Genomic DNA, 72,089 nt, shown 5'->3' on the forward strand with positions numbered 1-72,089 from the left:
AGAATGTGGTATGTCTGTCTACTACCATTACTATTAACAGAATACTAAAAATCCAGTAAGTCAAGAAAAATAAAGAGGCATGAAAATTGAAATTAATGACAAAATTATCATTATTTGCCAATGATATTATTATATACAAAGAAAACTAAAAAAACTATGAATCAAAAGAGAGTACAGCAACTTATCCAGATAGAAAATTAACCTATAAATAAGAAGTGTAAGGATTTCAAGGTAATAGTTTTTTTTCCCAGATGGTATGATTTTCTGCCTAGACAATGACTAGAATAAATCCCAAACTACGAGAAGTAACAAGAAAATTTAACAAGGCATTTAAACACAAAGCAGATATAAAAAATTAACAGCCCGTTTTATAGCAGAAACAGCCAAACAAAACATAATAAAATAAAATACTGTCTACAATAACAACAAAATCTATAAAATACCTAGAAATTAACTAAAGAAAGAATATACAAGAGTTCTACAGAGAAAGTCTAAATACTGTTAAACATCATAAAAGTATTTATGAAAATTACAGTTGTATAGAATGATATAATATTATAAAAAATTGTGTCTCTCTAAATTATTCCTTAACTCCAGTAAATTCCTAATTAAAATTCCAGCTGAATTTTTGGAGGTATTCAGTAAACTTATTTTTATATTATGTGGAAGAGTAAATGACTACAAATATCTAAACCATTTTTGAAAGGAAAGAGCAAAGACTGAACCAAATGGAATAAAGTCCTAGATACAAAAGGGATATTTCAAAGTTAATAGCATACAATTAACAGAACATCTTTTGTGACCTATCAATGAGTAATTACTTCTTAAACCAAACCCTCAAATCACAAATTCTAAGTTAAAACTTATTAATTTACACCTTATAAAATTAAACATTTCTCTTCAACAGAGTACACACGATGAACAAAACTGTGTTGTTAGGTGTTGTCTAGTCAGTTCTAACTCACAGGGGCTCTATGTACAACAGAAAAAAACACTGCCTGGTTCTGCACCATCATCATAATTGTTGTTATGCTGAGCCCATTGTTGCAGACATTGTGTCAATCCATGTCGTTGGGGCTCTTCCTTTTTCTTTGATGACGCTCTACCTTACCAACCAAGATGCTCTTCTCCAGGGATTCATCCCTCCTGATAACATGTACAAAGTATGTGAGACTATGTCTTGCCATTCTTGATTCTGAGAGCGTTCTGGCTGTATTTCTTCCAAAACATATTTGTTCATTCTTTTGGTAGTTCCTGGTATAGTCAACATTCTTCACCAACACCATAATTCAGAGGCATCAGTTTTTCTTCAGTCTTCCTTATTCATTCATTGTCCAGCTTTCACATACATATGAAGCAATTGAAAACACTACGGCTTGGGTCAGGTGCACCTTAGTCCTTAAAGTGACATCTTTGCTTTTTCACACTTTAAAGAGGACTTTTGCAGCAGATTTGCCACATGTAACGCATTTGTTTGATTTCTTTTTTTTATAATTATACTTTAGATGAAGGCTTACAGAACGAACTAGCTTCTCATTTAAAAATTAGTGCACATATTGTTTTGTGACATTGGTTACCAACCTCATGACATGTCAACATCCTCACTTCTAGACCTTGGGTTCCCTTTTACCAGCTTTCCTGTCCCCTCCTGTCTTCTAGTCCTTGGTCCTTGGCTGTTGTGCCCCTTTAGTCTTGTTTTGTTTTACTGGCCTGTCTAATCTTTGGCTGAAGAATAAGCCTTAGGAATGACTTCAGTACTGAGCTAAAAGGGTATCCAGGTTCATACTCTTGGGTTTTCCCAAGTCCCTGTCAGGCCAGTAAGCCTGGTCTTTTTTTGTGAGTTAGAATTGTTTTCTACATTTTTCTCCAGCTCTGTCTGTGATCCCTGTCAGAGCAGTCAGTGGTGGTAGCTGGGCATCATCTAGTTGTGCTGGACTCAGTCTGGTGGAGGCTGTGGTTGTTGTGGTCCTTTAGTACTTTGGACTAATCTTTCCCTTGTGTCTTTGGTTTTCTTCATTCTCCTTTGCTCCAGATGGGATGGGACCATCAGAGTATTTTAGATGGCTGCTCACAAGCTTTTAAGACTCCAGGCACTACCTACCAAAGTAGCATGTAGAACATTTTCTTTATAAACTATGTTATGCTAATTGAGCTAGATGTTCCCTGAGACCATGGTCCCCACAGCCCTCAGCCCAGTAATTCGGCCCTTTAGGGAGCTTGGATGTATCTATGGAGCTTCCATGACCTTGCCTTGGACAAGTGTTTCATTTGATTTCTTGACTTCTGCTTCCATGGACATTGACTGTGGATCCAAGTAAAATGAAATCCTTGACAACTTCAATCTTTTCTCCGTTTATCACGATGTTACTTATGGTCCAGTTGTGAGGATTTTTGTTTTCTTTAGGTTGAGGTGTAATGCATACTGAAGGCTGTGGTCTTTGATCTTCATCAATAAGTGCCTCAAGTCCTCTTCACTTTCAGCAAGCAAAGTTGTGTCATCTGCATAATGCAGGTTGTTAATGAGTCTTCCCCCAATCCTGATGTCCTGTTCTTCTTCATATAGTCCAGCTTCTCAGATTGAATAAGCATGGTGAAAGGATACAACCCTGACACACACCTTTTCTGACTTTAAACCATGCAGTATCCCCTTGTTCTGTCTGAACAACTACCTCTTGGTATAAGTGCAGGTTCCTCATAAGTGCAATTAAGAGTTCTGGAATTCCCATTCTTTGCAACGTTATCCATAACGTGTTATGATCCACACAGTCGAATGCCTTAGCATAGTCAATAAAACACTTTTTATTAAACATTTAATAAAGATTTTAAAAAACATTTTTCTGGTATTCTTTGCTTTCAGCCAGGATTCATCTGACATCAGGAATGATATCCCCGGTTCCACATCCTCTTCTGAATCCGGCTTGAATTTCTTGCGGTTCCCTATCGATGTGCTGCTGCAACCACTTTTGAATGATCTTCAGCAAAATTTTATTTGTGTGTAATATTAATGATATTGTTCGATAATTTCTGCGTTCTGTTGGCTCACCTTTCTTTGGAATAGGCACAAATATGGATCTCTTCCAGTCAGTTGGCCAGGTAGCTGTTTTCCAAATTTCTTGGCATAACAGAGTGAGCATTTTTAGCTCTACATCCATGTATTGAAATATCTCAGTTGATATTCCATCAATGCCTGGAGCCTTGTTTTTCACCAATGTCTTTAATGAAGCTTGGACTTCTTCCTTCAGCATTGTCTGTTCTTGATCATATACCACCTCCTGAAATGATTGAACATTTTTTTTTGGTATAGTGACTCTATGTATTCCTTCCAACTTCTCTTTTTTTTTTTGAGCAAAATTAATGGGTGGCAAATTGAGAAAAGTGTTTGAAATTCTAAAAATTAAAAAAGTATGTATATACACATAAAATCAGTGTTTCTAAATTTACAAGGAAAAGGGAAAAAAATCACAAAGTGGGCAAAGCATATGTCATGTGTTGAATTATGTCCCCTAAAAAATGTGTGTACCAACTTGGTTAGGCCATGCTTCCCAGTATTGTGTAGTTGTCCTCCATTTTGTGATTACAATCTTATGTTGAGAGGATTAGGGTGGGATTGCAACACCACCCTTACTCAGGTCACCTCCCTGATCCAACATAAAGGGCATTTCCCTGGGGTGTGCTCTTCACCACCTTTTATCTCTCAATAGATAAAAGGAAAGGGAAGCAAGCAGAGAGTTGGGGATCTCATACTACCAAGAAAGGAGCACCAAGAGCAGAGTGCATCCTTTGCACTTTGCAAGGGTCCCTGTGCCCGAGAAGCTCCTTGACCAGGGGAACATTGAGGACAAGAACCTGCCTCCAGGGCTGACAGAGAGAAATAAACTTCTCTTTGTTAAAGCCATCCACTTGTGGTATTTCTGTTGTAGCAGCACTAGATGACTAAGACAATATATGAAGAAGCTGTTTATAGAAGAAAATTTAAAAGGATAATAACTTTGTGAGGTGATAATCAAAGTCACTGAAATTAGAGAGGTGAAAATTAAAATATCATATTACGCCACCAGGTCAGCAAAATCAGAAAGCTGGTGAGGCCCTGTGTTTGCAGGCCTGTGGGTTCTGTGGGAAGACCCGTGACCTGTTGGAGGGTTGTAGCTTGGTGAAGGTATTCTGGAGAGGCTCCTGGCAGTATCTTGTCAAATTCCGTATATATTGACCTGGCAATCCCACTTCTGAACATACGTGATATAAAATGTTCACACAGTTCCATGAGGGAACATACATAAAGAAATTTATCACAGAATTTTTTTGTGGTAGGGAGGGGATGGGAGCATACTAGATGTTCACCCCATGGGAACACGTAAGTAAAACGTAGTAGATGCCCAGGGAGAAACAACAGACTAGATGTAAACAGAACAACAGAAAGTCTTTAAAAGAGTGCTGAATGAAATAGGGTACATTCATAAATTCAGCATATAGTATGCTACCTTTTGTTGAAATTAAAGTTGTACACATCAAACCACACTATGTTTTACAAGAACAAGAGAAATACACATGAACATACTTGAATGTGAGGAAGGGAAGGAAATGGGGAAAATAATGGATAAATAAATGCATCAAATAGTTAACAGAGGAAGCCTGCTCAGACCAAATGATAAACACAAGCCACAAACGGAGAACGATTAACTCAACAAGCTGCACCTAGGATTCCAAAGACAAAACGCAACAGAGCAAAACAAAACAGAATTGGAAAATATTTACTTATGCTCTGTAGAATAAAGAGACTGAATTGGAATAATGCATTGCACCATGGGTAGCACTTTTTCAGGGGAAAAAAAAATCATCCGCATACTGTAATTCTATATAAAATACTTATATTCCTAAGCACAGAATCAAAATATTTGTGACATTAAAACCTCCTGGTTAAAAATGTCAGGGTATTTATTATCATTATCGAAGCCTACAGTGGAGATCCACCACCTGTCTGTTTGTCATATTATGGTGGTTTGCATATTGTTACGATTCTGGAAGCTATGCCACTTGTACCAACAAGGTCATCCACTGTGGACAGGTCCCACTGAAGCTTCCAGACTAAAAAAGACTAGGAAGAAAGGCCTGGCAATATACTTCTGACAATCAGCCAATGAAAACCTTATGGATTGATCATAACAGAACATTTTCTGATAGAGTGCTAGAAGGTGGCAGAGGGGACCAGGCAATGTTTGGTTCTGTTATACATAAAAGTCGCTATGAGTCTCAGCCAACTCCAAAGCAAATAACGTAGATCCATTGCCGACGAGTCGAGTCCGACTCATAGCGACCCTATAGGACAGAGTAGAACTGCCCCCATAAAGTTTCCCAAATAACGTAGATGGGGACAAATTTCTTTATTTTACCACTGGGTGGCAGTAGAGATTAAAATGAAGTTGCAGTATCCTTTTTGCTACTCAAAAATTTGAGGTCTTAGGCCCCCGAAATCATCAAGCGGTTTGCAAATTTGTGCTTAAATTCACAATAACTTGTTAGTTAATTTAAGGAATAATTCAAAACTACTTACAAATCACACATGTAATATTAAAAATGTATTACCGTGAAACCTGTGAGAGCCGGAACTTGATGGGACTGCATTGTTTTTCAGGGTCTCACAAGCTATCCATCTCTGACAGGGTAGACAGTCTGACCACTTTTCTATCACTTGTTTTAGTGGAAAATACTTGAGTTTTCCTTCTCTGATAGGCTTCTGCTTTACACGGTTTCTGTCTTTCTCAGGTTTTTACTGTAAGTATAGGAAAAGAGTCTAAAGAAATGTATGGCTAGTGAAATGAGATGAATGAAATAAATTAAAAAAAGTGCCATGATACTCTATGTACTGACTTCACAGGGGACACAGAGTTTTAGAGGACTTATAACATGATAAAGACAGGATCAATTACATATTTGGTGTCCGAAAGATACAGACAATTAGTTGTTGAGATGTAGAGCTATTCCTAGTCCTAGGGCCAGAAACCCTGGCGGCGTAGTGGTTAAGTGCTACGGCTGCTAACCAAAGGGTCAGCAGTTCAAATCTGCCAGGTGCTCCTTGGAAACTCTATGGGGCAGTTCTTCTCTGGCCTATACGGTCACTATGACTTGAAATCTACTCGACGGCACTGGGGATGGGAGTCCTGGGGCCACAAGGAAAGCTCTCACAAGTCTGTCAACTGTTTGGTGCAGTGAACAATGTTCCCAGGAAAGCTCTTTTAGTAAATTTTACAAGTTCTTAGCCCTGTTTGTTAACAAGTCTCTTAAGGTAAGGTGATTATATCAGCCTAAAGTAAAAATGAAGAAAAGGGCCCTACAGAACACAACGGAACATGGTTCAGGTGGTATCTGATGTTCTGAAAAACTCAAGGATAGATTCTTATGGTCTCTATAGGAACAGAGAAACCTCAAGTTTTTCAGAAATATTGTTTATATCAAACTAATTTTAAGTTTGCTGCAAAAGACCTTTTAAAGTGCTGAAAAGCAAAGATGTCAATAAGAGGACTAAGGTGTGCCTGACCCAAGCCATGGTATTTTCAATCGCCTCATATGCATGCAAAAGCTGGTCAATGAATAAGGAAGACAGAAGAAGAACTGATGCCTTTGAATTATGGTGTTGGCAAAGAATATTGACTATACCATGGGCCATCAGAAGACTGAATAAATCTATCTTGGAAGCAGCGTAGCCAGAATGCTCCTTAGAAGCAAGGATGGCGAGACTTTGTCTCACATACTTTGGACATGCTATCAGGAGGGACCAGTTCCTGGAGAAGGACATCATGCTTGGTAAAGTGGAGGGTCAGTGAAGAAGAGGAAGACCCTTAATGAGATGGATTGACCCAGTGGCTGGATCAATGGGCTCAAGCACAGCAATGATTGTGAGGATGGCGCAGGGCTGGGCACTGTTTCGATCTGTTGTACATGGGGTCTAAATGAGTCAGAACAGAGTCGATGGCACCTAACAACAACAACAATTTTTATTATTATTGAGGAGCAGGGGCTTTTAGATTATATACTGTAAAATATGTCTTGTGTACAATGATGTGATATCATGTTAAGTGCAGAGCAATAACTTTAATAATCACTTGAGCTGTGGGTAAACCCAAAACCCAGTGCCGTCGAGTCGATTCCTACTCATAGCGACCCTATAGCTGTGGGTAGAGTTGGTAATTATAAATTTCTTGTGACTCTTGGGTATCTACCCAAGGACTGTTGCTTGAACCTCAAGTCTGCTTCCAGCAGCCTGATAGGTCCCATACGGAGCAACAAGATTCTTCTTGAGAAGTAGCTCTGGCTCTGTTTTAATACAGAGACGCTGGTTGACTTAACCACCATTCTCTCCATACCCAACGCACAACCAATTCTCTTTCAGAGATTCCCAGATATCCTTTTAGACAGGAAAACATTTAAAACAAGTATGAACCCAAATTTTGGTATAAAGGGTCCTGAGAAAAGCCCTTATGGATCTTTGAGTTTTGAATAAATTTATTTTCAAGTTACCCATCCCAGTGAAAATGGTTACAAACTAAAGCGATACCTTTGCTGTTTAACACTTTAAAGAGATCTGTTGCAGCAGTTTGCCCAATGCAAAGCTTAATACATAAATGGATAGATGACTTGGGGTTATATGACAGAGACTGTTGGTTGTCTCCCAGAATCTATTTTCCGCTTCCTCTAGAATAAGTCAACCTCCCTGTGATGGTTAAGGCTATGTGTCAACTTGGCTAGGCATGATTCTCCGTATTGTGTAATTATCCTTTTGTGATTGATATAAGAGGAGTTTCATTGGGGTTGTGGTCTGTATCCAATATATATGGATGTTTTAGCAAAGCTCTCCCCTACTTGATCCCGCATCTGACTTGTCATACTCTCACCTCAGGTTCTTCAGAGGTGAGCCAGCAGCCTGTCATCTGCTCTGCAGAACTTGGAATTAGCCAACTCCCACAACCCTGTGAGCCAGCAGCCTTCCATCTGACCTTCCGATTCTGTGTTCCTCAGCCCCTGCAACCATGTGAGTCAGGAGAAACCTGATGTCTGAATCATGGGTTTGAGACTTGCCAGCTTCTACCAGTGCTTGAGCCATTTCCTTGAAATAAATCTCTCTCTCTCTGCGCTTCACAAGTTTTGCTCATCTAGAGACCCCAGCCTAAAACATTTGGTACCAAGAGTGGTTCTAGAGGAACAAAATTTTATTTTTTTAGGATAATATTAGAAAGACATGTTTAATGAATGAAAGACTTAACAGGAAAAGTTAAACATGAATTTCAAGTTTGGTTATCGGAAATATTTTCAACAAGTCCACATCGATTGTTGTTGTCAGGTGGCACCGAGTTGGTTCCAACTTATAGTACTGTATGTACTACACAGTGAAATGCTGCCTGGTCTTGCACCACCCTCACAATCATTGCTATGGTCGAGCCCATTGCAGCCACCGTGTCACTCCATTTCGTTGAGGGTCTTCCCCTCTACTTTACCAAGCATGATGTCCTTCTCCAAGAATTGGTTCCTCCTGATAACATGTCCAAATATGTGAGATGAGCTATCCTCACTTCTAAGGAGCATTCTGGCTGTACTTCTTCCAAGACAGATTTGTTTGTTCTTCTGGCAGTCCATGGTGTATACAATATTCTCTGCCAACACTGTAATTCAAAGGCATCAATTTTTCTTTGGTCTTATTTTTCATTGTCCAGTTTTCACATGCGTATGAGGTGATTGAAAACACCATGGCCTCAGTCAGGCTCACCTTAGTCCTTAAAGTGACATCTTTGCTTTTTAGCACTTTAAAGAATTCTTTTGCAGCAGATATGCCCAATGCAATGCATCTTTTGATTTCTTGACTACTGCTTTCACTGACATTGATTGTGGATCCAAGTAAAACGAAACTCTTGACAACTTCAGTCTTTCCCTTTTTATCACGATGTTGCTCACTGGTACAGTTGTGAGGATTTTTATTTTACATTGAGGTGCAATCCATACTCAAGGCTGTGGTCTTGATCTTCATCAGTAAGTGCTTCAAGTCCTTTACTTTCAACATAGTTGTATCATCTGCATATCACAGGTTGTTTATGAGACTTCCTCCAATCCTGATGCTGCATTCTTCATATAATCCAGCTTCTCAGATTATTTGCTCAGCTTACAGATTGAATAAGTATGGTGAAAGAATACAACCCCGACGCACACCTTTCCTGACTTTAAACTGTGCAGTATCCCTTTGTTCTGTTCAAACAACTGCCTCTTAGTGTAAGTGCAGGTTCCTCATGAGCACAGTTAAGTGTCCTGTAATTCCCATTCTTGGTAATGATATCCATAATTTATTATGATCCACACAGTGGAATGCCTTTACATAGTAAATAAAACATAGGTAAACACCTTTCTGTTAGTTTCTGCTTTCAGGCATGATCCATCTGACATCAGCAAGGATACCTTTTGTTCCATGTCCTTTTCTGAATCCAGCTTGAATTTCTGGCACTTCCCTGTCGATGTTCTGCTGTAACTACTTTTGAATGATCTTCAGCAAAATTTTACATGTGTATGATATTAATGATTGATTCTTTTTTTATGATATTAACGATATTGTTGGATAAATTTGGCATTCTGTTGGATCACCTTCCTTTGGAATGGCTACAAATAAGGATTTCTTCCAGTCAGTTGGCCAGGTAGCTGTCTTCTAAATTTCTTGGCATAAACAAGTCAGTGCTTCCAGAGCTGCATCCTTTTGTTGAAACATCTCAATTTGTATTCCGTTAATTCCTGGAGTCTTGTTTTTTGCCAGTACCATCAGTTCTTGATCATATGCTGCCTCCTGAAATGATTGAATGTATCCCTTCCATCTTCTTTTGATGCTTACTGGGTCATTTAATATTTTTCCCATAGAGTCTTCTGATACTGCAACTTGAGGCTGGAATTTTTTCTTTGGTTCTTTCCACTTGAGAAATGCCGAGCGTGTTCTTCCCTTTTGGTTTTCTATCTCCAGGTCTTTGCACGTTTTGATTAGCGTAACTGAAAAATCAGTCTATACAAAAGCAGTTATTCTTTCATAGGCTTAAAAAGTCTATAAATAGGGAAATATAACATCTTTTTTTTTATTAACTTTTATTGAGCTTCAAGTGAATGTTTACAAATCAAGTCAAACTGTCACATATAAGTTTACATACACCTTACTCCGTACTCCCACTTGCTCTCACCCTAATGAGTCAGCCCTTCCAGTCTCTCCTTTCCTGACAATTTTGCCAGCTTCCAACTCTCTCTATCCTCCCATCCCCCCTCCAGACAGGAGATGCCAACACAGTCTCAAGTGTCCACCTGATACAAATAGCTCACTCTTCGTCAGCATCTCTCTCCTACCCACGGTCCAGTCCCTTCCATGTCTGATGAGTTGTCTTCGGATTTGGTTCCTGTCCTGGGCCAACAGAAGGTTTGGGGACCATGACCGCCGGGATTCCTCTAGTCTCAGTCAGACCATTAAGTATGGTCTTTTTGTGAGAATTTGGGGTCTGCATCCCACTGATCTTCTGCTCCCTCAGGGGTTCTTGTTGTGCTCCCTGTCAGGGCAGCCATCGGTTGTGGCTGGGCACCAACTAGTTCTTCTGGTCTCAGGATGATGTAGGTCTCTGGTTCTTGTGGCCCTTTCTGTCTCTTGGGCTCTTAGCTATCATGTGACCTTGGTGTTCTTCATTCTCCTTTGATCCAGGTGGATTGAGACCAATTGATGCATCCTAGATGGCCACTTGTTAGCATTTAAGACCCCAGACGCCACATTTCAAAGTGGGATGCAGAATGTTTTCATAATAGAATTATTTTGCCAATTGACTTAGAAGTCCCCTCAAACCATGGTCCCCAAATCCCCGCCCTTGCTCCGCTGACCTTTGAAGCATTCAGTTTATCCCGGAAACTTCTTTGCTTTCGGTCCAGTCCAGTTGAGCTGACCTTCCATGTATTGAGTATTGTCCTTCCCTTCACCTAAAGCAGTTCTTATCTACTAATTAATCAGTAAAAAACCCTCTCCCACCCTCCCTCCCTCCCCCGCTCGTAACCACAAAAGTATGTGTTCTTCTCCATTTATACTATTTCTCAAGATCTTATAATACTGGTCTTATACAATATTTGTCCTTTTGCCTCTGACTAATTTCCCTCAGCATAATGCCTTCCAGGTTCCTCCATGTTATGAAATGTTTCACAGATTCTTCACTGTTCTTTATCGATGCGTAATATCCCATTGTGTGAATATACCACAATTTATCCACTCATCCATTGATGGACACCTTGGTTCTTCCAGCTTTTTGCTATTGTAAAGAGTGCTGCAATAAACATGGGCGTGCATATATCTGTTCATGTAAAGGCTCTTATTTCTCTAGGGTATATTCCGAGGAGTGGGATTTCTGGGTTGTATGGTAGTTCTATTTCTAACTTTTTAAGATAACTCCAGATAGATTTCCAAAGTGGTTGTACCATTTTGCATTCCCACCAGCAGTGTATAAGAGTTCCAATCTCTCCGCAGCCTCCCCAGCATTTATTCTTTTGTGTTTTTTGGATTAATGCCAGCCTTGTTGGAGTGAGATGGAATCTCATCGTAGTTTTAATTTGCATTTCTCTAATGGCTAATGATCGAGAGCATTTTCTCATATATCTGTTAGCTGCCTGAATATCTTCTTTAGTGAAGTGCGTGTTCATATCCTTTGCCCACTTTTTCATTGGGTTGTTTGTCTTTTTGTGGTTGAGTTTTAACAGAATCATATAGATTTTAGACATCAGGCATTGGTCGGAGATGTCATAGCTGAAAATTCTTTCCCAGTCTGTAGGTGGTCTTTTTACTCTTTTGGTGAAGTCTTTGATGAGCATAGGTGTTTGATTTTTAGGAGCTCCCAGTTATCTGGTTTCTCTTCGGCATTTTTGGTAATGTTTTGTGTTCTGTTTATGCCTTGTATTAGGGCTCCTCATATTGTCCCTATTTTTTCTTCCATTATCTTTATCGTTTCAGTCTTTATGTTTAGGTCTTTGATCCACTTGGAGTTAGTTTTTGTGCATGGTGTGAGGTATGGGTCCTGTTTCGTTTGTTTGCAAATGGATATCCAGTTATGCCAGCACCATTTGATAAAAAGACTATCTTTTCCCCAATTAACTGACACTGGGCCTTTGTCAAATATCAGCTGCTCATATGTGGATGGATTTATATCTGGGTTCTCACTTCTGTTCCATTGGTCTATGTGCCTGTTGTACCAGTACCAGGCTGTTTTGACTACTGTGGCTGTATAATAGGTTCTGAAATCAGGTAGAGTGAGGCCTCCCACTTTCTTCTTCTTCTTCAGTAATGCTTTACTTATCTGAGGTTTCTTTCCCTTCCATATGAAGTTGGTGATTTGTTTCTCCAAGACATTAAAAAATGACATTGGAATTTGGATCGGAAGTGCATTGTATGTATAGATGGCTTTTGGTAGAATAGACATTTTTACTATGTTAAGTCTTCCTATCCATGAGCAAGGTATGTTTTTCCACTTAAGTAGGTCCTTTTTAGTTTCTTGTAGTAGTACTTTGTAGTTTTCTTTGTATAGGTCTTTTACATCTTTGGTAAGGTTTATTCCTAAGTATATTATCTTCTTGGGGGCTACTGTGAATGGTATTGATTTGGTGATTTCCTCTTCGATGTTCTTTTTGTTGATGTAGAGGAATCCAAGTGATTTTTGTATGTTTGTCTTATAACCTGAGACTCTGCCAAACTCTTCTATTAGTTTCAGTAGTTTTCTGGAGGATTCCTTAGGGTTTTCTGTGTATAAGATCATGTCATCTGCAAATAGAGATAATTTTACTTCCTCCTTGCCAATCCGGATGACCTTTATTTCTTTGTCTAGCCTAATTGCTCTGGCTAGGATCTCTAGCACAATGTTGAATAAGAGCTGTGACAAAGGGCATCCTTGTCTGGTTCCCATTTTCAAGGGAAATACTTTCAGGCTCTCTCCATTTAGAGTGATGTTGGCTGTTGGCTTTGTATAAAAATGCCCTTTATTATGTTGAGGTATTTTCCTTCAATTCCTATTTTGGTGAGAGTTTTTATCATAAATGGGTGTTGGACTTTGTCAAATGCCTTTTCTGCATCAATTGATAAGATCATGTGGTTTTTGTCTTTTGTTTTATTTATATGGTGGGTTACATTAATGGTTTTTCTAATATTAAACCAGCCTTGCTTGCATACCTGGTATAAATTCCACTTGGTCATGGTGGATTAATTTTTTGATATGTTGTTGAATTCTATTGGCTAGAATTTTGTTGAGGATTTTTGCATCTATGTTCATGAGGGATATAGGTCTGCAATTTTCTTTTTTTTGGTGTCTTTACCTGGTTTTGGTATCAGGGAAATGGTGGCTTCGTATAATGAGTTAGGTAGTACTCTGTCAATTTCTATGCTTTGAAATAGCTTTAGTAGTAGTGGTGTTAACTCTTCTCTGAAAGTTTGGTAGAACTCTGCAGTAAAGCCATCCGGGCCAGGGCTTTTTTTTGTTGGGAGTTTTTTGATTACCGTTTCAATCTCTTTTTTTGTTATGGGTCTATTTAGTTGTTCTACTTCTGATTGTGTTAGTTTAGGTAGGTAGTGTTTTTCTAGGAATTCATCCATTTCTTCTAGGTTTGCAAATTTGTTAGAGTATAATTTTTCGTAATAATCTGATATGATTCTTTTAATTTCAGTTGGGTCTGTTGTGATGTGGCCCATCTTGTCTCTTATTTGGGTTATTTGTTTCCTTTCCTGTATCTCTTTAGTCAGTCTGGCCAATGTTTTATCAATTTTGTTAATTTTTTCAAAGAACCAGCTTTTGGCTTTGTTAATTCTTTCAATTGTTTTTCTGTTCTCTAATTTTTTTTTTTTTTAATTCATTTAGTTCAGCTCTAATTTTTATTATTTGTTTTCTTCTGGAGCCTGATGGATTCTTTTGTTGCTCACTTTCTATTTGTTCAAGTTGTAGGGACAGTTCTCTGATTTTGGCCCTTTCTTCTTTTTGTATGTGTGCATTTATCGATATAAATTGGCCTCTGAGCACTGCTTTTGCTGTGTCCCAGAGGTTTTGATAGGAAGTATTTTCATTCTCGTTGCATTCTATGAATTTCCTTATTGCCTCCTTAATGTCTTCTATAACCCAGTCTTTTTTCAGGAGGGTATTGTTCATTTTCCAAGTATTTGATTTCTTTTCCTTAATTTTTCTGTTATTGATGGCCTTGTGGTCTGAGAAGATGCTTTGTAATATTTCAATGTTTTGGATTCTGCAAAGATTTGTTTTATGACCTAATATGTGGTCTATTCTAGAGAATGTTCCATGTGCGCTAGAAAAAAAAGTATACTTTGCAGCAGTTGGGTGGAGAGTTTTGTATAAGTCAATGAGGTCAAGTTGGTTGATTGTTGTGATTAGGCCTTCCGTGTCTCTATTGAGCTTCTTACTGGATGTCCTGTCCTTCTCCGAAAGTGGCGTGTTGAAGTCTCCTACTATAATTGTGGAGGTGTCTATCTCACTTTTCAGTTCTGTTAAAACTTGATTTGTATATCTTGCAGCCCTGTCATTGGGGCATAAATATTTAATATGGTTATATCTTCCTGGTCAATTGTCCCTTTTATCATTATGTAGTGTCTTTCTTTATCCTTTGTGGTGGATTTAACTTTGAAGTCTATTTTGTCAGAAATTAATATTGCTACTCCTCTTCTTTTTTGCTTATTGTTTGCTTGATATATTTTTTCCATCCTTTGAGTTTTAGTTTGTTTGTGTCTCTAAGTCTAAGGTGTGTCTCTTGTAGGCAGCATATAGACGGATCGTGTTTCTTTATCCAGTCTGAGACGCTCTGTTTCTTTATTGGTGCATTTAGTCCATTTACATTCAGCGTAATTATAGATAAGTACGTATGTGTTTAGTGTTGTCATTTTAATACCTTTTTATGTGTGTTGTTGACAATTTCATTTTTCCACTTACTTTTTCGTGCTGAGACGTTTTTCTTTGTAAATCGTGTGTTCCTCATTTTCGTAGTATTTGACTTTATGTTTGCCGAGTCGTTACATTTTTCTTGGTTTTTATTTTGAGTTATGGACTTTTTATACCTCTTTGTGGTCACCTTAATATTTTCCCAAGTAAAAACCTATCTTGTATTGTCCTATATCGTCTTGTATCCCTCTCCATATGGCACTTCTATGCCACCTGTATTTAGTCCCTCTTTTTGATTATTGTGATCTTTTACATATTGAATTCAATGATCCCTGTTTTGAGCATTTTTTTTTTAATTAATCTTAATTTGTTTTTGTGATTTCCCTATTTGAGTTGATATCAGGCTGCTTCCCCGTAGTTGTTCATTCACGGTCTCTGTCACTCAGGTCAAGTCTTTAAATCTGTGTTTGTTGGTCAGGGTTCATAGATTGTCATGTATGTGATCGATTCACTTGTTTTTCCGAGTCTTTGTTGCAAGAGGGATCTGAGGTAGCGGCTACCTAGTCAGCCATCTTGGCCCCCCATAACATCTTTTGAAAAATTCTATTTTATGTGGAGCTGAGTCCTACTTAGTGCTTTCTTTTCTTTTTTTAATATTTTGCTCTTTAGGTAAAAATTTACAGCACAAATTAGTTTCTAATTCAAAAATTTATCCACAAGTTTTTTCGTGACATTGGTTACAGTCCCCACATTGTGTCAATACTCTTTCTCTTTCCCTTTCTACCTAGGTTCCCCATGTCCAATTATCCAGTTTTCCTGTTCCTTTCTGCCCTCTCATCTTTGTTTTGGGGCAGATGTTGCCCATTTGGTCTTGTATTGAACACTCACTTGTGTTATTGTTTGCTTTATATGTCTGTTGAATTTTTTGCTGAAAGGTAGAATTTGGGAGAGCTTTTGTTCTGAGTTAGCAGGGTGTCCAGGGCCATAGTCTCAGGGGTCCCTCCACGCTCTGTTAGACCAGTAAGTCTGGTCTTTTTTTGTCAACTGGAATTTTCTTCTAACATTTTTCTGCCTTTCTGTCTGGGACCTTCTTTTTTGATCCCTGTTAAGTGATTCCTGTGAGAGCAATTGTGGTGGTAGTTGGACACCATCTAGTTCTTCTGGGATCAGGCTGATGGAGGCTGTGGTTCATGCGGTTCATTAGTCCTTTGGGCTAATATTTTCCTTGTGTCTTTTGTTTTCTTCATTCTCCTTTGCTTCCAATGGGATGGGACCAATAGATGTATCTTAAATGGTTGCTTGTCAGCTTTTAAGACCCCAGATGCTACTAACCAAAGTGTGATATAGAACATTTTCTATATGAATTATGTTATGTCGATTGACCTAGATATTCTCTGAGACCATGGTCCCCAGCCCTCAACTCCAGTAACTTGGTCCTTCAAGGTGTTTGGACGTGTCTGGGAAGTTTCTAAGACTTTGCCTTCGAAAAGTTGCACTGACTCCTCCTATATCGTGTGTTGTCTTTCCCTTTACCACGGTTAACACTCGTCTACTATCTAGTTAGTGATTCCTCTCTGTACCCCTCCCCTCCATTGTAACCACCAAAGATTGTTTTCTTGTGTGTGTAAACATTTTCTTAGGTTTTTATAATAGTAGTCTCATACAGTATTTGTTCTTATGTGATTGACTTATTTCACTCAGCATAATGCCCTCAAGATTCATCCATGTTGTGAGATATTTTGTGGTTTCATGTTGCTCTCTATTGTTGTATAGTATTTTGTTGTGTGTATGTGCCATAACTTATTTATCCATTCATTTGTTGATGGGCATTTAGGTCCTATCTTTTTGCTATTGTGAGTAATACTGCAATGAACATGGGTATGCACATGTCTATTCATGTGATGCCTCTTATTTCTCTAGGATATATTCCTAGGGGTGGGATTGCTGGATCATATGGTATTTCTATTTCTAGCTTTTTAAGGAGGCGCCACATCATTTTCCATAGTGGTTGTACCATTATACATTCCCACCAGCAGTGCGTAAGAATTTCAATCTCCTTGCAACCTCTCCAACATTTGTTATGTTGTGTTTAGTGCCGGTAATATCGGGGTGAGATGGTATCTCACTGTAGTTTTGATTTGCATTTTTCTAAGTGCTAGTGATCTCAAGCATTTCCTCCTGTGTCTATTAGCTGCCTAAATGTCTTCCTTGGTGAAGTGTTTATTCGTAGCCTTTGCCCATTTTTAATTGGATTATTTGTCTTTTTCTTGTTGAGATGTTGAAATATTCTATAGATATTAGATCCTTGTTGGATGTGTCATAGCCAAATTTTTTTTTTCCCCAGTCTGCAGATTCTCTTTTTACTCTTTTGGTGAAGTCTTTTGATGAGCATAATCAGTGTTTAATTTTTAGGAACTCCCAGTTACCTAGTTTATTATCTGGTGTGTGTGTGCATTGCTAGTTATGATTTATATACTATTTATGCCATGTATTAGGACCTCTAGCATTGTTCCTGTTTTTTCTTCCATGATCTTTATATTTTTAGCATTTATATTTAAGTCTTTGATCCATTTTGAGTTAGTATAGTGTGATATATTGATCTTGTTTCATTTTTTTTGTAATGGATGGAAATCCATTTTGCCAGCACCATTTGTTAAAAAGACTGTCTTTTCCCCATTTAATGAACTTTGGTCTTTTGTCAAAGACCAGCTGACCATAAGTGGATGGATTTATGTCTGAGTTTTTGATTCTGTTCCATTGTGCTATGTTTCTGTCATTATACCAGTACCAGGCTGTTTTGACTACCTCAGCTGTATAGTAGGTTCTGAGATCAGGTAGTGTGAGGTCTTTTACTTTGTTCTTTTTCTTCAGTAATACTTTGCTTATCTGGGTCTCTTTCCCTTACATATAAAGTTGGTGATTAATTTTTCCATCTTGTTAAAGAATGCTGTTGGTATTTGGATCTGAATTGCATTATACCTGTAGATTGCTTTGAGTAGAATTAACATTTTCACAATGCTGAGTCTTCCTATCCATGAGCATGGTATGTTTTTGCATTTATGTAGGTCTCTTTTGGTTTCTTGCAACAACGTTTTATAGTTTTCCTTGTATAGGCCTATTTCGTCCCTGGTTAGGTACTTTATTCCTAAGTATTTTATCTTTTTTAGGGCTATCTTTATGCTGAGCAAATTACCTGAGAAGCTTGACTATATGAAGAACACTGCATCAGGATTGGAGGAAGACTCATTAACAACCTGCCTTATGTAGATGTCACAACCTCGCTTGCTGAAAGTGAAGAAGACTTGAAGCTCTTACTAATGGAGATCAAAGACCACAGTCTTCAGTATGGATTTCACCTCAACATAAAGAAAACAAAAATCCTCACAACTGAACAAATAGAGAAAGCTTTGAGGATTTCATTTTACTTGGATCCACAATCAACACCCATGCAAGCAGCAGGGAAGAAATCAAAAGATGCATTGCAATGGGCAAATCTGCTGCAAAGGACCTCCTTAAAGTGTTGAAAAGCAAAGATGTCAACCTGAAGACTAAGATGCACCTGATCCAAGCCATGGTATTTTCAATCACATTATATGCATGTGAAAGCTGGTCAACAAATAAGGAAGACTGAAGAAGAATCGACACCTTTGAATTGTGGTGCTGGTGAAGAATATTGAATATACCATGGACTGCCAAAAGAACAAACAAATCTGTCTTGGAAGAAGTACAACCAGAATGCTCCTTAGAAGCAAGGAGAGCAAGACTATGTCTTACATACTTTGGGCATGTTATTAGGAGGGATGAGTCACTGGAGAAGGACATTATGCTTGGTAAAGTAGAGGATCAGTGAAAAAGAGGAAGATCCTCAATGAGATGGATTGACACAGTGGCTGCAACAATGATTTTCAGCATGGTAGGATTGTGAGCTGAATGAAAAAGGGCAGTGTTTTGTTCTGTAGTATGTAGTATCTGTGACTCAGAACCAACTCCATGGCACCTAATAATGACAACAATATTATGAATAGTACTGTTTTCTTGATTTCCTTTTTGAAGTTCTCTTTGTTGGTGTATAGGAATCCAACTGATTTTTGTATGTTGATCTTGTAACCTATTACTCTGCTGAATCTATTACTTCTGGTAGTTTTTTTTGTGGAACCTTTGGGATTCTCTATGTATTGATCATATAATTTGTGAATAGGGATACTTTTACTTCTGCTTTGCAATTTGGATGCCCTTTATTTCTTTTTCTTATCTTATTGCTCTAGTTAGGACTTTCAGCACAATGTTTAATAGGAGTGGTGATAAAGGTCATCCTTGTCTTGTTCCTGTTCTCAGAGGGAATGTTTTCATCCTCTCTCCTTTGAGAATGATGCTGGCTGTTTGTTTTGTATAGATGTCTTTTAATATGCTGAATAATTTCCCTTCTATTCCTACTTTACTGAGAGTTTTTATCAGGAATTGGTGTTGGACTTTACCCAATGCATTTTCTGCATTGTCTGAGATGATCATGTGATTCTTTTCTTTTGTTCTGTTTATATGTTGGTTTACATGGGTTGATTTTCTAATGTTGAACTATTCTTGCATATCTGGTATGAATCCCATTTGGTCACGGTGTATTAGTATTAATATTTCTCATGGTGCTGAGTTTCCTTGGCTAGAATTTTTGTATCTATATTCATGAGAGATACTGGTCTGTAGTTTGCTTTTTTTTGTGGTGTCTTTGCCTGGCTTTGGAATTAGAGTTATGCTGGCTTCATAGAATTAATTCGAGAGTATTCCTTCCTTTTCTATGCTCTGAAGTAATTTGAGTAGTCTGTTGGGAGCTCTTCTCCGAATGTTTGATAGAATTCTCCAGTGAAGCTATCTCAGCGAGGTTTTTTTTTTTGGTGCTGGGAGTTTTTTTTTTTTTTAATCACCTCTTGAATCCATTCTGTTGTTATGGGTCTGCTCAGATTTTCTGCCTCAGCTGGTGTTAGTTTTGGTAGATAGTGTGTTTCTAGAAATTTGTCCATTTCCTCTAGGTTCACAGATTTGTTGGAATACAATTTTTTATAGTACTCTGTTATGATCCCTTTTATTTTGGTTAGGCCTTTTGTAATGTTCCTAATCTCATTTTGTTTTTGAGTTATTCATTTTCTCTCCTGTTTTTCTTTTATCACTTTGGCCAGTGGTTTGTGATTTTGTTGATCTTTTCCAAGAACAAACTTTTGATCTCGTTGGTTCTTTCTATTGTGTATGTGTTTTTTTTTGTTGTTGTTGTTCTGCATTTCATTTATTTCTGTTCTAAATTTATCATTTCCTTTCTTTTGGTGTTTTTGGGAAGCCTGCTGGTTGGGGAGAGGTGGCATAAGCGGCTAGGTGGGAGGGAGAAAGAAAAGGAAGAAAAAGAAAAAAGTAAAAAAGAAAAAAAAAAAAGCAAAGTGCAGGCTAGTGAGTGGGGGTGAGGCAGATCCAGAGGCTGGAGTGAAGGTAGAAAAGGTGATGGGCACTAGGTAGGAGGGAGAACAAAAAGAAAGAAAAAAGATGACCGTACAACAGCAGCCAGAGAGTGAGGGTGGGGCAGGCCCAGGGCAGGAAAGGTCAGTGCTCTGGTGGCTCTCTAGCTGCAGTAGCACAGTGGGAACTGGCAGGAAGGATGGAATTGACATACTGGGCTAGGTGGGAGAGAGAAAGAAAAAGAAGAGAGAAAAGGGGAAAAAATGGTGGTGTGATAGGAACCAGTGGGTAGGAGTGAGGCAGACTGGTGGCAGTGGTGGGCTGGTAACTCTCTAGCTGTGGTGGCATGGTGGAACCAACAGGAAGAGGGAGTTGTGGTATATGTAGCCAGGTGGGAGGGAGAAAGAAAATAAAGAAAGGAACTACAAGACAGAGAAAAGAAACAGTTAAAAAGAAAAAAATCGGTAGTACAGTGGGGGCTGGGAAATAGGAGCTAACATGTGGGCCAGTGGGAAGGGAGAGGATGTGACATATAGGGCTAGGTGGGAAGGAGAAAGAAAAGGCAGAAGAGGAAGAGAAAAAAATGGCATGGCAGGAGCTGGCAGGTGTAGGCAAGGTGGACCTGGGGTGGCAGTGGGCCTATGGCTCTCTAGTAGTGGCAGCCTAGCAAGGGCTGACAGGTCACTGGGGAGGTAATGTATGGGGTTAGGTGAAAGGGAGAAAGAGAAGGAAGAAAGAGGAAAAAAAAGGCTGTGCAGCAGAAGGGGGTGAGTTGTGTTGTGTGTGGGGGGGCTTGTATTGTGGACCCCAGTGGTGGAGCTACTGGGATGGGAGGATTCTTGCTTCAAATCACCAGAAGGGTGAAGAGTGGAAAGCGTGTTTCTCTGATTACCGAGTGCTCTGTCTCCTGGGAGCTCTGTGAATTTACCTTCCTGTACTGCCTGTCCAGGGCTATTGCTGGCTATATTCCAAGATGACGATGCTGTGCTGTTAGTTAGTAGGGGACTTCCACTTCATATCTCTCTTTGTTCTCTGTTTTCCATCAATTTCTTCTTCCATTTGATGTTTGGTCTAGTTCTTCATTACTTCTATGATTCTTAACCCATTAACGACCCTATAGGACAGAGTAGAACTGTCTCATAGAGTTTCCAAGGAGTGCGTGGCGGATTTGAACTGCCAACATTTAGGTTAGCAGCCATAGCACTTAACCACTACTCCACAAGGGTTTCCAAATGATACTTAGGGTTCCAGATTTAACATCTATATCTGTTTTGTTTAATTTTTCAGGTCTTTGCTGGAAAGGGATGGCCTGGTGTGTCTGGGGTACCATGTTAGCTCCACCTGTGAGGAACAAAATCTTGAGGATGAGTTTTCTGAAATGGTTTTCAAGTCTGGCTATACTTAAATAAACTGACAGCTCTAATTCCAGGAAGGAAGAGGGCACTGCTGATCCATGGCACGAGGTGGCAGTAGAAATACATAAAATATCATTACCATCGGATCAAATATTTGTGAGAAACAAGGCTCTCGGTGATTGTGTATTTGATGCCTTTCAACATTTCTGCCAAACTGAGAACTCTAGGGAGGCTTTTTCAGGCTTGATCCTCATTCCAAAGGCCATCCCACACTCTGAGATCCTTACCAAAGGCCCATTCCTCAAGCCCACATTCTAGACAGCAATAAGGAGGAAAGGAAGGCATGAGCATATCCAGCCCCCATTACTTCAGATACACTTTCCAGAAGTTATACACATATGGGCAGATAATCAGGAAGCTGGAGACATTGAGCTCCTAAATTCCACTGAATCACTCCTGCCAACAGAACCAGCCCTCTTACTCCCATCTGAAAAGATTACTCCATCTTTGTCTGCTAAGCCACCCTCTCCAGTAAAACCATAGTCCCTTCAATTCCCATTTGATAAGATTAGCCCAGCTGTGTCCAAAAAATCTTTGAGATATCACATGAGGTGCTGCCTGTGGCATTGCCAGGAAATTGCCTGAGGCAGATACCTTACAAGACATTGCTGAATGTTCCCAGGACCCACCTCCACCACATATTTTTGCTTCTAGACCTATCACTGAAAAAAGTTCCAGTAAGCCCAAAGAAGTGAAGTAAAAATTGTGACTCATAAGGAGGTATGCTACACTCCAAAAGAACTGCTTGACTTTCTAATATATACAAACAGACATCTGGGGAAATATGTGTGAGAATGGCTATTAAAGGTGTAGAATAATGGTGAAAAGAACATTAAGTTGGATCAGTCTGAGTTTATTGAAATGGGCCCCCTAAGTTCTTCATTCAATGACTCAGTTTGAGAGCTTAGGAAAGGGATGTTATATTTTATTTTGTTGGTTCACTGAAGTATGGATTACACAGTGGCCTACCCTAAATCAAGTTGAAATGCCAGAATTGCCTTGGCATACTGTAGGACAAGGTACCCAAAGTTTTAGGGATATTGGCAGGTTAGAGTGGATTTGTCAGACTGAACCCATAAACCCACCCATGGAGTGCCAAGAGGACACAACTTTCACCACAATGGTGAGGAACAAAATTATGAAGGATGCTCCAGCATCCTTGAAGACTACTTCCTGATTGCTATTTTATGTAAGTCAGGCTTAACAGTGGAAACTGCCCTAATTGAATTAAGACACCTAATTACAATGGGGCTGATTAGACCCCATGGTGATAGGGGCCAAGATGTAGCACTTAATTGTTGAAGACAAGGTGGGCATGGTTACTGTAATGGACAGCAGAGTCAAAACAATAATCAGAATAGTCTGACTTGTATGGACTTATGATGTTGGCTACCTAGTCATGATCTTCCTAGGAGTGAAATAGATGGGAAATCTACTAAATGTTTGCTTGATCTATACAAGCAGAGGAATTCAAGGTCAAGTAAATAGCAGCTTAACTCAAATTGCCAGAATAGAGAGCCATGGCCCCTCAATCAATTGCCAGACTTGAGTCAGTTTACTGATCCACAACCTCCTGAATGAAGGTGAGGCTTGGTCCCTTTGAAGAAGGTCCCCACTGTGCTACCAAAATTTTGTACTGTTAACCTTTCTCCCAGCCTTTGGCAAAGAGATCTTAGCCTTTTACAAGGGTGACTGTTTATTGGGAAAAAGGAAATGATCAGGCTTTTCGGGGATTACTGGCACTGGTTCTGAACTGACACGAATTCCAGAAGACCAAAACCATCACTATGGCCTATGGGTCAGAGTGGAGGGACGTATGGAGGTCAGATTATTAATGAAGTCTTAGCCCAGGTCTGTCTCACAGAAGGTCCAGTGGGTCTTCAAACCCATCCTGTAGTGATTTTCCCAGTTCCAGAATGCATAATTGGAATAGATATATATACTCACCAACTGGCAGAACTTCCACATTGGATCCCTGACATTTGTAGTAAGGGCTATTATGGTAGGAAAGGCCAAGAAGCCATTAGAACTGCTCCTGTCTAGGAAACAGTAAATCAAAAGCAATACTGCATTCCAGGAGAGATTGCAGAGATTACTGTCACCATCAAGAATATAAAGGATACAGGGGTGGTGATTCCTACCACATCCCCATTCAACTCACCAATTTAGGCAGTAGAAAAAAACAGATGAATCTTGGAGAATGAGAGTGGATTATTGTAACTTAACCAGGTGGTGGTTTAAATTGCATTTGATGTTCCAGATAAGGTTTCATGGATTTAGCAAATTAATACATCTCCTGGTACTGGTATGCAGCTGTTGATCTGATGCCTTTTTCTCAATTCCTGTTTCAAAGGGTCACGAGAAGCAATTTACCTTCAACTGGCAAGGCCAGCAATATACCTCCACTGTCCTATCCCAGTGGTATATCAATTCTCCAGCCCTGTGTCATAATTTGAAAACTTGGTGGTACAGTGGTTAAGAACTTGGCTGCTAACCAAAAGATCAGTGGTTCCAATCCACCAGCCACTCCTTGGAAACCCTGTAGGGCAGTTCTACTCTGTCCTATTTGGTCACTAGGAGTCAGGATCCACACAATGGCAACAGTTTTTTTTTTTTTTTAATGTCATAATGGGGGATCCTTGATTGTCTTTCCCTTCCACAAGATGTCACACTGATCCATTACAATGATGACATTGTTCTGAATGGTCCTAGTAAGGAAGAAGTATCAATGACAGTAGACTTCTTGTAAGATGTTTGCATGTTACCAAAACCGGAGTTTCCTTGGAGGTGTGACTTACATCTAATATATACGGATGTTTTGGCAAAACTTGCCCCCGCTCAATCTTGCATCCAACTCGTCATCCTCTGATGTCTGGCTCTTAGGACATGATTCAGCAGCCTGTTGCCTGACCTGAAGATCTTGGAATTTGCCAGTTCCCACAACCCTGTGAGCCAGCAGGCTTCTGCCTGACTAGCCGATTTTGGATTCATTAGCCCCTGCAACCACATGAATCAGCAGAAGCCTCCGGCCTGAAGCCTGACCCATGGATTTGGCACTTGCTTGCCTTCACTACTGCATGAGCCATTTCCTTGAGATAAATTTCTGTCTCTGTGTGTGTGTATATATATATATATGTTTTAGTCATCTAGTGCTGCTATAACAGAAATACCACAAGTGGATGGCTTTAACAAAGAGAAATTTATTTCTTCACAGTAAAGTAGGCTTAAAGTCCAAATTCAGGGTGTCAGCTCCAGGGAAGGCTTTCTTTCTGTCAGCCTTCTCATCAATCTTCCCCCAGACTAGGAGCTTCTCTGCACAGGGACCCCAGGCCCAAAGGATGCACTCTGCTTCCAGCACTGCTTTCTTGCTGGTAAGAGGTCCCCCCTCTCTGCTTACTTCTCTTTCCTTTTTATCTCTTGAGAGACAAAAGGTGGTGCAGGCCACACCCCAGGGGAACTCGCTTTACATTAGATCAGGGATGACCTGGGTGAGGGTGTTACAATCCCAACTTAATCCTCTTTAACATAAAATTACAATCACAAAATGGAGAAAAACCACACAATACTGGGAATCATGGCCTAAACAAGTTGACATATTTTTGATGGACACAATTTAATCGAGGACAATATGTATGTATTCACTGGTTTTGCTCCTCTATAGAAACTAGCCTAAAAAAAGACACCCCCAATTACTATCTGAGCAGAATGAAAACTTTATTTCTTAGCCACCTTTTCAACTGGTTGTGGTCTCATGACTACACTGTGACCAGAGATGTGTATAACTTCTGGAAAGAGTATCTGAAGTAATGGGGGCTGGATATGCTCACGCCTTCCTTTCCTCCTTATTGCTGTCTAGAATGTGGGCTTGAGGAATGGGCCTTTGGTAAGGATCCCAAAGTGTGGGATGACCTTTGGAATGAGGATCAAGCGTGAAAAAGAGCAAAACAAAATCAAACCAAACAAAGCAAAACCAAAAAAAAAAAAAAAAAAAAAAATCCCCAAAATCAAATAACCCTAAAACAAAAAAGGAAACTGGGAACCAAATCCTTGACACCGTGGATTGTCATAACAGCCCTGTACTGCCTACTTTCAGTCCTTTTACAAGAGAGAAATAAAAGTACATCTGTTAAAAGACATGTGTAGTTTGGATTTTTAGTCACTTAATCCTAAATAATCCAAGATGTTAGCTGAATATCAATTAAATGATGATAGGGGTATGAAATGTTTATTTACAGCTCTTTATTTTTCATTGTAATCATTTATATAGACCTTATTTTTTTGCTAAGGAAAAATCTAGTTTTTGACAGTAACACCCAAGTTTTTTGTGTATAAGATCATTTTTTTTATTTGTATGTTTTCTCAAACAAGGGAGAAAATGCAGCCAAAATTTAAATGAAATGTGTTAGAAATCAGAGTGAATTTCTGGGGAAATAGTAGCTTGAAATATTTCATAACTTACCTACTGAATTAAATCCAAAGTAGAAAAGGAAACTTCATCTACACTGAATCTAGCTATACCTTTAAACAAAAGTTTAAATAAAATTTTAGCATACATTTCCACTGCTTTTGAGCATGGTGAAAGATGGATATCTGCAGAATAGGAGAATAAGTTTCATTGAGGGGAGAATTAACAAAGGCAACGTGTAGCATGAACCTTGAGAAACAGAAGATGACGGAAAATAAAATATTGTGGAAACGTAGAATAAAATAATTTGTGAATAATATTTTGGTGGAGTTTATGCAAATGCCCTTTGGCTTTGGGAATTAGGGCATGACCATATTAATCTTTTACTTCTTGGTGTGCAGCGTTCTATACGGTTTAATGTGACTGGTTTTTATACCCTCTGCAGCTGGCTTTTATTGTTGTGGCTTGGTCAGGCAGTTTTAAGACTTTGCGTCTTATGTCCGTTTGAAGTTTTTACCATGGGAAGTGGCTACTGCTCAGGATGGCTTTGTCCAAGGACAAGTGGCTGTTTTTATACTGATGAATGTCTTTGGTGATTTTATGAGGACACAGATTCTAAGATAGATCTCTGCATGGAAAATGGTTACTGGGGAGTGTTCAGGGAGAGGGAAGCAGGACTGGGCAGAGAAAGAAATTGAACTGTGTTGCAGTTGTAACAGAGACTTCAGAAAATCTCATATGGAGCTCTGGTACTGGGATGGCCCTTCAGAGATTTCCTAAAATGAGGTAAGGAGACCAAATCTTTATACTATGAAATTTGATGTAGGGTGTTCTCAGGGAGAGAATGCACTTTTGGCAACGTAGCTCGGTTCTGCTGGGGGTGATTGCTGGAGAGGAACACAGCCTCATGAGAGGTCAGCAGCCAACACTCCCTGAAGCTGAGGAAATGAGAATATATTGTACTGAAAGGTGTGTATTGGTGGCTGGACATACTATCCATTACAGCCCATGCATGCTTGTATTTTCTCTCCTGTTTGAGAAGATACACAGATAAAAAATGATCTTATATATAGACAACTTGGGTGTATTCCTATGGAAGTAATGGCTTTACACAGGCTTTGTAAACACAGTGCTAAAAACACAGACTACAAGGCAAAGCAAACCTTAGAAAATGTGCACCATCATTGGTATGTTGGAGTCCATTGTTGAGGCTATAGTGTCAATCCACCTTACTGAGGGTTTCCCTCGTTTTTGCTGACCCTCTGCTTTACCAAACATGATGTCCTTTTCTAGCAATTGGTCTTTCCTGATGATGTGCCCAAAGTAAGCAAGATGAAGACTCACCATTACCAAATATGTGACAAAGAAGTTGAAATGATGCCATCAAGTGCCTATGAATTGAATTTGTGGCAGTCTGTAATATTTCTTCTCTTTAGAAATAATTTTTAAGAATATTTTTTAGAAAAATTAAAGATATTTATTAATATTTGAAGATATTTATAAAATTATGGAATACAGAAAACAAGCCAAATATATACTTCCAAAAATATCTACTTCTAAAACTGATGTGATTACAACTACTTTGGAATGACATTTAAGTAAAGCTAATTCCATAAGCAGAATGATACTAGAATCCCAATTTAAAATTCATAATTCCTTGCAAGCTTCAAAGGATTAAGAAATTCTCAAAGAAAAATGAAGTGATCATGTCCATCAGAAGGTATCACTGATGCTAAACACATTCAAGTTTTTTGACTTTGACTCCAAATCCTATGGCATATAAAATACAGGAAGTCTTCAGTTTGCGTAGTAGTGTCGGACCGGAAGAAGGCCTATGCAAACTGAACCTGCAAAGTGCTCTTAATAAACAATGGGAAAAATTACTATCTTAGTGACCTTTAAAATTTTTGTCAAAACACTAAAAAGCTCTCTTACTGTTAGTTATAAGTTTATAGGGAAATGTGAAAATTGAAAAACTTTTATTTTGTAGAGTGTAATTTAACACTTCAGAAACATGGAATTATTTTCTTTCTTTCTAAAAGCTTATCAAGAGTGGCTTGAACAGTTTTTGCCTTCTTGTTATATAATTTAACAATCTGGAATATCTTTTCTATGCATTCACATATTTTTGTACTCCTTGTACTTCTAAGTCTGGCTTAGTTTCCAACATTTTATTCTTTGATAAGATCTCTGTGGTTTTTTTGAATGTTGCTGAGAGTTTATGTAATGTGAAGTTTTCTGTTGGTGTCACTTCCTCTGAGACATCTTCATCCTTTTCATCACAATAGCTTTCCTCATGTATGCTGATGAGTCTTCGCTAAGTTCCTCTGTCTTCATATCTACAGTCTCTCCAACAGTAGTAGGATCAACATTCCCATAGTCAGGTATTTCTTCTATAATTCCATTTACATTCAATTTAAATTACATTTCTTTTCTTTTCTAGACTTTCATCACTGTTGGCCAATTCCCTCTCTGCCTATTGTCCATTTTTGTAAAATGTCACACGGGTTTATTACTGGGATACAAGAAGACAACCCAGCTATGAGCTTGGCTGTCTGTGTGAAAACTGAATGACAATCATGACATACTTTGAAAAAAATTATGTGATTGGTCACTGATTATGATGCACATCTGCCATTTACATAGTGATTTGTGGTCTGAAGAGTTAATAATGAACTTTGTACTTTATGTGATTGCTCACAGTTAATATACTGTGTGTTTTGGTCATCTAGTGCTGCTATAACAGAAATATTACAAGTGGATGGCTTTAACAAGGATAAGTTTATTCTCTCACAGTACAGTAGGCTAGAAGTCCAAATTAAGGGTGCAGGCTCCAAGGGAAGGCTTTATCTTTCTGTTGGCTCTGGAGGAAGGTCCTTGTGATGAATCAGTCTTCCCTTGGTCTGGGAGTATCTCAACACAGGAACCTTAGGTCCAAAGGATGCGCTCTGCTCCTGGCACTGCTTTCTTGGTGGTAGGAGGCCCCCCACATCTCTATGCTCGCTTCTTTCTTTTATATCTCAAAAAAGATTGGCTTAAGACACTACCTAATCTTGTAGATCTCATCAATATAACTGCCACTAATCCATTCCATTACATCATAGTGACAGGATTTACAACACATAGTGAGCTGAAGTGAGCTGAAATGGACTGTATTGGCCATTTTGAATTGGACAATCATATAGTCTACTATGCTGGGAATGACAACTTGAGGAGGAGTGGTGTTTCATTCATCGTCAAAAAGAGCATTTCAAGATCTATCCTGAAGTACAACACTGTCAGTGATAGGGTAATATCCATATGCCTACAAGGAAGACCAGTTAATAGGACTATTATTCAAATTTATGCACCAACCACTAGGGCCAAAGATGAAGAAATAGAAGATTTTTATCAGCTGCTGCAGTCTGAAATTGATCAAACACGCAATCAAGATGCATTGATAATTACTGGTAATTGGAATGTGAAAGTTGGAAACAAAGAAGAAGGATCAGTAGCTGGAAAATACAGCCTTGGTGATAGAAACAATGCCGGAGAGCCAAAGATAGAATTTTGCAAGACCAACGACTTCTTCATTGCAAATACCTTCTTTCACCAACATAGACGGCGACTATACACATGGACCTCACCAGATGGAACACATAGAAATCAAATTGACTACATCTGCACAAAGTGATGATGGAAAAGCTGAATATCATCAGTCAGAACAAGGCCAGGGGCCGACTGTGGAACAGACCATCAATTGCTCCTATGCAAGTTCAAGCTGAAACTGAAGAAAATCAGAGCAAGTCCACGAGAGCCAAAATATGACCTTGAGTATATCCCACCTGAATTTAGAGACCATCTCAAGAATAGATTTGACGCATTGAACACTAGTGACTGAAGACCAGATGAACTGTGGAATGATATCAAGGACATCACCCATGAGGAACACAAGAAGTCATTGAAAAGAAAGAAAGAAAAACTAAGATGGATGTCAGGGGAGACTCTGAAACTTGCTCTTGAATGTCGAGTAGCTAAAGGAAAAGGCAGAATTGATGAAGTAAAAGAACTGAACAGAAGATTTCAAAGGGTAGCTCGAGAAGACAAAGTAAAGTATTATAATGACAGGTACAAAGAACTGGAGATGGAAAACCAAAAGGGAAGAACATGCTTGGCGTTTCTCAAGCTGAAAGAACTGAAGAAAAAATTCAGGTCTCGAGTTGCGATAGTGAAGGAGTCTGTGGCGAAAATATTAAAAGACACAAGAAGCATCAAAAGAAGATGGAAGGAATACACAAAGTCATTATACCAAAAAGAATTAGTCAATAATCAACCATTTCGAGAGGTGGCATAGGATCAGGAACCGATGGTACTAAAGGAAGAAGTCCAAGCTGCTCTGAAGACATTGGTGAAAAACAAGGCTCCAGGAATTGATGGAATATCAATTGAGATGTTTCAACAAACAGATGCAGCACTGAACCTGCTCACTCGTCTATGCCAAGATTATGGAAGACAGCTTCCTGGCCAACTGACTGGAAGAGATCCATATTTATGCCTATTCCCAAGAAAGGTGATCCAACCGAATGTGGAAATTATAGAACAATATTACATGCAAGCAAAATTTTGCTGAGGATCATTCAAAAACGGCTGCAGCAGTATATCGACAGGGAACTGCCAGAAATTCAAGCCGGTTTCAGAAGAGGACATGGAACCAGGGATATCATTGCTGATGTCAGATGGATCCTGGCTGAAAGCAGAGAATACCAGAAGGATGTTTGTTTACCTGTGTTTTATTGACTATGCAAAGGCGTTCGACTGTGTGGGTCATAACAAATTAGGGATAACATTGCGAAGAATGGGAATTCCAGAACACTTAATTGTGCTCATGAGGAACTTTTACATGGATCAAGAGGCAGATTTTCAGACAGAACAAGGGGATACTGATTGGTTTAAAGTCAGGAAAGGTGTGCATCAGGGTTGTGTTCTTTCACCATACCTATTCAATCTGTACGCTGAGCAAATAATCCGAGAAGCTGGACTACATGAAGAAGAATGGGTCATCAGGATTGGAGGAAGACTCATTAACAACCTGTGTTATGCAGATGACACAACCTTGCTTGCTGAAAGTGAAGAGGACTTGAAGCACTTACTAATTAAGATCAAAGACCACAGTCTTCAGTTTGGACCGCACCTCAACATAAGGAAAACAAAAATCCTTACAACTGGACCAATAAGCAACATCATGATAAACGGAGAAAAGATTGAAGTTGTCAAGGATTTCATTTTACTTGGATCCACAATCAACAGCCATGGAAGCAGCAGTCAAGAAATCAAAAGATGCATTGCATTGGGTAAATCTGCTGCAAAGCACCTCTTTAAAGTGTTGAAGAGCAAAGATGTCACCTTGAAGACTAAGGTACGCCTGACCCAATCCATGGTGTTTTCAATCGCATCATATGCATGTGAAAGTTGGACAATGAACAAGGAAGACCGAAGAAGAATTGACAGCTTTGAAGTGTGGTGCTGGCGAAGAATATTGAATATACCGTGGACTGCCAAAAGAACGAACAAATCTGTCTTGAAAGATGTATAGCCAGAATGCTCCTTAGAGGCAAGGATGGTGAGACTGCCTCTTACATAATTTGGACATGTTGTCAGAAGGGATCAGTCCCTAGAGAAGGACATCATGCTTTGCAGTATACAGGGTCAGTGGAAAAGAGGAAGACCCTCAATGAGGTGGATTAATGCAGTGGCTGCAACAATGAGCTCAAGCATAACAACGATTTTAAGGATGGCTCAGGACCAGGCAGTGTTTTGTTCTGTTGTGCATAGGGTCGCTATGAGTCAGAACTGACTTGCCGGCATGTAACAGCAACAACAGGGAAATCATATCAGATGACAAAATGGTAGACAATCATAGAATACTGGAAATCATGACCTAGCCAAGTTGATACACATATTTTTGGAGGATACAATTCAATCCATGAGACTGTAGTAACTACAAAGTGAGCCATGTCTTGAGGGATTAGTGTTATTTAACTACACTGTGGTAACTAAAATTTGTGCATATCTGGACCATGCAAAACAGCGACTGCTTATATTAAAAAAGAAGACTGCATTGACTGTGGATCCCTAGTGATCAATTATGTGTTTGCTTCTGCTTAGTAACATAGTGGGATTATAAGCTTAGAACACTTTTTTAATGCTAGTTACTTGGATTGGATATCCCAAGACTACAAAAATAGAATACATTTGAACTCTAAACTCATGTGAAGGCAAACCTACGATTAAGAATTCTCGTAAGGATAATTGAAAAACGATTCTACCCAGTGCCTATGATTCCTTATTATTCTTCTGTTCTCCAGGACGGATTTTTTTTTAGTCCGCCAGCCACTGAGCGTGCAGTAGAAAGTCTCATTTCCAACTTTCACCTTTATCGAGGGGTTTCGAGGTCTTTCCTTCTGGCCTATGTGGCTACTGTAGCCAAAGTCCCTGGAACCTACACTCAACAGTGTTCTAAGGCCAAGGTTCAGCTTCCATTTTCCTTTCTAGTTTTCAATTTATTTGCTTTGTTTCTTGGTGATTTCCTTACCATCTTGTGATTACAGTGTATGCATATAAAAACAATTTCTAAAACTCTACTTTATCCAGAATTTCTACCTGTTTTTTTTTTAGCAGTTTTTTATAGTTTATTTATTTGTTGTCTATATTGTACTACAGTTGTTTTGCATGCGGTTCATATATTAACACATCGATATATAAGGGTCAAATGATAAAGTAATGTCTTAGGTTTGAAAATTTAGCTAGAGTGGTGAGCATTGGATAGAATGCATGAGTAGGGAGTGAGTTTAGGTAGGAGTAAGGAGAAGATGGAGCCTTGGTGGTGCTGTGGTTAGGTGTTTAGCTGCTAACCAAAAGGTTAGCAGTTCAAATCCACTGGCCGTTCCTTGGAAACCCTATGGGCAGTTCTACTCTGTCTTGTAGGGTTGCTATGAGTCAGAATTGACTTGAAGGCAACGAGTTTGGTTTTTTATTTTTTATTTTGAATGAGAAGATAGAAGATCCTGGGAAGTCAGATAAAGGATAAATAGAAAATAACAAGAAAGTCATGGAAAAATAAGAAATGAAGACAAAGGATCAGAGAATAGAAAGAAAAGACAATGTAAACAGACATGAAAGGACAAAGACTAGGTCAAAGAATGGTAAATCTGAAATGGAATAATTAGAGAATATCAAGTTCTCTCAATCCAGTCATTTACAGTGGAGGAGACTGAGGACCAGAGAGATATTGATGCATCTAGCAAGTGATCCATTCAGAAGTTTTTCCTGACTCTTAGGCCAGGATTCTATTCACTGTTGTAGATAGAATATGAAAGGGAGAAGGGCACAGGCTAGGGGCAGGGGCTTCTGGAAACCAGAAAGGGGAGAGAGTCACTTGATGCAGAGCTAGTGGGGAAGTGTGAGGCTCAGTAAAATACACGTGACTGTGGGAAGCAGTGGGATTTCTCTAAAAGGGAAATGGCAGAGGGTGGGGTTTCTGTTGATGAAGACTAGGATGGCAGATCAGAATGTGAGAGTGTGTGGAGTGGGGGTATGACATTGAAGTTCTGAGGAGAGCTCTCTCTCTAGTGGAGCAAAAGTGACTGGCCGAAGTAGAGTCAAGTGAGGGCCAGATAAGAGCCCAGGCAAGGGTGAACATGAAACACCTGTGGCCTTAGCATCAATGGGCATGAAAGAAGAGCCCTGAGAAGTCCTGGTGACAGAAGGAGAATGCTGGGGTCCTCTAGGATAGCTGGGGGCCTCTACTCAGGTTAATTTCTAATCACAGGATGTCCTACCCACCTTAGATATTCTTAATGGAATTGTGTGTCCAGGGAGCCTAAATGAACATCTCCTTCTCTCCCTATTGCATTTTATATAAATTTTGGATTCTTAAATCAATATTTATAAGTATTCACATGTACAAATACTCTGTCACTTTCCCCTTTCACACTGTGTGGTGCAGTGAATTACTTAATATGGCCCTTCTAGCTAAGATCTAGTGACTCCCACAAAATGATTGGATGGCACTGTGCAAATAAGGTGCTTGTGGCCCACCAAGTGGTTTGGAAAGCCTACTAATAATGCAAATATTAAGGCGCATGAAATCCTTGTAGGGTGGGACCATGCAAATAAGGTGTATGGAACACTAACATGGGGATTGGTCAGTTTTGCCATCCCACTAGGCTTAAAATAAGCCAATTCAAGAGGCTAGGAAGGGGACCTCACTACCATCAAGAAAGAGAGCCAGAAGTAGAGCTCATCCTTTGGACCCCAGGTCTCTGTACTAAGAACCTCCTGGATCCAGAGACAGAGGTAGAGAAATGGCAGTAGCAGAACAAGGAGACTGAAACAAGATGGTGCAGTGGGCTTCCTGGCCCACAGAGCAAGATAGCTACAGCGGTGTGCAGACCCACAGAGCAAGAGAGCTGAGTGCCTTCAGGCAAAAGTCTTGCTGGCAGAGTGGGCTGCCTCCAGGCAAGCTGACCTATGGAGCAAGAGAGCCAAGTGCCTTCAGAGGAGGCTTGTTGGTGGAGTGGGGTGCCCCTGGGCACTTACTGGTGGAGCTAAAGAGCTTGGTAACGGTTGGTGGAGCAGGGCAGAGGCTGGGCCGAGCGTTGAGGGGCTTAGGGTTTAAGGGCTGGGAGAGACATCTGCCTGAGGGCATGGTCGAGAAGCTGTCCTGACTGAAGAACTGTATCCTGAGTTTTTCCTAATCCTGAATTGTAAACTGTTACTTCCCTAATAAACCCCATAACTACAAGTATGGTCTGTGAGTTCTGTGTGGCCATTGCAATGAGTTATCAAATTCAGTAGAGAAGTAGAGAGTGCCGTGAGAGGGGCCATTGGTGTCAGTATTGGTAAAAAGTTTGGAGAGAGGAGGTATGCCTGACCTCCACCTCATAGGAATCAGCTTTGGGCTGACGATGTTCTTGATTCTCTCCCTCTCTCTTGTGAACTTAGATAAGGAAGTCTGTCTCCACCATGATTTTTATACATTGCCTTAAAAAAAATTTTTTTTTTTTGTATGAAGTTTTGTGTACGAAATTTTCATACAAAGAAACTTGGATAGTTTTTTCATGAAAGTAATTCAAAGATTTTAAGCATGTGTCTCATGCAGAATACTAAGTCTACACAGCAGAATACTAAGTTCCTTCTCAGGATCCAAAGAAATCAAAGACTGCTCTCTTGGCATGGGAGAGAAGTCAATGCAACATCTACTTTGAATGACAGAAATTTTCACTAAATAATTGTAGTACGTCTGTCTCCCTTTCTACTACATTAGAAGCAAAAAAAAAACAAAAAGAAACTATTCTATTATTTCTACTCTTGAACTTTTAGAGTCTGCCTTTTTATTTGTCAACTTTATTTTGATGTTTCTTCACTCTGTACTTCAGTTATTGAGGTAGATTTGATGGTATTAAAATACATCTGGATTTGAAAATATTCCACCAGGGTTGCCTGTGTATTTTGCATATAATTGTCTTTGATGTTTAAATTCCCTGGTAATCTAGCAGAATTCCTTAGTTTACTGATCCTTCAGATGCAAGTGGCAGATAATGCATTGAGGTGAGGGACAGACCTTTGTATCTCTTCCGCACTTCTGCATATCTAATCAGATAACAAGTATCTCATGCTTCCAATGTAAGGTCTTCATCAAGAAAATTAAGAAAGGCTCAGAAAGTATAGCTTAAACATTTCTAATAATTGTTCTACCTGAAATAGATGGAAAAAGCAAGGTGACCTAGAGAACTCAAAGAAGGGACTTTACCTTTGCTTTGATTAAAAACAAGAGCAACATTAACAAAACTCTGTGAACGCTCAGAGAAAATTATAACTGTCTATTCTTTCAGCTGAAAAATATCTTTCTGAGGAAGTTCTCAGTTTTGTGGGTTCTAGAGTTTTAAAAATCCCCCATTCAGAGACAGAAGCTGTTTATGTACTCTTCTAAGGAAATGTTAATCCCCTGGTTTGTAAAAACAATGGCTTAAAGGAGATTATGGGACTTTTGGAATATGATTTTTGAAGAAACACAGCTGCCAGTGAGTGAGTCATGAGGAATCCATTGTGGCTCTGTCCCCTTTCTCACTAGCAGCTCAAGCTAGACAGATTCAGTAACTTCGTATTTCATTTACTATTCTCTGCTTCACCTTTTTTTTCTTTTAGACATGAAAATTTTAGGGATGCATTTATTAGACTCTAAATACTTTGTAGTTTGTCATAATATTACAAGTTTCCATTGGTATGTTAGTCACATAAGCAATGGAGTCCTTTAGAAATGACTAAAACTCAAAGGGAAGGAATTTTGTATTATTATTACAGAGTATAGACCTTTATAATCAATGCTATGGAGACTTTTTTTTCTGCCTTCTTTGTCACTGAAACTTAGAGCGTATGTGGAGAAAGGTGCTTGTACTGCAAATGAAAAATTATCTTGCATAAGAGCCCTTTATTCAAATTTTAATAAACATATGCCTGGCACAACAACAACAACAAGTCCTGAAAGAAAAACAAAACCAAAAAAACCTGTCAACCAAGAATTCTATATTCAGTAAAAATATGTTTCAAATTGAAGGAGAAATTAAGACATTTCCACATAAACAAAAACTGAGTTAGTTTGCTACCATTAGACCTGCCGCACAAAAAATGCTGAAGGGAGCCCTTCAGGCAGAAATGAAATAACAGTAGATAGCAACTTAAGTCCTACAAAGAAATACTGTTTAAGGTTACACAGGTAACTACAAAAGTCACTATTATGGTATTTTTGGTTTGTAACATCTATTTTTTTCTATATGATTTAAAAGATTAATGTATACAATAATATTAATAATAAATCTATGGTAATGGACACACAATGTACAAAGACAAATATATAATTTGTGACAAAAACAAAATAAAAAGCTGTAGAGAAGGAGAATTATTGTATACCATGGAAGCTAAAAAAAAAAAATTTTTTTTAAGCTAAGGTGGTATTAATTCAAAATCAATTGTTATAAATAAGAGGTTAATTGTAAGTTCCAGAATAACCAATAAAAAAAAACTAAAAAATATATGGAAAAAAAAGAGAAAGGAATCAAATCGATACACTCTCAAATCAAAACAAAACAACACAATTAAAGACAAAAGAAGGTAGTAATAGAGGAAATGATAGCATGAAAGGTGTAAAATATACAGAAAAAAGTGAAATGACAGAAATAAGTCCTTTTCAGCAATTATTTTTAATGTAAATTGATCAAACTCTCCAACGAAAACGCAGAGATCATCAGAATGCATAAAAATAACATGATTCAACTATATACTGTCCCTAAGACATTTATTTTAAATTAAAAGATACAAAAATATTGAAATTGAAAGGATGGGAAAAGCAGTTCCATGCAAATAGCGATCAAATGAGAGCTGAGGTGGCTATATTACTACAGGACAAAATAAACTTTAAGTAAAAAACTATTACAAGAGAGCCAAGAAGGACATTATATATTGATAAAAGGGTCAATCCATCAAGAAGATATAAAAATTGTAAGCACATACACACCCAAGAATAGAGCCCCAAGATATGTGAACTCAAAATCGACAGAACAGGGGGGTGAAAAACAGTTCTGTAATGATAGCTGGAGACTTCAATACCCACTTTCAATAATGGATAAAACAACAACCTAGAAGATAGATAAGAAAATAGAGGACTTGCATATTATCAATCAAGTAGACCTAATAGACATCTACAGAACACTCTGCCCAACATCAATGGAATACATATTCTTCTCAAGTGGACATGGAACATTCTATGGATAGACCATATGTTCAGCCACAGAAAGAGTCTCCATACATTTAAAAAGAAGGAAATCATACAAACTATCTTCTCTGACTACAATGGAATGAAAGTAGAAATCAAAATCAGAAGGAAAACTTGAAAATTCATGAATATGTGTGAATTTAACAACACACTCTTAAACAACCAATGGATCAAAGAAGAAATAAAAAGGTAAATTAGAAAATGCTTTGGAGCAAATAAAAATAAAAACACAACATAACAAAAATTATGGACTTCAGCAAAAGTGTTTGGAGGGAGATTTATAGCTGTAAATGTCTACGCTAAAAAGAAAAAGATCTTAAATTCATAGCCTAACTTTACATCTTAAGGACCTAGAAAAAGAATACCAAAATAAACCCAAAGGTAACAGAAAGAAGGAAATAATAAAGATTAGAGTGGAAACAGACTAGAGAAAATAAATAAATAAATAGAATCAATGGAACAAAAAGTTTATTATTATTTTTTTAAAGATCAACAAAATTGACAATCCTTTAGCTACATTGACTAAGAAAAAAGAAAGAAGACTCAAATTGCTAAAATAAAAAATAAAAGTGGGGATATTGCTATGGACCTTACAAAAATAAAACGGATTGTAAGACAATACTATGAACAATTTTATGCCAGCAAATTATATAACCTAGATGAAACGGACAAATTCCTAGAAACACAGAGATTACACAATTGATTCAAGAAACAGAAAATCTGAACAGACGTATAAGAAATGAAGAGATGAAATCAGTAATCAAAAAGCTCCTAGCGAAGAAAATCCCAGGAACAGATGGCTTCACTGGTGATTTCTATGAATCATTTAAAGAATAATACATACCAGTTCTTCTCAGACTTGTCCAAAAAATTGAAGAAGGAACACTTCCTAACTCATTCTGTGAGGCCAGCATTATCCTGATATCAAAGCCAGACAAAGACATCACAAGAAAACTACAGACCAACATCTCTTATGAATATAGATGTAAAAATCCTCAACATAGTTTTACAAACTGAATTCAATAGAATATTGAAAGATTATACACCGCGTTCATGCAAAATTTATCCCAGGAATTCAATGGTAGTACACCAGACAAAAAGTCAGCAATGTAACATACCCTATTAATAGAATGAAGGAGAAAGAAAGAAACAAACAAACAAAAAAAACAAAAAACCCACATGATCTTCATGATTGATACAGAAAATTATTCGTCAAAATTCAACACACTTTCATGATAAAAACACTCAGAAAACCAGTGGAATAGAAGAAAATTTCCTTGACATGATAAAGGGAATTTACGAAAAATCCACAGTTAACTTTATACTCAATGGTGAAAGACTGAAAGCTTTCCCTCTAAGATCAGGAACAAGACAAGGATGCCCACTTTCACCACATCTATTCAACATTGTGCTGGAAATTCTACAGAGAAATTAGTCAAGAATAAGATAAGTATCCAAATCGGAAAAGAAGAAATAAAACTGTCTCTATTTGCAGATGATGTAATGCTACATATGGAAAATCCTAAAGACTCCATCAAAAAATAACTTGAGTTAATAAATGAATTATCAAAGTTACAGGATACACTATCAATACATAAAATCAGTTGTATTTTTATACACCAGCAATCAACAATCTGAAAAGGAAATGAAGAAAACAATTCTGTTTACAACAGCATGCAAAATGATAAATAACTAGAGATAAATTTAACCAAGGAAGTCAAAGAGCTGTGCACTGAAAACTACAAAACTTTGCTGAAAGGAATTAACGAAGACCTAAATAAATGTAAAGACATTTCGTGTTCATGAATTGGAAGACTTAATGTTGTTAAAATGTCGACACTACTCAAAGCAATCTAACTAGAAAATTGGTTGAAGTTTACATAGCTACAATGGGACCTTGTAGAAGAATTTGATAAAGTAGAACACAAGGTTTAAGAAAGGAACTAATGCAAAACCAGAAATGTGGTGTTAGGGACATCAGAAAAGAGGGATGAGATAAGAAAGATATTAAGAATACCTGGAAGGGTAATGATGGTGTGCCAGGAGGGAGAAGAGTAGGGGGAAGGCAGAGTTGAGTGGCTATACTGATTGTAGATTAAAATCAATAAACTCAACAAAGACCATTGTTTAGTATTACCCTCTCCTTTTACAGCTGTGAAAATAAAGACTTGGGTGTGTTTCAGAATCATATACTGGTTTTTTGAAATGGGACTGGGAGAGTAGCTCAAAGCCAGGGAAGTAAGAGCAAGCCTAGAAAAAAGTCACAACTTTTGGGGGAAATGAGAGGCTGAGTGCGAGGCTGTGGGAGGCACAGTTTTTCTCTGATACGGAATGTTGCTGAGAGATTGTCAGTTGGAAGAGAGCTCGCTGAAATCACAGATCGAGCACCAGGTCTGAGAGTTGCAATTCCATCTCCCAGTGAAATGCTGCTTCGGTCACTTCTATTGCTGGCTGTTTTCCTCCCAGGTGGTGACAATGAGAATGCTGTTGTTGTTAGGTGCCGTCGAGTTGGTTCCGACTCATAGCGACCCTATGCACAACAGAACGAAACACTGCCTGGTCCTGAGCCATCCTTAAAATCGTTGTTATGCTTGAGCTCATTGTTGCAGCCATTGCATCAATCCACCTCGTTGAGGGTCTTCCTCTCTTCCGCCGACCCTGTACTCTGCCAAGTACGATGTCCTTCTCCAGGGACTGATCCCTCCTGAAAACATGTCCAAAGTATGTAAGATGCAGTCTCGCCATCCTGGCCTCTAAGGAGCACTCTGGCTGCACTTCCTCCAAGACAGATTTGTTCGTTCTTTTGGCAGTCCATGGTATATTCAATATTCTTTGCCAACACCACAATTCAAAGGCATCAACCCTTCTTCGGTCTTCCTTATTCATTGTCCAGCTTTCACATGCATATAATGTGATTGAAAATACCATGGCTTGGGTCAGGCGCACCTTAGTCTTCAAGGTGACATCTTTGCTCTTCAACACTTTGAAGAGGTCCTTTGCAGCAGATTTACCCAGTGCAATGCATCTTTTGATTTCTTGACCGCTGTTGATTGTGGATCCAAGTAAAATGAAATCTTTGACAATTTCAATCTTTTCTCCATTTATCATGATGTTGCTTATTGGTCCAGTTGTGAGGATTTTTGTTTTCTTTATGCTGAGGTGTAATCCATACTGAAGACCGTGGTCTTTATCAATAAGTGCTTCAAGTCCTCTTCACTTTCAGCAAGCAAGGTTGTGTCATCTGCATAACGCAGGTTGCTAATCAGTATTCCTCCAATCCTGATGCCCCGTTCTTCTTCATATAGTCCAGCTCCTCTTATTATTTGTCCAGCATACAGATTAAATAGGTATGGTGAAAGAATACATCCTGACGCACACCTTTCCTGACTTTAAACCAATCAGTATCCCCTTGTTCTGTCCAAACAACTGCCTCTTGATCTATGTAAAGGTTCCTCATGAACACAATTAAGTGTTCTGGAATTCCCATTTTTCGCAGTGTTATCCATAGTTTGTTATGATCCACACAGTTGAATGCCTTTGCATAGTCAATAAAACACAGGTAAACATCCTTCTGGTATTCTCTGCTTTCAGCCAGGATCCATCTGACATCAGCAGTGATATCCCTGGTTCCACGTCCTCTCCTGAAACCAGCCTGAATTTCTGGCAGTTCCCTGTCAATATACTGCTGCAGCCGTTTTTGAATGATCTTCAGCAGAGTTTTGCTTGCGTGTGATATTAATGATGTTGTTCTATAATTTTCACATTCAGTTGGATCACTTTTCTTGGGAATAGGCATAAATATGGATCTCTTCCAGTCAGTTGGTGAGGAAGTTGTCTTCCATATTTCTTGGCATAGATGAGTAAGCACGTCCAGTGCTGCATCTGTTTGTTGAAACATCTCAATTGATATTCCATCAATTCCTGGAGCCTTGTTTTTCGCCAGTGCCTTCCGAGCAGCTTGGACTTCTTCCTTCAGTACCATCGGGTCCTGATCATATGCCACCTCTCGAAATGGTTGACTATCGACTAATTCTTTTTGGCATAATGACTCTGTGTATTCCTTCCATCTTCTTTTGATATTTCCTGCATCGTTTAATATTTTCCCCATGGAATCCTTCACTATTGCAACTCGAGGCTTGAGTTTTTTCTTCAGTTCCTTCAACTTGAGAAATGCCGAGCGTGTTCTTCCCTTTTGGTTTCCCATCTCCAGCTCTTTGTACATGTCATTATAATACTTTACATTGTCTTCTTGAGAGGCCCTTTGAAATCTTCTGTTCAGTTCTTTTACTTCATCAATTCTTCCTTTTGCTTTAGCTGCTCGACGCTCAAGAGCAAGTTTCAGAGTCTCCCCTGACATCCATCTTAGTCTTTTCTTTCTTTTCAATGACCTCTTGCTTTCTTCATGGATGATGTCCTTGATATCATTCCACAGTTCATCTGGTCTTCAGTCACTAGTGTTCAATGTGTCAAATCTATTCTTGAGATGTTCTCTAAATTCAGGTGGGATATACTCAAGGTCATATTTTGGCTCTTGTGGACTTGCTCTGATTTTCTTCAGTTTCAGCTTGAACTTGCATAGGAGCAATTGATGGTCTGTTCCACAGTCGGCCCCTGGCCTTGTTCTGACTGATGATATTGAGCTTTTCCATCTGCTCTTTCCACAGATGTAGTCGATTTGATTTCCATGTGTTCCATCTGGTGAGGTCCATGTGTATAGTCGCCGTTTATGTTGGTGAAAGAAGGTATTTGCAACGAAGAAGCCGTTGATCTTGCGAAATTCTATCATTCAATCTCCATTATTGTTTCTATCACCAAGGCCATATTTTCCAACTACTGGTCCTTCTTCTTTGTTTCCAATTTTCGCATCCAATCACCAGTAATTATCAACACATCTTGATTGCATGTTCGATCAATTTCAGACCGTAGCAGCTGATAAAAATCTTCTATTACTTCATCTTTGGCCCTAGTGGCTGGTGCATAAATTTGAATAATAGTCCTATTAACTGGTCTTCCTTGTAGCCATATGGATATTATCCTATCACTGACAGCATGGTACTTCAGGATAGATCTGGAAATGTTCTTTTTGACAATGAAATGCAACACTGTTCCTCTTTGAGTTGTCATTCCCAGCATAGTAGACTACAGGATTGTCTGATACAAAATAGCCAATACCAGTCCATTTCAGCTCACTAATTTTTTTTTTTAATGCCTAGGATATTGATGTTTATGCGTTTCATTTCATTTTCAATGATTTCCAATTTTCCTAGATTCATACTTCGTACATTCTAGGTTCCAATTATTAATGGATGTTTGCAGCTGTTTATTCTCATTTTCAGTCCTGCCACATCAGCAAATGAAGGTCCCGAAAGCTTTACTCCATCTACATCATTAAGGTCGCCTCTACTTTGAGGAGGCAGCTCTTCCCCAGTCATCTTTTGAGTGCCTTCCAACCTGGGGGGCTCATCTTCTAGCACTGTATCAGACAATGTTCCACTGCCATTCATAAGGTTTTCACTGGCTAATGCTTTTCAGAAGTAGACTGCCGGGTCCTTCTTCCTAGTCTGTCTTAGTGTGGAAGCTCAGCTGAAACCTGTCCTCCGTGGGTGACCCTGCTGGTGTCTGAATACCGGTGACATAGCTTCCAGCATCACAGCAACACACAAGCCCCCACAGTACAACAAACTGACAGACACGTGGAGGATGGTAAGGATAATTCTGGCAGCTCCCGGCAAGGGTGTGATGGGGTCTGGGTAAAAGCATGCTGCACTGACCCAAGTGCATTTTGATACCTAAGCGTCTTGGGTACTCCTGTCTCCAGCTCTTCAACCTTGTTCTGGAGGTTGGGGCTGGAGCCTGAGACCCTGGGGCAGGCAAATATCTCAGGCTTCATGTGCTTTTCAGACTCTGATTTTTTTTTTCCATGTGCATTCTTTCTCACTCCCTCCTGCTTCTCCCCTTCTCATTATTCTTATTCTTCTATGATGTACAGGCTTCCAGGGGCCGATCTCCTTCTACCTCATCCAGATCTCGTCCTTTGCCAACAGTACCTGGATGTGAAATCAAGCCTCAGCCTTGGTTGAATGACTTACAGATTCATGGCTGGATTAGTGACTCAGGCCCCGTTATTTTCCTGAAGCCCTGGTCCAAGGACAACTTCAGCCATGAGGAGATGTCAGATCTGGAGGGGCTATTTCGAGTCTACTTCATTGGATTTATTTGGGAAATACGGGACTTTGCCAGTCAATTCTAGTTGGAATGTGAGTCATGGTGGGATTCTCAATGACTTTTTTCTGTCTCTTTGTTTGGACTGCCACTCCTGTTATCTTTCTCTTCTCCCCACTACATCCAACTGCATGCACACTTCTCTAGAGTAGTCTCCTGCCCTGGCTCCACAACTCCACGCAGTATTTCAGATTCTTGTCACCTCCAGGTCTCTTCTATGCTAGATGAAGTCTCTTCCTTTCTAACCATCTCCTGCTTTGCCTAGTGTGAAGCCCATTTCTCTCAACTCTCAAACCTCACATTCCCTAACCTGTGCCTGACTGTCAGTGTGACCTCCTCCTCCGATATGTCTCTTCTACTCTCTCCTCCCCTGGCCCTCCTCTCAATATAATCCTTTCATTCATCCTGACTCCCTCACCCCAGTCCTTCCCACTCTGCACCTGTGCTAACCACCACACCAATCCTTCCACTCTGCACCTGTGCTAACCACCATATACTTATACAGCAAGCCCTGCCTCCCCATGATGATGCACAAACTGCTCCCCAATGCTCTTATCTCTCTAAATGCTGTAAGTGATATTTGGCTGATCATTTAACATCCCAGATATTTCTCCCCACCAAAAATCCTAGGTCTATTCCTTATCCCTTCCTTTTGTATTTGCTGTTGAGTAACTTTCTGTTCTCCTATTATGCAGATCCATTTCAGATCCAGGGCAGAGCAGATTGTGAGCGAGTCCTGGGGAGGCCCCAGTAAGTTATCTGAAGGGAGCTTTAGGAGGACTGGATTTCCTGAGCACCCAGAATCATTCATGTGCACTGGCCCCAGTGGGCGGCAGGAGGGCAAAGCAATTTTGTACACTATGCAGTCAGTACCAAGGAATCAGTGATACCATGGAGAATCTCCTCTACAAAGACTGCCCCTAATTTCTCTTGAGTGTTCTTGATGCAGAAAAGGCGGATCAGCAGAGGCAAGGTTTGTGCCACTCTCTCCCCAAGATTTTCTATGCCACTTTCCACAAAGTCCTTAAACTTAGGAATAGGAAGATACCCAGAGGGAAAGAGGCCTAAAGAATTATGCATATAGTTGTAGTTCCCAGAGGAGTAGAAAGGGGTCACTGTCCAAAGCTGTGGGTGTCTGAGTCTCTATGCTCTGGACTGGAATCCTAATTTGAACACTCTCCCACCCCAGAGAAGCCCGAGGCTTGGCTGTCCAATGGCCCCTCTCCTGGTCCTGGCCGTCTGCTGCTGGTGTGCCATGTCTCAGGATTCTACCCGAAGCCCGTGTGGATGATGTGGATGTTGGCAGAGCAGGAACAGCCAGGCACTTGGCGAGATGATGTCCCACCCAATGCTGATGGGACCTGGTATCTCCGAGTAACCCTGGATGTGGCAGCTGGTGAGGCAGCTGGCCTATCTTGCCAAGTGAAAAACAGCAGTCTAGGTGGCCAGGATATTGTCCTCTATTTGGGTGAGAAAGTGAGAAAGAACTGGTGTCCACCAAAGATGGGAGATGTTCCTCAAACATAGAGGGAGAAGCTGGGAAGAAGTGGTGCTTGACAGATGAGAGGGACAGGAACTGACAGAGAGGGGCAGAGAGAGACACAGATACACAAATGTAGACACACACACACACAAGGACACAGAGAGAGAGAGAGAGGAAGAGAGGGAGAAAGAGAGATTGAGAGATCCATTGATCTCTGGGCCAAGCAGGTAAAAAAACAGGTGATCTAAGATATAGAATATGAAGGACCTGTAGATTGGGTGGGGAGAGTAAGAGAGAGACAAAGGATAGATATGTAATATCCTGGATTACGAGAAAGGGAGTTGGAATGTCAGCATATATTGAAGCAGGTGGATGGTGGTGCTGGCACTTGGGTGGGCAAAGTAAGCCCTGGAAAATCAGAGAATGGAATTTGAAGTGACATCCTTATGTCCTCTCCCAATTACCAGAACATCCCATCTCTGTCAGCGTGATCTGTGTGGCAATCCTTCTGATCCTTCTGACAGGCCTTGCATTACGGTTTAGTAAGCACTGGTGAGTTCTAATTTTTTTAATCTATTCTTTTTCACCCCTCTCATTCTTTTTCGCTGCTTATTTTAGCCTCAGTCTTTCCACTAGGCCGTTTCCCCTTTCTCCGCAACTCCCATGTCCTTTTGTCTGAGCTAATTTTTATTTGTGTTCTTAAAAGGTCATATCATGATATTCCACAGGCCCTTGTCACGTTTTCTCCCGCATTAGGAAAAGAGCCCAGAAGCCTAGAGGCTGAAGCTTTTGGCCAGGGTCAAAAGAGAATTTATCTATCAGCAGAAAAAATAACTTAAAAATTGCAAATTTATTATTAGCCAGTACCAATAGTAAGATGTTCAAGTGTGAGAAAGAATGTTCTCAGAATAAACGAATTATACTATACACAACTTAATGGTGGTATTCATTTACCTTCCTATTTTAAAGCTTTCTTTCTGCTTCTGCTTAAGTATCACTTGTCAAAGAAGGCTAAATATAATTGTGCAGGAATAATTGTATTTACAGAGATGCTGAGCCTTTGTAATGTAATTTCTCTGTATCTGCCTGGATGGCTGTCTAACCCTCTAGGCCCAGCTGAGATGCTACTTCTTCCAGGAAGCCTTCCTTAGTGCCACAGATAGAAGCAACCCTGCCTTGTCTGGAGTCACGTAGAAAACCACTTTTCTCTGTACTCATGGCATTGTAGTTATTTTGTTTTTTCTTCCTCTTCTGTTTTGTAAGTTCTTGAGGGCAGTGTTTGGTGTATGTGGGGCCCTGGAAAGTTCTCTTATCTGCATCTTCATTTTCTCAGTAAAAATGATCTGAGTTGATATAATTACCAAGTTAATAGTTTTTTTTTCTTGTTCTCTCTTTCCTTCCCTTTGCCCCACCAGTTGACACTCTAGATCTTCTTATTAAAATACTTCTCACTTAGTCAAAAGTCACTATGCTCCTCTGCTTTCCTTGTTTCTGCTCAGAGCCCCTCTGGAGAAAGTGATCTTTGCCATGATGACAGTTATAGCCTAGCTACACAGAATCACTAGGTTTGGGACTCCTGCTCCTCATTTTCCAGTGAGAATGAGGGAGAGACAGTGTGTGTGAGGACTAATAAAGTAGGTGGTGTTAACTTTTCAATTAAAGAATCAGGAAGTTGGTTCTTGCCTTCAGGGACCTTGAGCATCTACGCTGTAGAAGTTCAGTCCTGTCTTTGATTTGTGGTTTGTTTATACATTTCCTTGCCCACTCCATAGTTTTCTAGAACTTGCCTTTTAAAAATATCCAAACTCCTTTTTATTAAAACACAGATGAGGGAAGAATCCGAGTTTACTTTTTATAGAGAGCTTTGGAAGGGAAATCAGGACAAGCAGAAGTTCTGAAGAAGCCAGGGTTTTCTAGAAACAGTTTTCTCATCTGAATATTTAAAGGCGACCTGGTGTATCAGGAGTTGGGAAAAAAAGGGAAAAGACTTGAAAAGGGTAGGACATGGCTGAAAACAGCTTTCTTTCTCTGTGTTAGCATAGTTGGTTGCTTTTTTAGGATGTGTCCAACTCTACCCCACCTTGTAGATCAGCCAGTATTGTATGTTTGGCTGCACTCTCAGCCACAGGCCTTGTCTCTGATTATTCTGTGGTTCTCTGATTGTGGATCACTAACCAGCAACAGCCCCAGCAGCAATTTCCCTATCAGCTCTATTAGAAATAAAGTAGACAAATGGACCCCTTTCTCCCATGCTGTCTATCTATATCTCATCTGCTTTGAATTCTGGAGGGGGAAAAGATGTTACTTATTGGGTTCTACATTAACCAGGGTAGCTAGGATGTCTTGTAGGTATAAACAAAATTTGGAATATAGAGGCTTAGCATAAGACAGTTTATTTCTCATGCAGGCAAGCTCCTGTAGGTTCTGCTGCCCTTCTCTGTCTCACAGTTCTGCTATCTGGAACAGGTTACCTCCAAGCTGGTTCTGCAAGGCAAGATGATCACATGTGATGTTTCAAAAGCCCAGCCTGGAAGTGGCTTACATCTCCAGCACACAGTCCGTTGGCCAGAACTCAGTCATATCACCCCAATCTAATTGCAAGGGAGCAGGAAAAAAGTTTTTCCTGTTGACCTATGTAGAAAAAAATGCACTAAATACTTGTTCTTGTTAGCCACTGTCAAGTCTATTCCAACTCAAGGCAATCTTACGTACAATGAAGCAAAATGTTTCCTTTCCTGCACCATCCTCACTATTACTGGCATGTTCAAGTCCATCGTTGTGGTTACTGTGCCAATATGTCACACCAAACGTCTCCTGTGCCCTCCTTGGCCCTCTACTCCACCAAACATGATGTCCTCTTCCAGTGATTGATCCTTTCTGATGACACGTCCGAAGCACGTCAGATAATCTGTTACTATCCATGAGGTTTTTATTGGCTAATTTTTGGAAGTATATCACCAGATCTTTCTTCCTCGTCCATCTTAGTCTGAAAGCCCTGCTGAAACCTGTCTGCCATGGGTGATCCTGCCAATATTTGAAACACTGGTGGTTTAGTTTCTAGCACCAGAGCAATATGCAAGACACCATAGTACAACAAACTGACTGACCGGTGGTGGTCATGAAACAGGCTGCTCAGCCATGTCTTGAACAGTACCTGAGCCAATTTTTTTTCCTTCTTCTTTCTTCTTTCTCTCCTTTCCCTCCCCTAGCCCATCCCTGCCTCCAAGTAAGATCCTGATGTTAGCTCCCCAAATGGTTAAGTGTTGGCCAATGTTTCCTCTAAGACTGTGGAAAACAAGTGATATTGATCTAAGCCTGTCAAATAAGAGGAAGGATGGCGCCAGCTACCCCCTGAGCTGATGGGATAATGGCAGGAAAGATCAACATGTTTGAGATACTCCCACCAAAACCAAACAGAAGAAAGAGAGCGCACATTCCACAAGTCCCTAAAACTTATGGCCCCTTTTCCCTTAAAAACCCGAACCCATCGGTAGTCTGGTGAGACAGACGACTTTAGAAGGAGATCATTCCCCTCTGTCTCCATATACCGTATATCTAATAAAGCTCTTGCTACCCACCTCACCCCTGTCTCAAGAATTGGCTATTTGCGGCAGGCGGCTCTAACTCGCGAAATTGCGGTAACTGTTATGTATCTGCTGCAGTTGTTGTTGCTGTTATTAGGTGCCAACAAGTCCATTTCAGCTCCTAGTGATCTCACATGACATGGTAGAACTCCCCTGTAGGGTTTGCCACTGACAATAAGATAAAAGTGTGAGCAAAGATGAAGTCTTGTCAGTACACAATACTGAGGAAGCCAGCACAACCTGTCCAAGGAAAGGTCATGGTAGCTCCATAGACACATCCAAACTGCCTGAGGGACTGATTGCTGGGCTGAGGGCTGTGGGGACCATGATCTTGGGGGAATATCTAGCTCTTTTGGCATAACATAGTTTATAAACAATATGTTCTACATTCTGCTTTGGTGAGTAGCATCTGTGATCTTAAAAGCCTGTGAGTGGCCATCTAGAATATTCCACTGGTCTCACCCCTTCAGTGAGAGCAAGGAAAAATGAAGAAAACTACAGACACAAGGGAAAGATTAGTCCAAAGGACTAATGGACCACATCTACCATGGCCTCCACCAGACTGAATCCAGTACAATGAGACGGTGCTGGGTCACCACCACTGACTGCTCTGACAGGGATCACAATAGAGGGCTCCAGATAGAGCTGCAGAAAAATGTAGAACAAAATTCTAACTCAAAAATAAAGACCAGACTTGCTGGCCTGAAACAGACTGGAGAAACCCAGAGAGTATGACCCTCGGATACCCTTTCAGCTCAGTAATGAGGTCACTCCTGAGGTTCACCCTTCAGCCAAAAATTGAACAGGCCCATGGAACAAAACCAGACTAAAGGGGTGCACCAGCCCTGGGGCAGGGACTGGAAGGCAAGAAGGAACAGGAAAGCTGGTAATAGGGAACCCAGAGTTGAGAAGGGAGAATGTTGACCTGTCTCGGTGTTGTTAACCAATGTCATAGAACAATGTATGTACTAACTGTTTGATGAGAAACTAGTTTGTTCTGTAAACCTTCATCTGAAGTACAAGTAAGAAAAAAAAAAAGATGAAGTTTTATGTTTATGAATGGCTTAGATGGGGCTTGTTCTTAGATGTGTTTGTAGTTCATGTCGTTGTTGTTGTTAGGTGCCATGGAGTTGGTTCTGACTCATAGCAACCCTATGCACAATAGAGTGAAACACTGCCTGGTCCTGCGCCATCCTTACAATAGTTGTTATGCTTGAGCCTATTGTTGCAGCCACCGTGCCAATCCATCTCATTAAGCGTCTTGCTCTTTTCCGCTGACCCTGTACTCTGCCAAGCATGATATCCTTCTCCAGGGACTGATCCCTCCTGACAACATGTCCAAAATACGTAAGACACAGTCTTGCCATCCTTGCTTCTAAGGAGCATTCTGGTTGTACTTCTTCCAAGACAGATTTGTTCATTCTTTTGGCAATCTGTGGTATATCCAATATTCTTCTCCAACATCACAGTTGAAAGGTGTCAATTCTTCTTTGGTCTTCCTTATACATTGTCCAGCTTTCACATGCATATGATGTGATTGAAAATACCATGGTTTGGGTCAGGTACACTGTAGTCATCAGGGTGATATCTTTGCTTTTCAACACTTTAAAGAGGCCCTTTGAAGCAGATTTGCCCAAAGCAATGTCTCTTTTGATTTCTTGCCTGCTGCTTCCATGGGTGTAGATTGTGGATCCAAGTAAAATGAAATCCTTGACAACTTCAATCTTTTCTCCATTTATCAGGATGTTGCTTATTGGTCCAGTTGTGAGGGTTTTTGTTTTCTTTATGTGGAGGTGTAATCTATACTGAAGGCTGTGGTCTTTGATCTTCATTAATAAGTGCTTCAAGTCCTCTTCACGTTCAGCAAGCAAGGTTGTGTCATCTGCACAATGCAGGTTGTTAATGAGTCTTCCTCCAATCCTGATGCCCCATTCTTCTTCAGAAAGTTCAGCTCGTATTTGCTCAGCATACAGATTTAATAGGTATGGTGAAAGGATACAACCGTGACACACGCTTTTCCTGACTTTAAACCACTCCGTATCCCCTTGTTCTGCCCGAACAACTGCCTCTTGATCTACGTAAAGGTTCCTCATGAGCACAATTAAGTGTTCTGGAATTCCCATTCTTCGTAATGTTCTCCATAAATTGTCGTGATCCACATAGTCGAATGCCTTTGCACAGTCAATAAAACACAGGTAAACACTCTTCTGGTATTCCGTGCTTTCAGCAAGGATCCATCTGACATCAGCAGTGATACCTCTGGTTCCATGTCCTCTTCTGAATCCAGCCTGAGTTTCTTTGTTAAGGTATTAGATATTTGGCAATTGTAGTTCATAGAAATTGCCAAATATCTAAAGCCCTAACAAAGAGAGCTCAGTGAGTGTGGTTTCCAGTCTCATTGTTAACATTGAGAAATCTGAGCAAAAAATGATATTACATATTGGGTTTTAAGTGACTTCTTGCATTCAGTGAATTATTTCAAATTATTTAAGGACACTACTATAATAAGCTGAAATTGACTCAGTGGCAATGAGTTTGGTTTTTTGGTTTTTATAATATGAACAGGAGCCCTGGTGACACAATGGTTAAGCATTCAACTGCTAAGTGAAAGATTGGCAATTCTTACCCACCAGTGGGTCCACAGAAGAGAAGACTCTGTGATGTGCTCCTGTAAAGAGTGAAAAAAAAAAGAGTACAGCCAAGAAAACTGTATGAGTCAGTTCTGTTCTATCCTACAGAGTTGCTGTGAGTGGAATCAGCACCACAGCACACAACAACAGCAACAACAACATAAATGCATTGCCTGCATCTCACCAAGATTTTGTGGACATGTTTTCACATGTATTAACAACTCAGGGTTATTTGTAAATCACCAACCAACTTTCAAATAAACAATGTAAGTAAATTTGAGCAATAACAGATGTTGTCCTTCTTTGGCAATGCATTTTTTTTCAGATCACAACATTTAACTCCAACATGCATTTTTATGGACTCCCCATGTATATATTCTCTTTGAAAGCTGCATTTTCCAACTACCACCATACAACACAGAGTTCAGCCACCAGGTTGAAATGCACTTTCTGAACCTCAATTTATGGACATGCCAGGACTTTGGCAGTCAAAATGCTTCTCTAGAGAACATCGTTCTGAACAGGCTTGTATCTGGGGATTTTATACATTGAAATGGCATTGATCACAATGCATTTTACGTTTTGGTTTAAATGTGTTTCTTTTTCTGTAGTTTAAAAGCTCCTTGATTGCAGCAATTACTTTCTCCATATGTTCATATATGCCTAGTAAGATACCTGGTGCCAAGTACACGTTGAGTGATTTTTAGGTGAGTGAATATATGAATGAAGATCAATAGAAGGTTTTATTCTTTATATGTTTCATGCTCCTGTGCACTCTGGAATGGCTGGAGTTTCATCTCTAAGGACATTGGAGAGTTACGTACAGTTTATACAGATGCATGTGGAAAACATAGGATATTCCATGAAAGCAAATTCTCAAATTTATAAATGAGCCAACGAAAATTAAGAGATGAGAATGGTGGTGAAATAAAAGGACAAATGGAAAAAAGAATACTTAGAGGACATTAAAAAAGAAGAAGCATAAGATGGAGTGACAAAGAAGAGATGACATGAGAGTCTAGCAGCAGACTTGAATGGGTAAGCTGGAAGAATTGTGGTCTGATAAAACAAGCAGGAATCATGGAAACCAGTTAGTTCCTACTTTTTATTGTTTAGATGAGACATGAAATTCAAGAGAGGTGACCCAACCAAAAACCCATTGCCATCAAGTTGATTCTGACTCATATTGACCCTGTAGGACAGAGTAGAACTTGCCCACAGAGTTTCCAAGGAGCTCCTGGTGGATTTGAACTACCAACCTTTTGGTTAACAACTGTAACTCTTAACCGCTACACCACCAGGGTTTCCCAAGAGACGTGAAGTGGCCCTTAAATGTCACATGCAACTTTGTCCACAGTAGTTTTGTAAGTGAAGTAGACAGGATGGGGGTAGTGATAGAAAAAAAAAAATTTTTTTTTTTTAAGAGCTAAAATCCAGAGATGAGAGGGTAATGTTAAGACAGAGCTGGAGGAAAAATGAGAGATTGAGTAGTAGGAGGCTCAGGGTCATGGGAAACAGTAGATTTTCATTGTTATAGGCAGTAGCTGAAAGGGAGGATTGTCTGTTGGTAGTGGAAGGAAGTTACAATAGAGATACTGAGGGGACGATTTGCTGAGAACAGAAATCAAAGACCATCTTTGCTGAGAGAAAGAAACACCTGCAAATGAAATGCTGTTTCTGCAACTTCCATTGCTAGCTGTGTTCCTTCCAGGTGGCAACAATGAGGAAGGTAAGCATTGCTCTGTCAATTCTCAGAATGTGGAACTGGGTAGAAATGTGGCGGACTTTCCCAAGATGTGTCTGGTCACGAAGGATACCAGAGTACTTAGAATCTGAGCATTCCTGTCTCATGGTCTGCTTTATTCTTTCAGATGCTGGCCACAGATCATGGGGCCCTGTATTAAACAAATGTCATAGCTAATCCCATCCACCCTCTTACTTGATCTTTTATTACCCACAGCTATCCAGGAACCCATCTCATTCCAACTCATCCAGATCTCATCCTTTGCTAATCAAACCTGGGCACAAAATCAGGGCTCAGGTTGGCTGGATGAGTTGCAGACTCACAGCTGGGAGAGTGAATTAGGCAGTATAATTTTCCTGCACACCTGGTCCAAGGGCAACTTCAGCGACGAAGAGCTGATGGATCTGGAGCTGCTCTTCCGTGTCTATTTCATTGGTTTTATTCGGGAGGTTCAAGACCATGCCAGTGCATTGAAGTTGGAATGTAAGTGCAATGCAGTCAGCTAAGGGAATTCTTCAGAAGGCTTTTCTATTTCTGGGGAACAGCTTCTACTCCTTTCTGGACCATTTCCCATTATCTCTACCCCACCATAAATATCTGCATACATAAACCTTTTGGGGCATGTTCCAAACACAGCCTCCTTAAAATTTCCTAGTCTCTTGTTACCTCTGGGATTCTGTTTTTATTTTTTTAATGTTTTATGCTTAGTATTTTTTAAATTGTATTTTTGGTGAAGGTTTACACAGCAAATTAGGTTCCCATTTAACAATTTCTATACATATCATTCAGTGACATTGGTTACAGTTTTCACAATATGTCACCATTCTCATCATTTCCATTCTGGCTGTTCTGTTTCCATTAATCTAGCTTCTCTGCCCCCTACCCCTTACCTTCTCATCGTGGCTTTATGGTAAATATTAACTGTTATCATATAGATGATTATTTAAAGGAGCACGGTACTCACAGGTGATATTGTTTATTTTATGTGCCAGTCTATCATTCGGCTGAAAGAGGACTCCCAGGAGTGGGTTTAACACTATAAGGTATTTCAGGGTGGTAGTCTCGGGGGATCCTCTAGTCTCTACCAGTCCAATAAGTCTGACTTTTTTAGGAATTTGAGGTTTGTTCTACATATTTCTCCCATTCTATCTGGGACCAACTATTGTGTCCCTGTTAGAATTGTTGTTGATGGTAGCCAGGCACCATCTAGTTCTTCTGGTCTCAGGATAGATTAGGCTGTGGTTCATATGTGCTATTAGTTCTGTAGTCTAGTTTCTGGGATCTTGTTTCTTTCTTTTTTTGTGTGGTAGATATATATGTAACAAAAAACTTTCCATTTCCACATTCTTCACATGTACAGTTCGGTGATAATAAATTATGTTCATCAGGTTGTTCAGCCATCATCCTTATAGAATCCTCTTTTCTCGTGCTTTTTTGTCTTTCCCAGTGGTCTCCCTCCCATGCCTTAAAATCTAGAGGCATACAATTCACCTACTCTGTGCTCGACTCCCTTAAAATATCATCTCTTTCCTCATTCCATTTTGTCAGTGATATGTTTACAGACCAACAACCATTATGACCCATTTCATTCACCCTAGAATGCTGTACTCTCACCTCCCTGACAGAAGTTCGTCTCATCCTCTGACCTATAATCATATGTCTCACTTACTAGTTCTGCAAACCTTCTTCAAATCAATCTCCTCTCACATGATGCATTTATCTCTCATCCTCACCCCTGCCCCATTTTCACCAATTCTTTCTCTTCTTCCTGATCAAATACATATTTTAGCCCACTCTCACACACATATCAAAACTTCCTCCTGCTCCCCTTCCTTAGAAGGCCCAGGTCCTTATATTCTTCCTTTAAATTTTTCATTTGGTCTCTTTCTTTCCTTTCTTCCTCCAATGCACCACCTCTAGACCCCTTTACGCTACAGGTGTCTCTTGGCTGTGAGCTGCATTCCAGGGAGACCCCAAAAAGCTTCTTCCATGTAGCTTATCAAGGGTCAGATTTCCTGAGCTTCCAGAACATGTCCTGGGTGCCATCTCCAGAGGGAGGGAGTAGGGCCCAGAATGTGTGCAATCTAATCAATCAGTACCAAGGCATCCAGGAGATGGTGCACGGGCTCATCAGGAACACCTGCCCCCGATTTGTCTTGGGTCTCCTGGACGCAGGGAAGATGTATCTCCAGAGGCAAGGTCAGTTCATTCCCTTCTTCCAAGATTTTTCTATTCAAGTCTTGATCCTTCCCATTATCACCTTAAAACTTGGGATGAGAAAGACGAGGAGAGGGAGAAGGGTTACTGGGCAACAGTTTCCTAAAAGCGGGGAAAAGATAGCTATGCCTATTAAAGTAACATCTGACCCCCTAAGCTGTGTGTGAGGAGCCCTGGTGGTACAGTGGTTAAGAAATCGGCTGCTAACCAAAAGGTCAGTGATTCGAATCCACCAGCCACTCCACAGGAGAAAGATGTGGCAGTCTGTGCTTCCATAAAGATTTACAGCCTTGGAAACCCTATGGGCCAGTTCTCCTCTGTCCTATAGGGTTACTATGAGTCGGAATCTACTCGCTGGCAATGGGTTTTTTGGTTAAGCTGGGTGTTAGAGTTCTCATCTGAATACCTTTGTTCCCTCTGCAGTGAGGCCACAGGCCTGGCTTTCCAGTAGCCCCACCCTTAGTCCTGACTGGCTGTTGCTGGTTTGTCATGTCTCTGGCTTCTACCCAAAGCCTGTTTGGGTGATGTGGATGCGGGGTGAGCAGGAGCTACCAGGCACTAAACAAGGAGGTATCCTTCCCAATGCTGATGGGACATGGTATCTTTGGGTCATCCTGAATGTGAAGGCTGAGGATGTGGCTGACCTCTCTTGCTGGGTGAGGCACAGCAGTCTGGGCAGTGAGGACATCATCATCTCCTGGGGTAAGTAAAAATGGAGGCTGACAGTGTGCGAAGATAGTCCTTGAGCTAGAGTGTAGGACAGAGGAAAGTTTGAAGATATTAGGACTAGGTGTAGGGGTGGGGAGGAGAGGAAGGAATTCAAGAAGGAATAAATATGGGCGATTCAAGGAACAGAGGGTTGAAAGTGAGTGTCTGTCGGATGTAGGAGATTTGGGAGGAGGTAAGGAGTCCTTCCCTGAATAGGGATGGACAAAATGTGACTGAAATGGAAGGTGGATGATGGATGCGAGTGATATCCAATGCACATACTAAGGTAGGGGAATCAATGGATGGAGTAAAATTGAAAATAAATTTGAAATGACCTTTGTCTTTCAAATCCATAGGACACCACATCTCAATGAACTTGACCCCGCTGGCAGTGGTAGTGCCCCTGACGCTTCTGATAGGCCTTGCATTATGGTTTAAGAAGCGCTGGTGAGTTCTTTGTATTTCCTCATCTATTCCCAATTTTTTATTCCATCTTTTCTGTTTTCTTCTTTCAGCACTTTAGTCTTTACCATCTTCCTCTCTTTTCTTTATTCTCCACTTTCAACATCTCTGTTCTTTCACAGTTCTTATCAGGACATCCTGTGAGCCTCTTTACCATGCCTCCTCCAACGGAACAGGAGTACAACAGTCCAGGAGATCAGCAAAAATACTGATGCCAAATACTTTCTAACCTCCAATTAAATGTGTTTTTATGTTTCTGCTTAATGATCATTTGTTGAATAAAAATGAGTTCCGTATCTGTAACTCTGCATGCAATGACTTTGTATAAATATCTATTTTTTCAACTGTATTCAGCCTTCAAAGCCCATTTCTGATGTCACTTCTTTCACAGGTGTTCAGTGATTCACAAGTCAGAAGCAGTCTCTCTCTCTCTCTCTTCTGAGTTCCCACAGTACTTTAACTGTACTCTGCCGCATTTAATCCTTTCTCCCTATCCAGCATTGAAATGATTTAGGCCTCTTTCTCCCTTCTAAAGTTTAAGCCCCTTGAGGGAAAGGATCTTGAGAAGTGTCTTAGCTGCATATAATATGTGCTCATCAAAAAACAAAACAAAACAAAACCCACATATTCAAAGTAAATTAACTGTCAGGTTGGTAGTATTTTCTCATTCTTTTGAAACATTGATTTTTTTCCTTTTTCTTTAAATGCTTCTTAGTTGGCCAAGAAATTCCACACTCTATTAGTTCCTTCATTTCTACCTTGAACCTTTAAGGAAAAATACAGACAGCCAATTCTTTCATATGCACACACACACAGATATGCACACGTATTGGAAACACAATAAGAGAACGAGAAAGAGAGACAGAAAGAGAAAAGTGAGAGAAACAATTACGGATGAAGAGTGGTGGGGCAGATATGTCACTGAATGTTCGAAAAAAAGAAGAAAGAGAGCTGGTCCTCAGAATTGGGGTGGGATCAAGGCAAAGGATATATATGGATAACAAATACTCTAAAGAGTGGTGCTATTTGAGTTAGTCTTGGTTAAACTTTAGTTACTTTAGCATTCATTCACTAACTCAACTAATTTTTTTAAGTACAGTTTATGAGGCAAGCACGTAATAGCGTATATGTCAGTGGGTGAAAAACAGATATCATGCCCACCCTCCGGAAATTGCAATGTTTGTTTAATCTGTTTGCCTTTTTTATAGCTTTTTTTTTTTGTTCCTTTTAAACAATTTTTAATAAACTTTATTGATGTTTAATTTACATACAATAACTCACCCATTTTAAGCGTTCAGTTAAATGCATTTTGATAAATATGTATACCTATGTAAGCATTACCACAGACAAGATATAGAACATTTCCATCACCCCATGGCCGCTTGTGCCCATTTGTAGTCAATGCCACAACCAACTTAGTATCCTTGCAATTACTGATCTGCTTTGCACCTCTTAAGCTTAGATTTGTCTTTCTCATAGTTTTAAGAGAATTGAAATAAACTGTATGTATTCTTTGTGACTGGCTATTTTTTTCCCCTTATTCTTTGTGTCTGGCTGTTTTTTTCCCCTTAGTATATGGTTATAAGTCATCCATGTTGTTGAGTGTATCAGTAGTCTGTTCCTTTTTATTGCTGAATAGAATTCCATGAAAGGATATATAGTCATTGTTATTTTTGTCCATCTGCTCTTTGTTTCTAGTTTGAATTTCTTATAAATAAAATCACTGATGTCATTTTGGTGTTTGTGTTGTGTTTGTTTCTTTAGTGAACTGCCTGAACTAATTCTGTAGAATCTGCCCAGCTTCTTCCCCTATAAGTTTGTAGCCAATCATGTCTTTGCTCAGTTTTTTTTTTTTTTCATTTTAAGCCTGGGTTCCTAGGAGTCATATCTGGGTAGCATAGGTTAGTGGTAAGCCAATATTGTGTCAGAAATTGTTCCTGTACACCTTAAGCCAGTAAGACTGCCCACCCTTTGGTGAAGGGATCTGTGGGTTGGTTGGAGCACACAGTCAACTTTCAAGCAGTTCACAATCTGCCCTGGCTTCTACTTTCTCTTTGTGCAGGGTCTCGTGTCTAGGCAGGGATGATTAGATAACCTTGGCTTTTCTGGCCTCTTCTGATCATGCACACAGCCCTGCACATGCCTGAAGCCTTCCAAACCTCCAGCAATATGTAGGAGTTTATCAAAGCCCACTGTGACTCCCAGATGTCCTTGTTTAATTTTCAGCGGTTCTGTTGCTTGTCTAAATCAATACTGCAGCTTCAGGCAGCTGAAATATAGTCCTTCAATTTGTAACACCAATTGCTATTGTTTTTTTACTTTGTCCCTGTGCATGGGGCTTGTCCGTGGAGCTACAAATAAGGTCTACTCTTTTGGTGATAGCAAGGCTGCTGGTCCTCAGCCTACTGTACCACCAAGCTGTAGGAAGGATGAGAGTAGCCAGTATTAAAATCCCACAGACCCCTGGTGATCTTACCGAGGTTCAGGTAGTTACTCTTAAATAAACGCTTCTCAATTTGTGGTATTTATTTGATCATTTTACAGAATTCTAAAATGGTTTATTTTGAAACTTTGTCTAGTATTATCAATTTTTGGAGAGAGGACTTGGTAGGCTCCTTACTCTACCATTCCAGAAGCCCCACTCCATGTAGACCTTTTGTAAACTCAAAAATTAATCAAAGAAAAATATTAATTTCTAAAAAGTGAAAGCAAAATGTAAAAATGAGCATAATTATTTATCAGGTTGGTGGCATCACCGCACAGAGTGGGACAATTTCAAGTGACTTTAAAGCACAATCATTTGACTGTACTTTCCGAGGGTGATATACTCTAATGTAAAAAAAAAAAAAAAAAAAAAGCCAAATTTTAAATTGTTTTCAGTAAGCTTATTGTTGATGGTAACATTTGTATTATCTGAGACTGTCATGTGTCTACTGTGGGATTAGATAAATAGATAATTATGTTGGTTCACGGGAAGTAGAATTTTCAGTGTGGAAGAGAAGTAGATGTATGTTAGACCAGTAAAACCCTGTACTTCTGAATTTGAATTGAAAGTATAAATATGAACTTGTGATGATATTGATCCATAAAAAAACAGAGGTCATTTTTAGTTTTGCCTACTTACAAGGCCTAGAAACCAAGATTAATCTAGCACTCAGTTTATGATTTCCAAATAGTATTTTTCAGTGAAAAGAACCAAAGTTCTTTGGTGAATGGCTAACTTCTAGTTTGGGGCAGGAAATTTCTGCAAAGGCTAGGAGTAAAATTGCCAGAAAGTAATGGAGCGTTTCAATAGTGACAAAGGCATGTTGAAATAATTCAGAAGCAGTTAAATGGAAAAGAATTCCACCAGCTAAAGATGAGACAACTTAAGTATCAATACAAATAATGAACGTGATAGAAGTATTTCATGTTGAAATTCACGATAATGCAATCATGCAAAAAAAAAATCATTGACCACCCTTGAAGGCTGCTATATCAACAGTCCATTCTTTTGAAAACTGATAGAAGAAAAATAATCAAGTATTTATTCTGTCTTTGATGACCTTAGGGCAAAGAAATAGTGATTTCATAAGAATGTCTCTTTTTAGAAATATTCTAACTAATAAATAAAGAAAGTACAACTTTTTCTTACCCCTAAAGATATATCGAATCTAAGCCTGCTATTATGAGTGAGGTCCTGGGCTAACTGGGCATTGCCAAAACACTTTCAGAGGGTTCACAAGTTCAAGATTGTTCTACAACAACACCAAGATGTTACTTAACTTTCTCATTCTTATCCTCTCATGAGGGCCCATTGTTCTCCAGAAGTTACATGACATGTGATATTGTGTCAGATTAAATGCAGAAGCAGATGTGAAAATCAAACTGACTTCTATTAAGTCAGACTTAAAGAGAATTATGAAAATGTAAATAGATTTTCAAAAAGCTACAAAACCACCCTATAATTTTGGAAAAAATTAAAAAATATACTATTTTTGTTAACACGTAGTCAATGTATTATTATTCTAAGTGAACTTTAAAGTTATAATATTTTTAAATAAATAAGTAATTTATTAATTTTTACTTCTAATGTTGTTATTTTTAGCTGCCAGGATGTCAGCCCTGACTCACGGTGACCCCATGCACAAGGGAAAAAAATGCTCCCTGATCCTGTGCCATCCCCACAGTAAGTTAGGGATCTCACTACTGTGACCCACAGGGTTTTTACTGATTAAGTATTGAAAATAGATCACCAGGCCTTTCTTCCCAGTCCATTTTAGTTTGGAAGCTCTGCTTAAACCTGTTCAGCATCACGGCAACATGCAAGCCTCCACTGATAGACAGGTGTTTGCTGTTATGCATGAAGTGTATTGATTGGGAATTGAACTCAGGTCTCCTGCATTGAAGGCAAGAATTCTACCACTGAAACTCCACTACCCCCTGCACTTCTAATATAGTATCTATCTGTCTGTATATCTGTCTGTTTGTCCGTCCGTCCATCTGTCTATCTATCATCTATCAATCAATCTATCATCTATCTATTTCCAATCTATCTATCTATCTATCTATCTATCTATCTATCTATCTATCTATCTATCTATCTATCTATCTATCATCTATCTATCTATCTATCTATCTATCTATCTATCATCATCATCATCTATCTATCTATCATCTATCTATCATCTATCTATCTATCTATCTATCTATCTATCTATCTATCTATCTATCTATCTATCTATCTATCTATCTATCTATCTATCTATCATCTATCTATCATCTATCTGTCTGTCTATCTATCATCTATCTATCTATCATCTATGTATGTATGTGTCTATCATCAATCTATCTACCTATCTACCCATCCATCCATCCATCCATCCATCCATCCATCCATCCATCCATCCATCCATCCATCCATCCATCCATCCATCCATCCATCCATCCATCCATCCATCCATCCATCCATCCATCCATCCATCCATCCATCCATCCATCCATCCATCCATCCATCCATCCATCCATCCATCCATCCATCATCATCTATCTATCTATCATCGATCTATCATCGATCTATCTATCATCTATCTATCTATCATCTATCCACCTATCATCTATCTATCATCTGTCTATCATCTATCTATCTATCATCTGTCTATCATCTATCTATCTATCTATCTATCTATCTATCTATCTATCTATCTATCTATCTATCTATCTATCTATCTATCTATCTATCTATCTATCTATCTATCTATCTATCTATCTATCATCTATCTATCTATCATCTATCTATCTATCTATCATCTATCCACCTATCATCTATCTATCATCTATCTGTCTGTTTATCTATCTATCATCTATCCACCTATCATCTATCTATCATCTATCATCTGCCTATCATCTATCTATCTATCATCTGTCTATCATCTATCTATCTATCTATCTATCTATCTATCTATCTATCTATCTATCTATCTATCTATCTATCTATCTATCTATCTATCTATCTATCATCTATCATCTAATCTATCGGTCTATCGGTCTGTCTGTCTGTCTGTCTGTCTATCTATCTATCATCTGTCTGTCTGTCTATCTATCTAATCTATCTATCTCTCATTACCCACAGGAATAAATAGTTTTTGGCATTCTTAACAATTTTTATAAATATAAAGTGATTTTTTTTTTTTTTAGTGGCTCAAAACAACAGCCATTTATTTGTTCATGAGTCTGTGGTTTCAGTTGGAATGGCACATCTCTGCACCATGTAGTATTGTCTGGGGCCACTCCTGAGTTTGTGGGCAGCTGATGGTCCATGGCCTCACTCATATATCTCTTGCTTGCGTGGCTGTCTTTCTGTTGGCAGGGGCAAAGGAGGTATCTAGGCCATTTAGCTCTCGGCATCCAGCAGGCTAGCCTGGGTTTGTTCACATGGTGTTGGTCACAAGGTATCGCAAGAAAAGTAAGAGAAGGCAAACCTCAGTGTCACATGTATTTTCAAGTCTCTGTTTTTGTCATCTTTGATATTATCTCATTGAGCAAAGCAAGCATTATGGCCAACCCCAGAGTCAGTATGGGAAGGAACGTCCCAAGGCTTGAACAACAGGGAGGGTAATCCGTGTGGCCATTTATGCACAGGTGGAAAAAAATGCACCAGAGAGATCTCATGATATTTGAGCATATTTATGGCAAAGAGAAATTTGCTGATGAGGAAAGCAACATAAATTTCTGAAAGGATAGACAAATTCACAGGACCAAGAATTTTCAGGAGCCAGAGGGTTCCTGGACATCTATTCCTCTGAAACTAAAAGGAGAGATGAAGTGATGGGTTTAAGGGGGTTTCTGGGATGGCTGCTAAGAGAAACTAAGGCAGTTCACAACCTTACCAGTTACTGTGGCATTGATTCCGACTCATAGAGACCCCTCGTGTGCCGAGAACAACTGTGCTCCATGGGGTTTCCAATGGCTGATTTTTCAGACCTGGATTGGCAGGCCTTTCTCCTGAGGTGCCTCTGGTTGGACTCCAACCTCCAACCATTTGATTAGCAGCCCAATGTAAAATGTTAACCATTTGCACCACCCAGGGACTCCCAGTTCACAACAACATCCCTCATTAAGTGAAGTTTGATGTCTTGGTCATGTTGCTTGTTTCCTTTTAGCTTCTGTCTATTCTTTTTGGTGCTCCCTAAGACATCTATCTTAGGCCCCATGCCACCAGAGATGCAAACATCTCCTCTGGGTTTGTATTATTTTAGAAGACTCCAAGCCTGGAAAGCATTTTAAAATACATTCAGCATAACAGGCACTAGAGGAGGTATTTTTTTTTTTCTTCCTGTACAATCTTTTATTTTTTTTTTTATTAACTTTTATTGAGCTTCAAGTGAACGTTTACAAATCAAGTCAGACTGTCACATATAAGTTTATATACACCTTACTCCGTACTCCCACTTGCTCTCCCCCTAATGAGTCAGCCCTTCCAGTCTCTTCTTTAGTGACAATTTTGCCAGCTTCCAACTCTCTCTATCCTCCCATCCCCCCTCCAGGCAGGAGATGCCAACACAGTCTCAAGTGACCACTTGATATAATTAGCTCACTCTTCATCAGCATCTCTCTCCTATGCACTGTCCAGTCCCTTTCATGTCTGATGAGTTGTCTTCGGGGATGGTTCCTGTCCTGTGCCAACAGAAGGTTTGGGGACCATGACCGCCGGGATTCCTCTAGTCTCAGTCAGACCATTAAGTATGGTCTTTTTGTGAGAATTTGGGGTCTGCATCCCACTGATCTCCTGCTCTCCCAGGGGTTCTCTGTTGTGCTCCCTGTCAGGGCAGTCATCGATTGTGGCCGGGCACCAACTAGTTCTCCTGGTCTCAGGATGATGTAGGTCTCTGGTTCATGTGGCCCTTTCTGTCTCTTGGGCTCTTAGTTGTCCTGTGACCTTGGTGTTCTTCATTTGCCTTTGCTCCAGGTGGGTTGAGATCAATTGATGCATCTTAGATGGCCACTTGTTAGCATTTAAGACCCCAGATGCCACATTTCAAAGTGGGATGCAAAATGTTTTCATAATAGAATTATTTTGCCAATTGACTTAGAAGTCCCCTTAAACCATGGTCCCCAAACCCCCGCCCTTGCTCCAATGACCTTTGAAGCATTCATTTTATCCCGGAAACTTCTTTGCTTTTGGTCCAGTCCAATTGAGCTGACCTTCCATGTGTTGAGTGTTGTCCTTCCCTTCACCTAAAGCAGTTCTTATCTACTAATTAATCAGTAAAAAACCCTCTCCCCTCCCTCCCTCCCTCCCCCCCTCGTAACCACAACAGTCTGCGTTCTTCTCAGTTTATGCTATTTCTCAAGATCTTATAAGAGTGGTCTTATACAATATTTGTCCTTTTGCCTCTGACTAATTTCACTCAGCATAATGCCTTCCAGGTTCCTCCATGTTATGAAATGTTTCACAGATTCGTCACTGTTCTTTATCGATGCATAGTATTCCATTGTGTTAATATACCACAATTTATTTAACCATTCATCTATTGATGGACACCATGGTTGCTTCCATCTTTTTGCTATTGTAAACAGAGCTGCAATAAACATGGGTGTGCATATATCTGTTTGTGTGAAGGCTCTTGTTTCTCTAGGGTATATTCCTAGGAGTGGGATTTCTGGGTTGTATGGTAGTTCTATTTCTAACTGTTTAAGATAACGCCAGATAGATTTCCAAAGTGGTTGTACCATTTTACATTCCCACCAGCAGTGTATAAGAGTTCCAATCTCTCCGCAGCCTCTCCAACATTTATTATTTTGTGTTGTTTGTATTAATGCCAGGCTTGTTGGAGTGAGATGGAATCTCATCGTGGTTTTAATTTGCATTTCTCTAATGGCTAGTGATCGAGAGCATTTTCTCATGTATCTGTTAGCTGCCTGAATATCTTCTTTAGTGAAGTGTGTGTTCATATCTTTTGCCCACTTCTTGATTGGGTTGTTTGTCTTTTTGTGGTTGAGTTTTGACAGAAGCATGTAGATTTTAGAGATCAGGCGCTGGTCGGAGATGTCATAGCTGAAAATTCTTTCCCAATCTGTAGGTGGTCTTTTTACTCTTTTGGTGAAGTCTTTAGATGAGCATAGGTGTTTGATTTTTAGGAGCTCCCAGTTATTGGGTTTCTCTTCATCATTTTTGGTAATGTTTTGTATTCTGTTTATGCCTTGTATCAGGGCTCCTAAGGTTGTCCCTATTTTTTCTTCCATGATCTTTATCGTTTTAGTCTTTATGTTTAGGTCTTTGATCCACTTGGAGTTAGTTTTCGTGCTTGGTGTGAGGTATGGGTCCTGTTTCATTTTTTTGCAAATGGATATCCAGTTATGCCAGCACCATTTCTTAAAAAGACTATCTTTTCCCCAATTAACTGACACTGGGTCTTTGTCAAATATCAGCTGCTCGCATGTGGATGGATTTATATCTGGGTTCTCAATTCTGTTCCACTGGTCTATGTGCCTGTTGTTGTACCAATACCAGGCTGTTTTGACTACTGTGGCTGTATAATAGGTTCTGAAATCAGGTAGAGTGAGGCCTTCCACTTTCTTCTTCTTTTTCAGTAATGCTTTGCTTATCCGAGGCTTCTTTCCCTTCCATATGAGGTTGGTGATTTGTTTCTCTATCACCTTAAAAAATAACATTGGAATTTGGATCGGAAGTGCATTGTATGTATAGATGGCTTTTGGTAGAATAGACATTTTTACTATGTTAAGTCTTCCTATCCATGAGCAAGGTATGTTTTTCCATTTGAGTATGTCCTTTTTCATTTCTTGTAGTAGAGCTTTGTAGTTTTCTTTGTATAGGTCTTTTACATCCTTGGTAAGATTTATTCCTACGTATTTTATCTTCTTGGGGGCTACTGTGAATGGTATTGATTTGGTGATTTCCTCTTCGATGTTCTTTTTATTGATGTAGAGGAATCCAACTGATTTTTGTATGTTTATCTTATAACCTGAGACTCTGCCAAACTCTTCTATTAGTTTCAGTAGTTTTCTGGAGGATTCCTTAGGGTTTTGTGTGTATAAGATCATGTCATCTGCAAATAGAGATAATTTTACTTCCTCCTTGCCAATCCGGATGCCCTTTATTTCTTTGTCTAGCCTAATTGCTCTGGCTAGGACCTCTAGCACAATGTTGAATAAGAGCAGTGATAAAGGGCATCCTTGTCTGGTTCCCGTTCTCAAGGGAAGTGCTTTCAGGTTCTCTCCATTTAGAGTGATGTTAGCTGTTGGCTTTGCGTAGATGCCCTTCATTATGTTGAGGAATTTTCCTTCAATTCCTATTTTGGTGAGAGTTTTTATCATAAATGGGTGTTGGACTTTGTCAAATGCCTTTTCTGCATCAATTGATAAGATCATGTGGTTTTTGTCTTTTGTTTTATTTATGTGGTGGATTACATTAACAGTTTTTCTAATATTAAACCAGCCTTGCATAGCTGGTATAAATCCCACTTGTTCGGGGTGAATTATTTTTTTAATATGTTGTTGCATTCTATTGGCTAGAATTTTGTTGAGGATTTTTGCATCTATGTTCATGAGGGTTATAGGTCTGTAATTTTCTTTTTTTGTAATGTCTTTACCTGGTTTTGGTATCCAGGAGATGGTGGCTTCATAAAATGAGTTGGGTAGTATTCCATCATTTTCTATGCTTTGACATACCTTTAGTAGTAGTGGTGTTAACTCTTCTCTGAAAGTTTGGTAGAACTCTGCAGTGAAGCCGTCCGGGCCAGGGTTTTTTTTTTGTTGGGAGTTTTTTTTTTTTTTTTTTTTTAATGATTTGTTTTAGTTATTGAGAATATACACAGCACAGCATACATCAGTACAACAATTTTTACATGTACAATTCAGTGACATTGATTATATTTTTCAAGTTGTGCAACCATTCTCCCTCATTTTCTGAGTTGTTCCTCCCCCATTAACATAAACTCACTATCTTCTAAGTTTCCTATCAATCTTTCTAGTTGCTGTTGTCAATTTGATTCCATATAGATAGATTTTAAAAGAGCACAATGCTTAAGGCAGGCAGTGCTCACTAGTTAAGCTAAATACTGTTTGGTTTTAAGACTTCAGAGAATATTTTGGTTAAAGGTTTAAGATTGAAAGATTATCCCAGGATAATAGTTTCCGGGGTTTATCCAGCCTCCATGGCTCCAGAAATTCCTGGATTCCATGAGAATTCAAAATTCTGTTCTGTATCTTCTCCCTTTTAATCAGGACTCTTCTATAGAATCTTTGATCAGGCAAGTTTTATTGTTGTTACTATTTGCTTTTTTCATCTTTTTTTTTTTTTTAAATTTTTATTAAGCTTCAAGTGAACATTTACCATTCCAATCAGTCTGTCACATGTAGGTTTACATACATCTTACTCCCTTCTCCCACTTGCTCTCCCCCTATTGAGTCAGCCCTTTCAGTCTCTCGTTTCGTGCCAATTTTACCATCTTCCCTCTCTCTCTATCTTCCCATCCCCCCTCCAGTCAAGAGTTGCCAACACACTCTCCAGTGTCCACCTGATTTAATTAGCTCACTCTTCATCAGTATCTCTCTCCCCCCCACTGACCAGTCCTTTTCATGCCTGATGATTTGTCTTCGGGGATGGTTCCTGTCCTGTGCCATCAGAAGTTCTGGGGAGCATTGTCTCTGGGATTCCTCTAGTCGCAATCATACCATTAGGTGTGGTCTTTTAATGAGAATTTGGGGTCTGCATCCCATTGGTCTCCTGCTCCCTCAGGAGTTGTCTGTTGTGTTCCCTGACAGGGCAGACATCGATTGTGGCCGGACACCAACTAGTTCTTCTGGTCTCAGGATAATGTAGGTCTCTGGTTCAAGTGGCCCTTTCTGTCTCTTGGGTTCTTAGTTGTCGTGTGACCTTGGTGTTCTTCCTTTGCCTTTGCTCCAGGTGGGTTGAGACCAATTAATGTATTTTAGATGGCTGCTTGTTGGCATTTAGGACCCCAGGTGCCACTATTCAAAGTGGGATGCAGAGTGTTTTCATAATAGAATTGTTTTGCCCATTGACTTAGAAGTCCCCTCAAACCAAGTTCCCCAGACCCCAGCCCCTGCTTCGCTAACCTTTGAAGCTTTCATTTTATCTCGGAAACCTCTTTACTTTTAATCCAGTCCAATTAGGCTGATCTTCCTTGTTTTGAGTGTTGTCTTTCCCTTCACCCAAAGCAGTTCCCATCTACAGATTGATCAATAAAAAGCCCTCTCCCTCCCTCCCTCCCTCCCTCCCTCCCCCCTTTGTAACCACAAAAGTATGTGTTCTTTTCCGTTTTTTCTATTTCTCAAGATCTTATAATAGTGGTCTTATACAATATTTGTCCTTTTGCAACTGACTCATTTTGCTCAGCATAATGCCTTCCAGATTCCTCCATGTTATGAAATGTTTCAGAGATTCGTCACTGTTCTTTATCGATGCGTAGTATTCCATTGTGTGAATATACCACAATTTATTTACCCATTCGTCCGTTGATGGACATCTTGGTTGCTTCCAGCTTTTTGCTATTGTAAACAGAGCTGCAATAAACATGGGTGTGCATATATCTGTTTGTGTGAAGGGTCTTGTATCTTTAGGGTATATTCCGAGGAGTGGGATTTCTGGGTTGTATGGTAGTTCTATTTCTAACTGTTTAAGATAACGCCAGATAGATTTCCAAAGTGGTTGTACCATTTTACAATCCCACCAGCAGTTTATGAGAGTTCCAGTCTCTCCGCAGCCTCTCCAACATTTATTATTTTGTGTTTTTTGAATTAATGCCAGTCTAGTTGGTGTCAGATGGAATCTCATCGCAGTTTTAATTTGCATTTCTCTAATGGCTAATGATCGAGAGCATTTTCTCATGTATCTGTTGGCTGCCTGAATATCTTCTTTAGTGACATGTGTGTTCATATCCTTTGCCCACTTCTTGATTGGGTTGTTTGTCTTTTTGTGGTTGAGTTTTGACAGAGTCATGTAGATTTTAGAGATCAGGCGCTGGTCTGAGATGTCATAGCTGAATATTCTTTCCCAGTCTGTAGGTGGTCTTTTTACTCTTTTGGTGAAGTCTTTAGATGAGCATAGGTGTTTGATTTTTAGGAGCTCCCAGTTATCTGGTTTCTCTTCATCATTTTTGGTAATGTTTTGTATTCTGTTTATGCCCTGTATTAGGGCTCCTAGGGTAGATCCTATTTTTTCTTCCATGATTTTTATCGTTTTAGTCTTTATGTTTAGGTCTTTGATCCACTTGGAGTTAGTTTTTGTGCATGGTGTGAGGTATGGGTCCTGTTTCATTCTTTTGCAAATGGATATCCAGGTATGCCAGCACCATTTGTTAAAAAGACTATTATTTCCCTAATTGACTGACACTGGTCCTTTGTCAAATATCAGCTGCTCATAAATGGATGGATTTATATCTGGATTCTCAATTCTGTTCCATTGGTCTATGTGCCTGTTGTTGTACCAGTACCAGGCTGTTTCGACTACTGTAGCTATATAATAGGTTCTGAGATCAGGTAGGGTGAGGCCTCCCACTTTCTTCTTCTTTTTCAGTAATGTTTTGCTTATCCGGGGGTTCTTTCCTTTCCATATGAAATTAGTGATTTGTTTCTCTATTCCCTTAAAGTATGACATTGGTATTTGGATTGGAAGTGCGTTGTATGTATAAATGGCTTTTGGTAGAATAGACATTTTTACTATGTTAAGTCTTCCTATCCATGAGCAGGGTATGTTTTTCCATTTAAGTGTGTCCTTTTGAATTTCTTGTAGCAGAGTTTTATAGTTTTCTTTGTATAGGTCTTTTACATCCTTGGTAAGATTTATTCCTAAGTATTTTATCTTCTTGGGGGCTACTGTGAATGGTATTGATTTGGTTATTTCCTCTTCGGTGTTCTTTTTGTTGATGTAGAGGAATCCAAGTGATTTTTGTATGTTTATTTTATATCCTGAGACTCTGCCAAACTCTTCTATTAGTTTCAGTAGTTTTCTGGAGGATTTCTTAGGGTTTTCCATGTATACGATCATGTCATCTGCAAATAGTGATAGCTTTACTTCCTCCTTACCAATCTGGATACCCTTTATCTCTTTGTCTAGCCTAATTGCCCTGGCTAGGACTTCAAGTACGATGTTGAATAAGAGCGGTGATAAAGGGCATCCTTGTCTGGTTCCCGTTCTCAAGGGAAATGCTTTCAGGTTCTCTCCATTTAGAGTGATATTGGCCATTGGCTTTGCATATATGCCCTTTATTATGCTGAGGAATTTTCCTTCAATTCCTATTTTGGTTAGAGTTTTTATCATAAATGGGTGTTGAACTTTGTCAAATGCCTTTTCTGCATCTATTGATAAGATCATGTGGTTTTTATCTTTTGTTTTATTTATGTGATGGATTACATTAATGGTTTTTCTGATATTAAACCAGCCTTGCATACCTGGTATAAATCCCACTTGATCAGGGTGTATTATTTTTTTGATGTGTTGTTGGATTCTATTGGCTAGAATTTTGTTAAGGATTTTTGCATCTATGTTCATGAGGGATATAGGTCTAAAATTTTCTTTTTTTGTAATGTCTTTACCTGGTTTTGGTATCAGGGAGATGGTAGCTTCATAGAATGAGTTGGGTAGTATTCCGTCTTTTTCTATACTTTGAAATACCTTCAATAGTAATGGTGTTAAGTCTTCTCTGAAGGTTTGGTAGAACTCTGCAGTGAAGGCATCTGGGCCAGGACTTTTTTTTGTTGGGAGTTTTTTGATTACCGTTTCAATCTCTTTTTTTGTTATGGGTCTATTTACTTGTTCTACTTCTGAATGTGTTAGTTTAGGTAAGTAGTATTGTTCCAAGAATTTATCCATTTCTTCTAGGTTTTCAAATTTGTTAGAGTACAATTTTATGTAGTAATCTGATATGATTCTTTTGATTTCTTTTGGTTCTGTTGTGATGTGGTCCTTCTCGTTTCTTATTCGGGTTATTAGTTTCCTTTCCTGTTTTTCTTTAGTCAGTCTAGCCAATGGTTTATCAATTTTGTTAATTTTTTCAAAGAACCAGCTTTTGGCTTTGTTAATTCTTTCAATTGTTTTTCTGTTCTCTAATTCATTTAGTTCAGCTCTAATTTTTATTATTTGTTTTCTTCTGGTGCCTGATGGATTCTTTTGTTGCTCAGTTTCTATTTGTTCAAGTTGTAGGGACAGTTCTCTGATTTTGGCTCTTTCTTCTTTTTGTATGTGTGCATTTATCGATATAAATTGGCCTCTGAGCACTGCTTTTGCTGTGTCCCAGAGGTTTTGATAGGAAGTATTTTCATTCTCGTTGCTTTCTAAGAATTTCCTTATTCCCTCCTTGATGTCTTCTATTACCCAGTCTTTTTTCAGGAGGGTATTGTTCATTTTCCAAGTATTTGATTTCTTTTCCCTAGTTTTTCTGTTATTGATTTCTAGCTTCATTGCCTTGTGGTCTGAGAAGATGCTTTGTAATATTTCGATGTTTTGGATTCTGGAAAGATTTGTTTTATGCCCTAATATGTGGTCTATTCTAGAGAATGTTCCATGTGCGCTAGAAAAAAAAGTATATTTTGCAGCAGTTGGGTGG

General features: G+C 39.4%; 1 protein-coding gene and 1 pseudogene across 1 annotated transcript; both read left to right on the forward strand.

The window, feature by feature from the left end:
- Nucleotides 1-40,394: 40,394 nt before the first annotated feature.
- LOC126071495 (T-cell surface glycoprotein CD1b-1-like) lies at nt 40,395-46,232 on the forward strand (annotated as a pseudogene).
- Nucleotides 46,233-53,558: 7,326 nt separating this feature from the next.
- Nucleotides 53,559-57,165, forward strand: LOC126073816 (T-cell surface glycoprotein CD1c-like). The gene is made up of 6 exons (XM_049880911.1): nt 53,559-53,619; nt 53,851-54,117; nt 55,555-55,833; nt 56,275-56,553; nt 56,916-57,006; nt 57,144-57,165. The coding sequence occupies exons 1-6, from the start codon at nt 53,559-53,561 to the stop codon at nt 57,163-57,165; spliced, it is 999 nt and encodes a 332-aa protein (XP_049736868.1).
- The last annotated feature ends 14,924 nt before the right edge of the window (nt 57,166-72,089 follow it).

The sequence above is a fragment of the Elephas maximus genome, chromosome 3 (assembly GCF_024166365.1).
Source record: "Elephas maximus indicus isolate mEleMax1 chromosome 3, mEleMax1 primary haplotype, whole genome shotgun sequence".
Taxonomy (NCBI): domain Eukaryota; kingdom Metazoa; phylum Chordata; class Mammalia; order Proboscidea; family Elephantidae; genus Elephas; species Elephas maximus.

Excerpts from the sequence above, each read along its gene's own strand:
- LOC126073816 (XM_049880911.1), top strand. The coding sequence starts at position 53,559 with ATGCTGTTTCTGCAACTTCCATTGCTAGCTGTGTTCCTTCCAGGTGGC. Across the intron at positions 53,620-53,850 it reads AGGTGGCAACAATGAGGAAG|CTATCCAGGAACCCATCTCA; the intron begins GTAAGCATTGCT and ends TATTACCCACAG. Across the intron at positions 55,834-56,274 it reads GATGTATCTCCAGAGGCAAG|TGAGGCCACAGGCCTGGCTT; the intron begins GTCAGTTCATTC and ends TTCCCTCTGCAG.